The sequence below is a fragment of the Tinamus guttatus genome, unplaced genomic scaffold, assembly GCF_059628265.1.
Source record: "Tinamus guttatus ecotype Peru unplaced genomic scaffold, ASM5962826v1 Tinamus_guttatus_pri_ptg000497l, whole genome shotgun sequence".
Classification (NCBI taxonomy): domain Eukaryota; kingdom Metazoa; phylum Chordata; class Aves; order Tinamiformes; family Tinamidae; genus Tinamus; species Tinamus guttatus.
The window spans coordinates 5,130,729-5,202,425 of NW_028289031.1; the positions used below are offsets into that span (position 1 = coordinate 5,130,729).

Here is a 71,697-nt window from a genome sequence, read left to right on the forward strand (position 1 = left end):
AAAAAAGCAACTAAGCAGTGTTCATATATGATGCTGATGGTTGCTAGGAGGGAAAGCGGAAGAACTAATAAAATACCTCGCTTTGAACTGTTATATTACCAGGATCCCTAACCCGTTGAGAAGATGTAAGGACTTTTATTATATATTTATAAAGGCCGTGTCAGCCGAACCACGACAGACAAAACAGCCAGCAAACCCGCGTGGACGAGGAAGCAAGAGACCGTCTGCCCCGCACACCGCGAACTGAGAAGCCCTGAGCCCAGGGCCTGAGGATCCAGCGCGAAAAACTTTGTGGAACGTTTGCCAAGAAGGGCGACCGCGGACAGCACGTGGAAGCACCCCGGCTGGGGTGGCCTGCGTGTCACCCGCCCCACGGCACGGAGCAAACGACCCCCGCGGCGGCGGCGGCCCCGCGTGGGGCCGTCCCGCCCCCGGCCCCGGCCCCGCTGCCGCTGCCCGGCGCGCTCGGCAGCGGCGGCGGGGCCGGGGCCGGGGGCGGGACGGCGGGAGCGGCCAAGGAGGCGGCGCCGTTGTGTCAGTTACATTAACGGCCACGGGCGGCCGCGCGCGCGCCCGCGCCTCTCGCCGCTCCTCGGGCGGGGCGGTCGCGGCGCGCCGGAACCCCGGCGCGCGGGTGCGCGCGCGCCCGCCCGCCCTCGTTCGCTTCCTCGCTCGCTCTGCGGGTTCGGGACCGGAGCATGGCGGCCGCGGCCGCTCGGCGGCCCTGGGCCCTGCTGTGCCTGGCGGCCGCGCTGCTCTTCCCCGCGGCGGCCGGTGAGTGCGCGCGCGGCGTGTGCGCGCAGCGGGGAAGCGCGGGGGGAGGCGCCGGGGCGGGCGGGGGCGGCGGTGGTCCGCGGGTCCCCGTCGGTTCCTTTCAACAACATGGCGGAGGGGCCGGTTGGGGCGGAGTCGCCCCGTGGCCCCCCCCTTCCCGCCCCCCCCGGTGTCCGAGCCCGGGGCCGGAGCGTCCCTTTGTGGGCCGAGGGCAGCGGGGCAGCCGCGGTGGCGAGGGGCGGCGCGGAGGGATGGACGCGGTACCCGTCGCCGCCGCCGCCTCGTCCCCGGCCTTGCCCCGCGGAGAGCGGCGTCTGCCCGGGTCCCCCTCGCTCCGCTGCCGCCCCCGAGTCGGGGCCCGGCCGCCGCTGCCGCGCGAGGGGACGAGCTGCTGGTGGCCGCCGAGGCGGGGGGAGCGCACCCTTCCCTGCCTCGAGGTCGCCGTTGTTTGGCGTCCGAGCAGCGCGGACTGCGGGAACTACCCGCTTGGGGATGGAGTCTGCTCTGGAAAACTTCTGTGCGCCCTGGCGCCGTCAGCGGCCCGGGGAAGCCCGCGGCGCGGCGCGGGGGAGGGAGGCGGCGGCAGCGCCGCGTCGCGCGTGGCGGGGAGAGGCGCCCCGGGCGCTGCGGCCCCGCCGGCGCCGCGAGGGGTGCCCGGAGCCTGCGGCGGTCCACGGGGATTGTCCTCGCGTGGCAGCGGAGCAGCCGGCGCCCGTGCTTTGTTCCGCCGCGCTGGGGGCCTCGCCGTCCTGACGCGCGCACGGAGCGTGTGGCGAGAGCAGTTCTGAGCCTTCTCCGCTCCTGGCCTTCCGAAAGAGGCAGCGGAGCAGAGCTGCTGGGAAGGGAGCGGGCAGCACGCAGGCTGCTCGTGAGGTTCAGGAAAGCCAAAGCTAAAGTGATCATTAAATAAAGAAAATCCTACTCGTTTTTTCACCTAAGAGTCTCATTAATGTGTAGATCTTACAGCTTAAGTGATGCATATGCTTTACTGTCTAATCAGATTAGGTTTGCAGTACGTTAGTTTATGACAGTCAGTATACAAAGTCTGTATAACGGGTGCCACTCCAAATTCTTCCATAGGTGGCATGTAGATTGCTCTGTCTTTTAAAGAGGAAAAGGAGATGTACCTTAACTCTTAATTACAGCCCTAAGACATCCCTCAATCTGGGCTTTTACTATGCTCTTCAAATTTCAGTTTAAGGTAGTAGTCAAATAGTAAGCCAAAATAGTACTTAGTATACTAAAACACTAACAGCTGATATCTTTATTAAAGAAGATTAAGACCTTCTGAAATGGAAACTGTGAAATAAGCTTAAATTACCTTTTATTTTGTGTGTTTATGCTTAAAAAAGATGCATCAGCCTTTAATAATTTAAAGCTTTTTAATGTAAAACATCCAGTGTAGATATCAAGGTAAACTTTACCTTGTTCTAAGCTTTAAGCCTTTCTTCTTCTATTTAATGCCTTTAAGCAATCAAAAATTTTCAGTCATGAAAATCAGTCATGAAAGCAAGGTCTGAGAGTTTTATATGGCAGCATGGCTAGATTGCCATAGATTTCCAAGGCCAAAATAATTTTGCATAGAAAAGCTTAAGGATGGATGTGATGTGTGGCCTTTAAAGAAAAAAAATGTATATATAGAATATCTCATTATTATTATAGTCAGGTCCTTTAGTCCTTACCTCCAAGAAAAGTCCTCTGAGATTGGTTTTGTGATTTGGCACTGTCCGCAGCACTGTGGTTCAAGCTGCCAAAGTAGTGGTGCAGGAGCACTGCTTTGCTTTGCATCCTCTTACACTAGTGTTCTTATCACGAGTTGACAAAAGCTGGACACTTCCTGACACTTCTCATGTTAGCATTATTGCAGAAGTGCATCCTCTCATGATGTAGTTTATGCAGAGGTCAAACACATCATGCATCAGAGCAGCTGATTGAACTACTACTGCTTGCTTCCTTCCCCTACCCTTATCCTTCTCTTCTGTCCCCCCAACCCTTTCCAATACAGTGTGAACAATAAACAGTAATTCATTTTGCCAAAACTGTGGGCAGTCACCCTCTGGAAGCTCTGTGTTCACGTGATTCATTCGTGTTTGTGATAATGAGCAAACCTGATTTGTATGCTGACGTGGATTTAAATGTACAAAGGAACCCATCCTTCTTTCCATATTCTTTTGTAAAGGTGGTGGTCTAGTTTTTTAATTCTAAATTTCTTTTTGTATTCTAAATCATTTTCTTCCATGAATGATATCAGAAACGGATTTTAACATATCTTGCTGTAGAAGCATGTGCATGCTCGAGTTGCAAAAATGGATAGTGTCAGTTGGCACCTACGCTACAAAGAACATAATGCTCCCTTTTCAAAGCTGGGATCATTCACAAGGTTTTATCATTACTCGCAAATTGAGGATAGTGTCTTACTAAAGCAGGTTGTCTTCTTTGAGTGCATAACAGTAGCTGCCCCAAACTGCTATTTTCAGTGGAAACTTTCCACTGAAGGTAATGGGGAAGGATGGAATGTAACACAGTGAAAACTTTCCTGAAAACGTGATGTTCCTTGCAACACTTGAACTTAGTTAGTGCCTTTGTAAGAAGAATGACTTGGTAAAGGTCACAAAGTACCACAATTAGAAAGTGTACCCTTGTTCCAGACATGGGATCTAAACCTTTTTTTGCATCTTGAGCTAGATATTTCTCTTGATATTATCTGAGGGGAGTATATAAATAAGAAACTGAGAAGCTGACAGCACCATCCTGTGTTGTGGTTTTACTTCTGTCAAAATTTATTGGATAGAGAAAGGAACATTCATAAACACTGCAACTCTCTCCTAGAGAACTATCTTTAATATGTCTTAGCCTCAATCTTTTTACCCATCAGATTCTGTAGCTTGTGGAAACAAAGTCCTGATTTTTTTTTCCTTCCTTCTCCAGGTATTGTATTTTTTGTTTGTTTCAAAGTGTCATTTCGACTTTCCTTAGCGAAAGAGTTACGATATTACAAGAGAAGGATCTCGAGGTTCCTTTACAGCATAGTGCTGCTGTTGGGACTTGTCGTAATTTGGCTTCGGATGTGACAGTTTTCTTTATTTGTAAAATTATTGCAAATCATAGAATCATAGAATGCTTAAGGTTGGAAGGGACCTCTAGAGCTCCAACCCCCCTGCACACACAGGGTCACCTAGAGCACATGGCACAGGACTGCATCCAAGCGGGTTTTGAAGATCTCCAGAGAAGGAGACTCCACAACCTCTCTGGGCAGCCTGTTCCAGTGCTCTGTCACCCTCACTGTTAAGAAATTTTTCCTTAAGTTCATGTAGAACTTTTGATGCTTCACTTTGTGGCCATTACCTCTAGTTCTGTCGGTGGCCACCAATGAAAAGAGGCCAGCACCATCCTCCTCACTGCCTCCCTTGAGGTACTTATAGACACTGATCAGATCCCCTCTCAACCTTCTCTTCTCCAGGCTGAACAGGCCCAGCTCCCTCAGTCTCTCCTCATAGGGCAGATGTTCCAGGCCCCTGATCATCCTTGTAGCCCTGAGCTGGACTCTCTCCAGCAGCTCCACATCCCTCTTGTACTGTGGGGCCCAGAACTGGACACAATACTCCAGATGTGGCCTCACCAGGGCTGAGTAGAGGGGCAGGATCACCTCCCTCGACCTGCTGGAGACGCTCTTCTTAATGCACCCCAGAATCCCACTGGCTTTCTTGGCCACGAGGGCACACTGCTGCCTCATGGTCAACTTGTCGTCCACCATGACACCCAGGTCCCTCTCTGCAGAGCTGCTCTCCAGAAGGTCGGTCCCCAGCCTGTACTGGTGTCTGGGGTTATTCCTCCCCAGGTGCAGGACCTTGCACTTGGCCTTGTTGAATTTCATGAGGTTTTTCACTGCCCAGTTGTCCAGTCTGTCCAGGTCCCTCTGGATGGCAGCGCAGCCCTCTGGGGTATCGCCTACTCCTCCCAGTTTGGTATCATCAGCAAACTTGCTGAGGGAGCACTCTGTGCCTTCATCCAGGTCATTGATGAATAAATTGAACAGGACTGGACCAAGGACTGACCCCTGGGGGACACCGTTTAGCTACAGGCCTCCAACTAGACTCGGCACCGCTGATCACCACTCTCTGGACTCTGCCATCCAGCCAATTCCGAATCCACCTCACTGTGCACTCATCTATCCCACACTTCCGGAGCTTGCCCAGGAGGATGTTGTGAGGGACGGTGTCAGAGGCCTTGGTGAAGTTGAGATAGACGACATCCACCGCTCTCCCCTCATCTATCCAGCCAGTCATTCCATTGTGAATATAATTAAAATGAAAAACTATTACTACTGATACGTAGTATTATTTTTTTATGTCTTGAAGTGCTTTTACACACAACTTCATATTTTTTCTGGGCAGAATCTCTTTAATTGAAGGTGGTGCTGTAAGCACTGTAAACTGGCCAAGTCCAGTAATTCTGCAGGATGTTAGCAAATACTGTGTAATGATTCACAGGGTTTTATGTAATACTGAAAATAGAGGTTTTATTTTTAATTTTAAAAACTTCAGGAAGGTGTCAGAAACAGAACTTTTTTCCCCCCAATCTAATATTACACACTTAAAAGCTAAATGGACAGGATTTATTTAATTCTTTGTTATGTCTGCATATTGTACTAGCGTCAATATATAAGCCCTACAGAAACAGCTTTCTTAACTCTTGTCAAGGTGTGTAGTTTGTGTCTCACTTGCATTGCCAGCTTGTTTCATCCTCATTATGGAGTTTCTACACTGCAGCACTCATAAAAGAAACTTTTAAATACTTTCACACTAAAAGTCTGAGCCAGAGGAGTTACTTGAGTAACTGCATCCAGCACAAGAGGCTAACCTATTGTTAAATCAGCTCAACTGACAAGAAATAGGTCATAGAAGTTATCAATGGCATAATGTGCTATACATTGTTATACTTCATATATTCATTTTTGTAACTGCCTATTCTCAGTTGCTTTTTTATTATGGCAATCAGTCATATAGGGGGAATGATTATGCAGCATGGTCAGGACACAGTGAAGAAATTCAATAGAAAAGGCACTGAACTGCTCTGGAGACCTGTCCTCTGTTCTTGGCTTTGTCATCGGTCATCTGTATTACCTTCAGGTCATTCGCTTAGCCGCCTGTACTTTATCTCGTCTTTTCTTGTATCGTTCAAACAGAAATAACCTTCCATTAGACGCTAGTGGATCTTCAAACTAGCGGTTGTACCCAAACACTGTAATCTGTACATACAAACAAAGTGAAGTTGATTTTCACTGCTATTAAAAGCATGAACTGAAACTGCATCAATTTCCCCCTTCCCTCCTGCCCCATCTTTCAGTTTAAGGAGTTTTAAAGGGACTTATCTTTAAAAGTCGTTTTCAAAATATATTGGAATGTCTTATAGAGGAAAGAAACTGCTATCTTTGGAAAACTGGATTACAGCAGTCATTCTTTGGCGGCATACTGTTATCAACCAGCTCTAACTAAAAGATATTTGTTTCAAGACCTGACTAAATTCTCTATGAGATTCCAAAATGTCTGTAATGATTCCTTGAGGAAAAATGAACTACTTGGCAGGGGGAAAGCTTTTACGTTATCTCCAAAGTGACAGCAGTGTGAACTAGTAAATTCTTCAATTTGAGATTATGGTTATTATTGAAAACACTTGTTTTAATGAAATGATCATCACTGACAACTCCTCCTTTACTACTCAATATTAAATCTCCCTTATAAAGTGTTCATTTATTCACATTCTTTGTTTTCTTACACATAGATAAGTGGAGAGTGAGGTTTGTGCAAAGATACTAAAATTCTATTTTTCCGCATCGTGGTATGAATTTTTGCTGAAGGCCCTTAGTTCAATTTTTCTGTTACGAAAATAAGGAAATTTTACTACTGCCCTTTTGGATTGTGGTGTATAAAGAACTGCAAATGTCAAAAGCATTAAGGTGGCCAAAGTATTAATTGATTTGATTTTTGTAAGACTATGTCTTGCAGAGAACAGCAGAAAACTCATGTTCCTAGGAGAACTTTGTGACTATTCAAGGGATAAAGCCTTGTTTTCAGTTTTTCTTAAAAAGTGGGAGGGGAAGAGCAGTTTCAGAAGCAAGTACAGCTGTAGTTGTGTTAAAAACCAACTCAGTTGTGTCTGACAGTGTACAGTGTCTTGATAGGAAGGTAGAAGATAATGGCAATAAACTGTAGAGATAGTATAAATTGTCTTATCAAATTGCACAGAATTACTCAGCAAAAGACAGGAACAAGTGAATAAGGAAGATAAGACTCTGGCCCAACTCTCTATTTAGCAGAGTGGTATCAACATTCCTTTATAACTTTGTATCATCAGGGAGCTGTTGCTGTTGAGGTGACCTTGTTACACTTAATCATTCTACACTTCAGGGAACATCAAGCATCTGTACCGAGGCTTAATGTAAAGATAATCTTACTGAATAGCTAACTTTTATATAGGCATTCAGATGTATGAGGTAGTTGTGATGAGCCAACAAGACTGTTAAATGGAAAAATATGTCCTGGATGAAGCAAGTTAGATAATGTCATGTAAGGGTTAATATGTTTGAATACAAATAAAGTTTCATTCTGAAAGTCTTAATGGGTTGGGGGAAAAGAAGCAACTTGGCTGGGGGGAGCTAACAGTTTCAGACATGTGGGATAGCTTTCTGTAGCTGCACCTAAATTGCTCGCTAAAGTGCTTTACCTCTTCGCGTAGGGTGTCGGGCAAGGCTTTGATTTAATTCAGAAAACTTAGTGGGGAGTTGTGAGAACTCAGAAATGGGAGTTCAAAATGAAATATATATTTCAGATCAGATTGCCTTTTTTTGAAATATGTTATATCCGGGGCAAAAGAGGGTTTGAAATTCATAGACAATTCAAGCACTTTGTCTTAATTTGTTGAATTTAGGTGAAGAGCCAAATCTCAGATTCCAGGGCATATTTTACTGTACCTCAAGATGTCTCTGATGTGAGAATTTCTGTGTACTTGAATGAAGTTTGTCGTCTTGCGTTACAGTTGGGGTCCTTCAAAATTTCTGGAACTGATTGTGTGAGAACATATATTGTTTACTTTTCTGCTAGTTTTCCTATCTGCTTTTTCATTTGACATTTGTCATGCTTAGTTAAAAAATATCTTCATGGAAATATCTGCTTTTCCACCTGAAGGATATACAGGATATGCATACAGATGAAATCTCTTTCTCTTCCTCTCTAAATCATGTTGTTCTTAGTTAGTTATGAAAGATACAAAGTACATAATGCAAATCCCTTATAGGTTGCTGCTTGATGGGGAGAGGGAGGGATTTCTTGGGCTGTGACCCTACAGCTGTTTGCTTCGACTTAGCCTCTTTTAGATTTGACCATTCACCTCATCAGTCCTGTGTGTCAGTATAGTTTTCTGTATGTATTCTGTATTATTGTATCTGTAATATCTGCTTATTGTATTTTTATTTTTATGTTTATTTATCTTTGCTTCTGGGCACGAATGTTTAAGATTTGCAGTTGTCTAAATCTCTATTTTTGTCTCACTTTTTTTTTTCTGGGCTAACTAGAGTTTAGAGTTAACTGCAGCTTTCCCTAAATTTAATGCATATGTGTACAGATAGCATATTAAGGAAGAAGAAAATCAGTTAATTTCCCATTTTTAAAGGGGAATATCCTTGCTTCTGTTCGAAGGTTGTATATAGCTTCTCTTCCCTAGAAACAAATTGTTTTTGCTTTGATGCTGTTTTCTGGCTTTGGTACAGTAAATGAAGGAAGGAATGGAGAGAGAAATTGGAATTAGTAGATTTCCTTTCCTAGAACTTTTGAGAATCAACAGGTAAAATCTAGTTGTCTTATGCATGATTAGTCTGTCATTCTCCCTGCCATATAGGTAGTTATAGTAAACCAGGACACTGTGGAATGCAAGGCTGTATTTTTCCGCAAATTCATAAATTAAAAAGTCAAACCCATTTCTGCTTATGTGAAAGAATATGTTTTCATGATATTTGGGTTTCTTTCTTTTTTTTTTTTTTTAAATGAGGATTAAGTCTTTATATGCCCTTTCCTCAGCAAAAAGAAAAAAACACTAAAGCTACCATGTAATATATACAACATTAACCTTCTAAAGTAGCTGGCAGTGTACTGTGTGTTGCATATGAAAGCTCAACCCTTGTTAGTTGCAGTGAAAGTGGTGTTATTTTTATTGGCTTTGAAAATGGTAGGATTGCATGCTGAATGTTGCAGAAGATAGTATTATTAAAAAGTCTAGATTTTACTATGAGAGACTGTAACAAAACTGGACCCTCTGGAGAAACAGTTAAGATCTTAGTAGCCTTAATCTGTAATTATATAAGGAGAGCTGACTTAAAGTGTGACTTTGTTCACCTTCTTATCTCCTGCCCCACTAAAAAGAATTGTAGTGCTTGTCATTAATGTTACTCTAAGTTTATGTATGTAAAAAGATTATAGGCCTGTAGTGTTTCAAACTTACTTCTTGAGATCATTACAACCATTTTACAATTCAAAATATGTAACAACCAACATTAATTCTTTTCTCAATACAGCATTAAAATGTTATTGCCATCTCTGTACAAAAGACAACTTTACGTGTGTGACAGATGGGCTCTGTTTTACCTCAGTAACACGGACTGTGGACAAAGTCATACACAATAGCATGTGCATAGCAGAAATTGATCTGATTCCCCGAGACAGGCCATTCGTTTGTGCCCCCTCCTCCAGAGACGGAGTGATTACTTTGCCTCATTGCTGTGACAAAGACCTCTGCAATAAAATAGAGCTTCCGATTCCAACACCAGGTAAGGGGTCTGGGGCTTACTAACTCTTCTTCTTTACAGCTAACAACAGAAAATTCTGTAGGAATTTTGGAATGCATGGGGAAATTAAGGGGACCGAAGTTCACCTCAAACTCTGTAATTACAATAGTAAGAGCTTTGGAACAAGAAACCGGTGTCCTGGATTGGCATATTAGAAACAATTTTGAAGTCTTAAATGCAACTGAAATATAAACTGTGAGTTGCTTTTGTCCTTTTTAATACTGGCTTTGATTCTTGAAAGTTGTTGTTCTTATGTTCAAAATTAAAAATGCATTAAAATAATTGGAATAACACTATGAGATATAGTCACAAATGCTTGAGTTACTGTGTTACGTAGAAATAGTTTTGCCCTTTTGTTTATATATAATTTTTTTTTTCTTTACTGACAGGCCCAACTCCAGGAAAACCTGCTTCTAACCTAGGACCTGTGGAATTGGCAGCTGCCATTGCCGGCCCTGTCTGCTTCCTCTGCATTTCGCTTATGTTGATTCTGTATCTGTGTCATAATCGTACGGTAATTCATCACCGTGTACCAAGTGAAGAAGATCCCTCATTAGATCGTCCCTTCATATCGGAAGGAACTACTTTAAAAGATTTAATTTATGATATGACGACTTCAGGCTCTGGGTCAGGTAATGCACATTTCTAATTGTAAATAATTTGTGTTTAAGAGTTTAAAAGAAAAAAATCCATGCCTTAGTACTGTTAAAAGAGCAAAAGGAAAGAAGCTGCCTTGATATAGATGCAATATATTAATAAGGGTTCAGTATACTGGAAAAATATAATAATCAAGTTTAGTTGCATTTTTGTCCCTTATTCCGCAAGTTTAGTCTGTTACACAGAGAATGGCACATTTGGCTATCATAACTGTATTATTCCTTCTATACTCACTAATGAGTGTTCCCTTACTAATGTAAAGCTCAGTCATATACCATTTTTTTTCTGCATAGCATGTATGTTTCCATGCATAGCATATATATATTTACCGTCTTCCCCACTTTGAGACATGTCAATATTCTTTTTTATCTTTAAACTGAAACTTATTTTTACTTACAACTATGTAAGTGAATATGTGAACGATATTCTAAGTATAAATTAATATTTTAGCTTGTTTTTTATCTTTACAGGAAGTGTTGTATCAGCAAATACCTGTTGCTGTATGTATAGAATAGATGCAATGTGTGGCATGTGTCTGCATTATTTATTTTTTCAATTGTAATTCTGACTTCAGCAGGTGTTGCTCTGGGAGGATGAGGAGGTAGTCAGTGTTCACTGTATTTAGCTGCTGCTATCATAATCTTGACCCAGTTGCTTATAGCGCTGTGGTAGTGTATCACAGAAATCTGGTTGAGGAGGCATTGACAGGCGGGTGACATGTCTCCTTCACGATTAGTTATTCAAAAACTGAGATTTGCTGTCAGAAGAGCAACTTATGTGGTTTCCCTTCCAGCCCTGCTTCTGGAGAAGGTGTGTTTTGTACTTCCCTTCTCGTATGAGTGCAATAGGACCTGCTTCAATACTTGTTTTCTGTACCATTAACAGCAATATATATATGTGTGTGTGTATTTGCCATAGCTTATATCACTTTGACTCAGAATTGGTCAACTACTTACTATGTAAACTCTCAACTTTCCCGTGCCCTATGCTTGAATGATACTTCCTTGTGTCTGGGAATGCCACCAGCAATTGCATGTCATTGAAGTGTGTATTTTCTGTTCAAAAGTCTGGATTGTGCATTTAAAACTGAGATGACTGTGTCTTTACAGAATAAAATTGGAGGGGGAGGTGTCTGAGCTGTTAGTTAAAATAATGTTTAATCCTATCAGAACTGAAATGTATGAAAGGCGTGTTGTTGTGGAGAAGTTACAGGAAACAGTGGAAATGGATGGAAGAAACCAACTGATCCAGATCTAGTCAGAAAAGCCCTTGTTAATTGGCACAGCATGTTCTTACGTGAGATGCACACTTAGTGTTGGGGATAGTGACCTAAAGCAAGTGTTCTTAGATTTGTACCATGCTCAAGGGGACTGAAGGAATTTGTGGTCAGATAAAAATGATTCTGCTACAATCTTGGATTATGGTACTCTCTGAGGAGCATATAAAACTGAGAGATATACAAAACTGTAAAAAGCACCTTACTACTCAGATGAAAAGCGTGGTAGGATTCATTTTCTACCATAGTAAATAGTAAGCTGCTACTGGTTATTCAGTCTTTGACTTACGTCAGTGTTTCCTTGGTGTTCTACAAGAAACAAACACCAGGACCTCAAACAGTTGGAGATTGGATAAAAGGAATCAATAAAAGGCCTAAAATAAAGGCTTAACTTTCAGAGGAAGGATCTAAAGAGTAATTTGAACATCTCTTGAAGCTTCGGTTCATGCCAGGAATCTGTGAAGTAACAAATACATAGTGCATAGACAGACTGCGAGGCGTAGCTGTAACTTTCCAACCAGGGAATGGCGGGACAACTCTGTTGCAATGAACCAGTAAGAATCCTCCAAGCCAGGACAGACAGAAGCTTTGGTTAGTGCTAGATAAGTTGATGCAGGAACTTAAAGTAGTGAGAAATCCAAAGGGTCACAAAGTCAGCTTGTTTGGATACTAAACAGTTTTACATCCAGTTCTTCAGCCAATATTGGTAACTTACCTGCAATTTCATAGAGGCAGCAAGGAAATTTTCCCATTTCAAGGGCTTTTTGGATTACTTTCCAGGGGAAGAGTCCTAGCATAGAGTTATTTAGGTTGGAGACGGGGACAGGGAAGTGTTTATTGTTCTTTGTTCTTGTACAATAAGAGGAGGAGATTGTGTAATGAAACAGTATCTGTAAGAAAACTTGATTTTTCTTACAGATTTAAGATGAATGTGGATTCTGGTGTTTTGACTTTCTGACAAGTAGTAGCAGAAGTAAGCACAGTTTCAGAAAAATAGTAATATTGTAAAAAGCAGCATAGCAGTAAGGTGGCTGATTCTTCGGGTTTTTATGGTACTGTAACATCTTAATGTGGCTTATGTCCTGGGACGTGCTAATTTCTTTAACAGAAAGTGACTTCTATGAAGAGTTCAGTAATTTTGAAAGCCATGAATCTAAAATTGAAGGTGTACAAACAGTTTTCTAAAACAACTGTAGAAAGACAAGCATTAGACAAATCATATAAACTTTTAAGTACAAGCTAATTTTGTATACTGATGGGTTTTGCTGTAGTGTGCATAAATGGAAAGAAAGAAGCTTTCTCTGGCCAGTAGAGTAAGAATTCATACCCTCAGAACTGAGTCCGAGGGGCCTGTAATTGTTCTAGACCTGCCTGTTTCTTCAGGCAGGTCACTTCAGAACTCTAGTACAACAAAAGCTTGAGTTCCTTCAGCAAAATGTATGTCACCTGCAATGATTAAATCTATAGCATGGTGTCCTTCTCCTCCCTTCCATGCCTTCCCCTGGCTTGGAAGCGTGCATCATGTCAGTACAGGCTGTGCAGAAGTTCCTGTAGATTTGGAAGTCTTGAGGGGGACCCGTGAACACCACGGGGTTCTAACTTGCCTTCCTCAGAGAGGCAAGCGTGGCAGTGCCGCAGAGCGTATCGGATCCTTCTAGCACTGCTCCTGGCAAAGGGTGCCCAAAGGTGGATGGCAGCTTCTTGCTCAAGAGGTATTGGTTGTGATTTGTTTTACAGAGCATTAGGATATGCAGATGCTCTTGTATCAACTGTTGGATCAGTGATTATGGAATAGTTATTTCACTTTAACACTTCCAAAGTAATCTTACATACTAAAAGATCTTATTGTGAGTAAGTAACCTGGCTGATGTAGTCATCATACAAGATAGTTTCACTGCAGAATCCCGGGAGGAATTAAAAAAATCTTAAAGCAGGAAAGACTTAATCCCTGACAACACTGTATGTAAGGCTTGTTGGGGCAGTATCAGTGCTGCTTCCTCATTGTGCTGCCATTCAGAGACCTAAGCAGGATGGAGAGTTGGGCAGAGAGGAACCTCATGAGGTTCAACAAGGACAAGTGCAGGGTCCTGCACCTGGGGAGGAATAACCCCAGATGCCATGTTGACCTGCTGGAAAGCAGCTCTGCGGAGAGGGATTTGGGAGTCCTGGTTGACAACAGGTCACCAATGAGTCACCAATGTGCCCTCGTGGCCAAGAGGGCCAATGGGATCCTGGCCTGCAGTAGGAGGACTGCTGCCAGCAGGTCGAGGGAGGTGATCTTCCCCAGCTACTCAGCTCTGGTGAGGCCACATCTGGAGTGTTGTGTGCAGTTCTGGGCTCCCCAGTACAGGAAGGACATGGAGCTTCTAGAGAGGGTCCAGCAGAGAGCCACAAAGATGACTAAGGGCCTGGAGCATCTATTGTATGAGGAAAGACTAAGCGAGCTGGGTCTGTTTAGTCTGGAGAAAAGAAGGCTGAGAGGGGATTTGATCAACATGTTCAAGTACCTGAGGGGTGATTGTAGGGAGAAAGGGGCCAGGCTCTTGTCTGTGGTGGCCAGTGACAGGATAAGGGGCAATGGGTGCAAGTTGAAACCCAGGAAGTTCCATCTCCATATGACAAAGAACTTTCCTGTGAGGGTGACAGAGCCCTGGAACAGGCTGCCCAGAGGTTGTGGCGTCTCCTTCTCTGGAGATCTTCAAAATCTGCCTGGATGCCACCCTGTGCCACGTGCTCTGGGTGTCCCTGCTGGAGCCAGGGGGGTTGGACTGGATAGTCTCTAGAGGTCCCTTCCAACCTCAACCATTCTGTGATTCTGTATTGATATATTGAAGCATGTTATGAGGTGCTGCAAGTTGAAGGCTTGTCGATGTTCTGAAGCTCTATAATGTAAGCATTTTTCTTGGGTAGAATGGTAGTGAGGTGCCTGTAAAATTGTGAAGTTTGCATTAGGAGAAAGTCGTCTTGTGTTGCCATGGTTTGAGAACACTAACAGGCTGCTGGTGCATTTGAGCCATCACCCTGAATGTTTGACAGTGTTACTGATAAGCATGGATTATCGTAACTTGGAAAGAGACTGAGTCTTATCTAGTGAAGAATTAAGTAAATGCAACAGTAGCAGAGGTCCTTTAGAATTGCTTTCCAAGGAGAGCTATAGGCAGCTCACTAAGAAAATTTCAATCCTGATTTGTTTCTTTTTGAATTAAATTCATGGATTGATTTATGGATCAGCAATTGTTATAATTTTAAACAGAAATTTGCTCTTTCTTGTTGACGACTGTAAAGGTAGTTTTAACCTTGTGTTACTGACATTTATGACTGAGGGTAACATCTTGAGCACATGATTGTTAGCAGTCCCCAACAAGCTGATAAGCTCTAAGAGTTTATGTGCATTCCAGAAGAAACAACTGAATCGAATGTGGCCTGCTTTATTGTTTAACTAGATGAATTTTAATTTTAATGTTAAATCTTCTTTTTAGGTTTACCTTTACTTGTGCAAAGAACAATTGCAAGAACTATAGTACTTCAAGAAAGCATCGGTAAGGGTCGCTTTGGCGAAGTCTGGCGAGGAAAGTGGAGAGGAGAAGAAGTAGCTGTGAAGATATTCTCTTCAAGAGAAGAACGCTCATGGTTTCGTGAGGCAGAAATTTATCAAACAGTTATGTTACGTCATGAAAACATTCTTGGATTTATAGCTGCAGACAATAAAGGTTAGTAATGTGTAACACATTATATGTATACTCGGAGTAGATGGCAACTGTAAAAGATACGTATTTTGCAAACAAGAATAGTGAAAGAAACTTGCTACTTGAGTATCATCTTCCATAAGGTGCTCTTAGATGATTTTCCCAGTTCTGCAGAATGTATGTTTTCCTTTTTCTAGAAAAAAAACTCAACTATTTTAAGCTGATTGTATATTTAATGAGGTTCAACTTAATGTCTACAGGCAAGTTAAAATACCAGTCAAGCCTAGTATCAAATGGAGGTTTAGTTATCCATTAATCTGACAGGTTTGCTGGCAAGTTTACTGAATACTTACTTGTTGTGCATGTCACTTTGTGGGATGTGTGGGACCAAGAGAAATCATGCCCTGAAAATGAATCGTAAAATGGAAGACTCATTTCTAAGTCTATGATATGTGAGACTATTATTTAGAACTCCCGTGAGCCAAGAAACTAGAAAAAGGAATTTCTAGTTTGATCGTCACATTAAAGAACTGCATCTAAACCCTGAAGCTGTCTTGGATGAAGAGCCTTTAAGTATCCATCCAAGAGGAACAGTTTAAACATTTTGCAGCTTTACCTGTTGCAGTCTGTCCGGTGAGATTTTCTTTGATCCTTCTGCAGTTCTGTTTAAGATATGAGAATTCTTTGACAAAGTCACCAGTAGTTCTGAGTTTTTACATTAAGATAAGCTTAAAATATTACACTGACTTATTCAGTTATTTTTATTCTGAAACAATGAGTTTTGTCGCAAATAGTCTTTGACCTCTTTGTTAAGAGGTCATTCACCAAAAACTCTTATCAGCCCTGGGGAGAAGTCAAGGTTCCACACCCATTCTGGATGTTTAAATGGCTCTTGAGGCTTTTGGTTCAACTTCCCAAGTGGTTTCTTGGTGCAGCTGGTGTATCCATATAATCCTCCATATCATCTGTGGAACTGGAAGATGTCCCAAGAGGTCATGTAAACCATTCCTTTTCTCCAAGCGAGGTTTAACTATAGCTGAATTGTTCCTAGCAGATATTCATATAACTTGTTAATCTTCAAGGTTGAAGGTACAGAGAGTACTAGAGAACTTGTTACCAGGTTCTTAATATCTGATACAATTTTATGCCTGAGAGTAATAGTACCTGTGAAAGCTTGAGTTTATTCTCATGGACCTAATTAAGTATCTGGAGCCTATATTTAAAACAGATTGTCACATTTAAATATATAGTATAAAAACATTAATAAAATTCACCTTGGTTTCTCAGCACCTTCTTCTACAACTAATTACTATTCTAGAAGTAAGTGCTACTGTTAAGCCAGTTTGAGGACTGAAAAGCAATGCATGCTTTTTAACTGCAGTCGTGTTGTGTCTGGCTAAATGATTTTCTGTTCTGGCTAGCTCTTTTCTTAGCCAGGAGCGTATGCTAAATTTAAACTAGGTCAAAAAATTAGCTTCCAGACTAGTTAATTGGGTTAAATGCAGATAACCCATGAGGCAATTCTCACCTGCACTACTCTACTGGCAGGAAAATGAAGTCTGCAACCTCTTTCAGTGGTAAAGACTTCCCTGGGTGCAGCTGTCTAATAACCATAAACTAATATAACTAAGCACCTTTTAATAAGGTGAAGTCTTGTGCTGCACGCTATTTAAAACAGCTTTAGGCACTAAAATATTTTGGTTCCTCTATTTCTTCCACTTGGTTGAGGAAACTGCACCTTTCAAGGTGAAAGTTCTGAGCTCTGCTCAGTGAGGCTTCAGTACGTGATAAGTGAATGCCCAGGAATGATGGTAGGCAAGATGCTGCAGGGAAATGAGCAGAATGCCTCCCTCTTGAGAGAAGTAGTGCTTGAGCCACTTACTCTTTTTGAAGCTCTGAAAAGAAAGAACTTGACTGGAAGATCTTGTTAAAAGCTTTAGGCCTTTTTTTATCCATGTCCTTTCTTCTTTGTTTCGGTTTTATCACATGATTATCTTAGTGTGGCCAAGCCACAGTTCCACTGATGATAAAACTTCCAGGCACAGGAATAAGCTTTTCTTAAAAAGTCCACATTTTTGAGTACTTTATAATTGTAGATTCTATCAGTATCTGATCTCTTTCACTGATGGTTTTCTTCCTTTTTCCCATTGTCATTTGACTGCCAAGAAAGGTTAGCAGTATCCTGTTGTCCTATTTTGAAATGTTTTGAAATGTCATACTAAACAGCATTAGGGGAGATTCTGTAACTCTTAAGCCTTCACCTGGAAGGATAAGTTGGGAGTTCAAAACTTCTGTGCTAAGCAACTGTCAGACCTTCACCTAATGTTTTGTCTAAGACAGATGCAGCTTTGAAATCACTAACTTGCTTTCATAAGCAGCAATTAGTCTCCCAACTATGGACATGGAAAAGTTTGTCTATTCACAATTTCAAATTTGCTTATATTGTTACAGAAGAGAAACCTGTCTCTGCTGAGTGATTTGATGGTCTTGAAATATTTTCAGAAGGTTTCTTCCAAAGAAAGGGAATAACTATAGCTAAGCTGTTGTATATTTGTTTCTAAGGGCATACATAAATTCTTGTCATGTTCTAAAAAAAAATTGCTTGAGCTTCTAGCTCATGGCGCATATATGAACTAAATTAGATTACCTTGCCATTGTTAGACTGTGCTACTGCATTTAATTACTACTGAGCTTGATTGTATTATCAGGTAAAGAAAAAGGAAGCCTTGTGGCATATGCAGTTTAATATGAGGCAAAAATGGACTCAGAGTCTTCTCATACTATCTACAGAGTGATTAAGCATTCTGCTTAGATTCATGAAGAAAAGCATATGTGTAGCTTGTCAAACAAGGACATTTAGAAAAATGTAGCAAGTCCTATATAGCTGGACGTTGATGTGCTCATTGCTGCATTTTGACTTAAAAGTCATGTAAGCATGGATGTAAGAACTGTTCCATGTTAAAATCTGTTTGGAGGGTTGCAAACACGAATGGGGAAGAAACATGGCCCCATTTGGAATAGTTAAAAGCTCAGCCTTCCATTTCCTTCCATGGAAAGAATGTAAGAAAAGGCTAAATGTTTAGACTTACAGGTAATAAATACAAAAAGTAGGTATGCCTACTGCATGTTAACAGCATGCGCCTAGAGATAGGAAGAAAGTCTTTATACAAAGATGTTTCAAAGCAATGATAATTTCTCTCTACAAGAGGAAAAATGACAATCAAAGGGAGCTCTCAACTCTGCCTTTATACGTATATCTGATGCAGAATTCTTCAGATGTTTGGTTACCTCCTTGTACCTACCAAATCTTGTGTGACTTGGAGTCACCAACTTCAGCTGTTTGTGGTGGTGCTGGCATCACTTCTGGGACAGACCAAGCCTCTAAATCTATCCTTCCGTGTTTAAGACAGTACAGATGGTTTGAGACCGTTTCTTTCAATGGAGGTTACTTATTTATTTATTTATTTATTTTGAGTGAAGAGAATGTTCTGACTTCTGAGATTTTTCATTTTGAACTTGTACAACATCGAGCTCTTGGACTTTTTGTTTGAAGTAGTATCATACATGCCTGTAAGCACACGAGTTTCTAAGGGTTCTGTGGAACTGATTCAGTGAAATTTACAGCTGTCAAATTCGCTTGACTTTTCAGGGACCATAATCTTCTTTGAAAAAAGTTATTAGGGTTTATTAGAGTTTTTATCAGTAAACTTACCTTGCTATTTAAAATAATAAAAGAGAAAGCAGCCCTAGATTTTAGAAGTAATCTTCATGACTTACTTTTCTTGCCCACTTTTTGTTAAAAATAACAAAACTCAGGATTTTTTTCTGTGGGCATATTGTAGGGGTTATTTTTACACTGTAACAGAAGCTTTCTGGTGGTCTTTGGATTAGAGCATTTGATTGCTTGGTTTTTCATGTTCACATGGACAGCTTAGTTAAGAGTGGGCTCTATGTATAATTTGTGTTCCAGAGCGTACCAGTTAATCAGCATGCAAATTTTATTTTTATTATTAGAACTGGGATATAGACTGGAAGTTTTTATTTTATTTGTGTGTTCCATGAAGTGTGTGGGTTTTTAAGCAAAAAATGGAACCTTCAGCTTCTCTAGAAACTTTCAGGTGAAAGGAATTCTTATTGATCAGGTTGCTATTGATTTTTTTAGCCCAAAATTTGAGGCAAATTTTTTGAGGGAAGTGGTAGAAGAGAAGTTTATGTTAGAAAGTTCTCTTTGGGAACCTAAGAAGTGATTCGTTTGCTCGCTCGTTTATCATAAGAATTAGCTCTGAATTCATTTCTCTCCTTGTGCTTCGTGGTTAGGTCTCGGCTGTGTGTTCTGCTGGCGCTAAGGGACGTGCCGCATCGTGAGGGAGCTTCGCTTGGGCTGGGCTCTCACCTCTGGGAAGAGCGGCAGGGTAGAATCTGCTAGGGGGAATCTGCTACGGGGGAGTTACCGTTCTAGAGAGGCAGAATGCTGTTCTGTGTCCACAGGCTTAATAATTTGAACACCTTTGCTTTTGCATTTCATCTGTAGGTCTTGGGTTGTGTTGCAAAGGTAGTATAGCCTCTGCTGCAAAAAATCATGCCACAAACAGCTTTTTCTTTCTTTCAGTCTCTTTATCTTTCTGCCTCCCTTCCCTTTCTCTCTGAGCTTTGGCCAGAAGCATGGTGGTCATGAGAGGTGGGGTTTGGTTTTGCTCTGAGTAATGTGTCAGGTTGCTGCATGCAAGCTTCTACTGCTGGATAAAAATCTTCTGGTAATTTTGGAATTCGCCTCCAAGGCTGAGACTGGATAGATCTTGAGGCCAACCTTGAAAGATCTTTATTTGAAAACAGGACGTAGACACAGAAAAAATAATTCTTAGAGCTGGGAATATTGGTTTCTGTCCCTTATTACCCTTAATAACTAGCTCAAAGAAAGAAAACTCTCTAAGTTAGGCTGTAAGATCACACACAGTGATTTTTTTAATTTCATTTTTTAAAAAAAGCATGTCACATTTCTGTAAGTAGCCCAGACAGTTTTATACTGTGATGGACAGATGTTGGCAACATTAGCTCTGCATCATGCATTCAGCATTTTCCCCAGGCAGAGAAGTTAGGAGAAGAAGGAAGGGCCTGATTAATAACCGTAATTTACTTCTGAGTAACAGTAATGTTGATTTTCTAATTCTGATTTGGGTGGTATTATTTTATTCAGCTTGTTCAGAATCAGAATGCCTTGCATGGTAATCCCCTGTTTATAGGATTAATTTTTTTTTCTTTCTTTCTTTTTTTTTTTTCTTCCTTTTTTTTTTTAGTGGTTGTATGTGGGTTTGCATATGTGTGTGTTACTCATGCTGGTGTTACTTTGCAGATAATGGTACGTGGACCCAGCTGTGGTTGGTGTCAGACTATCATGAGCATGGATCACTCTTTGATTACCTGAACAGGTATACAGTGACCGTGGAAGGAATGATAAAATTAGCTTTGTCCACTGCCAGTGGCCTTGCACATCTTCACATGGAAATTGTTGGCACACAAGGTAATCCTTACAGCTGTTCTGTCTATCAGGTGGATAATACTAGATTAGAAAAAAAACTCATATGCAACTGTTTCTACTGTAATTCTCTTCTTAGTTAGAACATTAAACACATCCAGGGTCTAGCTGCTCTGCAGATACCTTGCTTTGCAGATAGCTACTCATGCTCAAGCTAATCCCCGAAGAAGCTAAATGAATTTGAAAGGGTCTGTGGTAGGTTCTGAGCTAATAAAACATTTTAATTTGATGTAGGCAGTGTGTCTTTGGTACAAGTACGTACTGAGAACAGTATGCGAATGAAACTTTCAGCCCCCTCAGGGTATGGCAATTTATATTAGTATTCTTCTCTTCCCTTCCTCAACTTTCAGGCAGATTGCAGACCTCAGTTTCCACACAGTAAGGTGGCTGCTGCTCTTGCTGTAGGGTTTTATAAGTGACTCATTAGTAAGTCATGCTTGGGTATTCTGCTGTGCATGTCACCTTCCCTTCTGTACTATATCCACTTGTTATCGCTCAAAAATTTGTCATACAAAATGACTGTTAAAAGGCACTTAGCAGTGCCTGTACTTTTTAACCTTGATTTGTGATTTCCTTCCCCCCACCTTTTATTTTTTTTTTTATCATCCTTAAGGGATGCTTTTTTTACATGGATATTCGGAGTCTTTATGTGGCAAGTAGTGTTTGTGTCCGCAAATGTATATACACGGATAGATAGATAGAGGGAGAAGAGCTGCAGAGAGACAGCTTGTCCACAATGAATGACTTCAGGAAGTACTCTTGATAGTACGTATGAAATTGCAGAACTAGAACGGATATTTTGGCAACATCAAAACCTGTACCAAGATTAGAATAATACTGTCTGTCTTTTGTTAGAAATAGGGATTTCTTTGCCTCCCCTCATCTTGCCCTTTCTATTTTTTTTTTTGTTTGCTTCCAGGAAAACCTGCAATTGCCCACAGAGACTTGAAATCAAAAAACATATTGGTGAAAAAGAATGGAACATGTTGCATTGCAGATCTAGGATTGGCTGTAAGACACGATTCAGCTACAGACACCATTGATATTGCTCCAAATCATAGAGTGGGAACAAAAAGGTCAGTATGATCCTGTTCTTCAAAGGCCTGCCTCTGAATTTGCAAATATGTATTTTGCCTTTACAAGAATTAAGAGCTGATGAATGGCGCTGATTTTGATGCGGTTCAGTTTCAGCCAAAAAGTTTATCATTGCTGGAGCTTCAAATACTAAAAACTGAAATGCTGAATATAGGTAGGACTAATTTTGTTTAATCTATGCAGCTTTATAGCCAATAGATATAGTAGCAGTAACAGTTAACTAAAGCAGTGGGATTGTCCAGTGTGGGCAAATCCTTTTGACACCTATAATGTCAGTGGTGCGCCAGTGGTTTTACTCAAAATTTCTGCCACTGAGAAATGCGTGGAAGCTCTATAGTAATTCAAGGACGCACAAGATTAACCTGAACAAGTGCACTAGCAGTGCTGGACAAATCTCTGCTGATGTTGCCCGATCTCCAGCCCATACCTGTAAAATTTTTTATGTTTTCCCCCTCTCTGCTTTCTCCTCACTGTTGTGTTATATGTGTTACAGTTAACGAGGCTGCATGTAGCAGCTGGAGGTTTGTTTGTTTGTTTGTTTTTTGGAACTTGTATTGGAAATTTTTACTGATGACAATATTTCTGAAATTGCAGGAAGTGACAGGAAAGCTTTCCTGCATTTAGTCCTTTGTCCATTTTTTTAAATTTTACACATATGGTCAGGTGAAACTTACTTAAACTTTTTATGTCACTATACAGACTGTATGCAAGAAATAAAAGAAAGCTAGACTCTAACTACAGCTACATGCAAAGAAAAATGACACGCAAATCAGTCACTCTCTTAAGTCTGGTCTTTGGAGGAAGAATGTGTTCAGCTGTATCTGTAGATCCTCCTTGCAAGATCTCTTCTTAAGCTGCCTGTTCATCTGTCCTATGCTGCTTTGCAGGAGTAAAGCGCTGGGGACCTTATTGCTGCTGCTCACAGCAGCCAGCCTAAATCTGCTTCCTCTTGGAAGACATTAGTCACTTCTACCTCTCTGCAAATTGCTCACTTAATGACGTGGCCCCTCTTTCTCCCTCTTGTGAGTAGTTAAGTAACAACTCTACATCTTTGGCTTCAAGTTGGTCCTGCTCCTTGTTCTCCCATAGTAACACTAAAACCTTATCTGTTCTGTGTCAGTTTTAATTCCCACTGACTGCCATTGCTGGAATCTCCTCTACATATGGAGAAATCTCAAGGGCAAGTTCAGTGTGTTTTTGTCACACCCTGAACATGTTTATATCATCATGTTTATATCTTTCTAGGGATTGTCTATTGCAAAATACATGGTTGAGGGAGTAAGCAGGACCCGTTTTCAGTCAGTCTGGCCGGTGATCCCTTTCTTAGGGTGAATGAATCCTTATTTCTTTTCTTCTTAGAGGCTTAGCTTTACTAGGAGTGTGAATATGTGTTTCATCAGCTTGGCCTGACAAAACAGGAAGATGTGAACTTTAAATTGAGAAGGAAATAAAACCACTCTCTCCAATCCTCTGAAGCAAGTAAAAAATAGGCTAGTTCTCCTTTCTTTTTGAGAAGTGTGGAAAAATTGTCACTTTTTAAAATAAATAGTTTTAGAGAAGTAGTTTGCATATGAATTTTGCCTTTGCAGTTTACCCAGATCCAACACAAGCAGAATTTAACTCTGCTTGGGAGTAAGGGCTTGGTGAAAAGACAGAGTTGCACATAGGATGTTGTATATGGGTCTTGTTCAAGGGCATCGAACACCTTGTGTACTGTACTAGAAATTTAAGCAATTAAAAGCCCAGGACTAGAAGGGCAGCGAGGGTTGGGGAAAGTCAGCAGGCATCTAATGATAGGCATGTCCATACACAAGATCATTTGTAACCTTCTTTGTAGACTTGTCCTTGCATTTTTGGAGTGTAGCTGCATAACTTGTTCAGAAGTTCAAATTCTATCATGTTAGTCTATGTAGAGTAGTTTTCTCCAGAACCCAAAGCCCTGTTTCTGATGAGCAATGCAGTATAGTAATTGCTAAGGAGGTGGGTGTTTCACTCCCGTTGGATAGCTGCGAAACTCCTACTGTTCTGTTAACTGCACTGGATGACCTGCTTGCCTGTCACCTCTTGTTCCGTCAATCTCTTTTTGAGCAATTAGTCTGCATTCTGAGTTGTTAAGGAAGCCAAAATCAACATAAATAGTGTCTGAGAATTACAGTAAGAGGTCAGTTTGCCAAGAAATTAAATGGAAGTTATTTTTAGGCAAGTATGAATTTGAGGTTATTACAGATGCAGAACTTTATGTTTTTTTTTTTTTTTTTTTAAGTCTCTTGCCCCTAGGGTGACTTAGAATTTGAACTGAAATCCTACATTGCTTGTGTAGTGATTCTGTTACACTTTTTCCCATTCTGTCCTTCTTCCCATATGATCTTAAGGTGGATCAAATATTCTTGCTTCTAGACCAGTTGATCACTATATTGTCAAGCACACTAAATAGCAGAAGAGCAGTGTCCAATATGTGTGCAAGATCCTTGTGCAGAGCAGAAAAATATCAAACCACCAACCTTTGATATAGATGATGCAGAAAGACTTGAATCTTGGCTGTATGAAAGACTGTGACATCCTGGTGGCTTAAAATTAACACTCTGCATTCTGTTCAATAGATACTGTCAAAGAAAATTCTATGTTCCTCTCCAGACACTTGTCCTCTGCTTATGCACAGAAATTACATGTCTGTGAACTGCTTAGAAGACATTCCTCACCCCAGCATCTGAACTTCTGGGCTACTCTTTGCGTTTTTTCCTCTTGTTGCCAACTCTTGCTTCTTCCTGTGTCGCATCCATTGGACACAGTAGAGCTGAGAATTCTTAAAGCTTATTTCTAAAGAAATCTTGAAATTTCTGCTCTTCTACTAGGTGTCAGTCTTGCATTCTGCCTGCCATCACTGGTGTTAGTGGAAAAAAAGGTATTTTTAAGACTCTTGGACTATGTTGATTGCATAAAATTGTGCATAGGGTTCTCCTGTGGCTGTTTTAGAGGTTGAGTTATTGTCCAACATTGTATTCCATTCCAGTAGTTTGTGCCTGTTGCTTTCTTACCAGTTAGCTGTCATTCTTTAAAGCCCTAGTGTCATTGTTTGCCTGCTTTATTATTTTGAGATTGACAAGGCAGTAGAAAAATACACAGAGCTCTCCAATGTTTACACACCACCCTTAGCTGCAAGAGGTATACCAGGTTGACAAAAATGCTACAACCACCACTGTGACAGCAAGTACCAATGCTTCTAGCACCATGAAGGGAAGTGCCTGTCAGTCCCACCACCATGAGCCCACCTTCATAAGGCCCCATGCCAACGTTTTAGTTGGAATGTTCTGACAACAGAGTATAGCCGCAGTGACGTAACAGTGTGGTGTTACTGCATAGTGAAGAATCAGTTACTTTAAGGCTCCCTACCTTAAAGTAATTAAGAACATTAAAATAAGAAGCCCTTAACAGTTCTGTCTTTAAGATTGTGCCCCATGAGTTCAGCCTTCCCTCTCTGCTCTCTTGGGATGATCCTCTGTAAATCTCTTCCTTTGTCTTGTAAGTGTTCTTCCAAAAAAAAAAAAAAAATCTCTCCTTTATCTTTTTGCTGATCAGCTCCCAAAATGAAACTATGTCTCTTTTTGAAGTTGGATGTTTCTAAGACCTTCTGATAGAGTTTACTTTTTGTGTTAAGAACATGTGTTTTTGTGTTAAGACTAGCCAGCTTCCTGTAAACTGCTGCTTCTTACACTTCTTATGTGTGAAATCTGTTAGTGCTTATCTCAGTTTGGTACGTGGAACCTCTCTTTGTTTGTTTGTTTGTTTGCTATTTTTCTGTTTGCTGTCTCCCCTCCCTTCACTTTTGCCAAAGATTAAGCCTTGGTAAACTGCACCCTCCAGTCCTTTAGTACCTTGCTCTTAAAGTCTCACTTTCTTATTACTTCACATTTTCTTATTACTTTCTGAATTGTCAAGCATATACCTTGTTGATAATCAAACATAACTTTTTTCAAGGAATATATGGGAATAGTTATCTTAGTTGTTTTTGACCACTGTTTTCACTGATTTTTGAAAATGCATAGGATAAGAGCAAAGAACCTTTGAACATCCTAATCTTCATGAACTACTCTTTTCTCTCTGAATCTGTCTCCTTTTCTGCACAAACATTTAAACTAGCTTTTGAGCCAAATAATGTAACTGAACATCCTCTACTGTAAGTACTTATGTCTGTTTTATTGCAAACAGGTACATGGCTCCTGAAGTTTTAGATGATTCCATAAATATGAAACACTTCGAGTCATTCAAGAGAGCAGACATCTATGCAATGGGATTAGTATTTTGGGAAATAGCTCGGCGATGTTCAATTGGTGGTATGTGGCAGTCTTTACAAAACTGGACATGCTAAGGAGTTATAAACAACTTGCAGAATCTGACTAGGTTTGGTTAAGCTGTTTCTCTAAAGAGTGTGAAGTGAGCATGTCTTAAACTTGCTAATTGTTAATCTTGTAAATGACTGGCTCAGCTTGCCTTTGTGTAAATTCTTAAACCCTACTTATTGAAGAAAATAGGAGCTAGTCTGTACTACTACTTCCTCTAAAATATTTACATAAAGCAGAGAAAGGGGTGAAATTAATGTTTGAAAGGGACGAAGGTCAAGTAAGCTCCAGACATAATACATGCAGATGATGTGCATGCCTTATTAAAAATAAAATGTGGTATAATAAATCGTCTTCAGTATGTCAGTTGAAAGGTTTGGCATGTCTTCTATCTTTTCCAGATATATAAATTTCAAAGTTTAAAATTCAAGTGGAGTGTTAAAACTCTTAAGATATGTTTAAGGCTTGTAATGTGTTTTTGTTGTTGTTTTTATTGTTTTTGTTATCAGTCATTAATGTGAAAACAAATGTTGGGTAGCAGTAAACTGTAAGCATAGGTAAAAAGTAAAGAATATGTAAGTTAACTGTTAACTAAAGTAAAACTATTTTCAAACAATTGCAGGAATCCATGAAGATTACCAGTTGCCATACTATGACCTTGTCCCTTCAGATCCTTCAGTTGAGGAAATGAGAAAAGTTGTTTGTGAGCAGAAACTAAGGCCCAATATTCCAAACAGATGGCAGAGCTGTGAGGTGAGTGTTACTAACTAGACTGAAACTGTTTGAACACCTTTTATTGATTTCAGCAGCTTAAAAAGTGTCCTTGACTTTTATTTTTCTTTTTGAAGGGGAGGGAAATACCCTTGAGAGATTTTGCTTTCATTCTAATCAGTCTGGCTTTATTGAATGCCATTAATCTTTGGTCATGTGTAAATTGTTAAAATGGTGTCAGAAAAGTGAATAGCAGAGTATTCTAGGATCCCTTCCCGTGCAGCAATTGAGAAAGTTAATCTAAATTTGATCTAGGATAGATTATATTCAGGAAGCATCATTGCAAATTGAGATGAGTAGGGGATAGTAGAGATAAAACTTAGTAGGGGGTAGTAGAGATAAGAGCTAGTCAACATCTATTGGCAGCGCTGTGCCCACGTGGCTGCACTGCTTATTGGGCACAACCAGTGCTGGTCTTCAGCACTGGGGCGCTGCCTCGGGTGTGTACTCGAGCCCATGCAGAGCTAGCTCAGATCTCTTCACTCCATCACTGCACAGTAGGTGAATTTCTTCAAAAAACATAATGGACTTAGTACTTTATCTCCCTTCATTTGTATTGTGTGCTCTTAATTCAGCTTGGACCGCAGTTATTAGGAAGCTGAGTGTCTTTGTTGGGTTACAAACATTACATAAAACATTTATGCATGTAATGACAGCTCCTGATCATTGAGGAATACAGCTGATGAAATTAGTGAGCTGCTCTATATTAAACTACCTTCTTGAATAGCACTTCGAGGGAAGTGATTGAGTATATTCTTAGCTACACGCACATTGGTACCAGTTTTGGGTGTCTTACTCTATTTTACTACTGCTTTTCAACTGGAGGCACAATAAAAACGAGAATATTTTTGTTCAATGCAAACAGAAAACAATTCAGTGTCAATTTCAGAGGATCATTACAGTCAAGCTGCTGTTTTTTCATTGAAATATATTAGTATGAGTGAAGTGCTGAAAAATCTACAATATTATAAAGAACTTTGTTTTTCTGTATTGAAGTGAGAACTTGTTTTTTTTTTTTTTTTTTTTTATACGACACTCTTGTATGCAGCAGTACTAGTCATAGATTTCAGAAGTGTATATTGTAACAGGCCAAGGCAGAACAAAAGCACATTACATGGGGAGAGAACTGCATGTAATTATTTCTTTCCTTTGCAGGCGTTACGAGTAATGGCAAAAATTATGCGGGAGTGCTGGTATGCCAACGGAGCCGCTCGGCTCACGGCTTTGCGCATTAAGAAAACGTTATCACAACTTAGCCAACAGGAGGGGATAAAGATGTAATCCTGGCTTTGCTACTGAGGAGTACTGTCAAAATCTACCCGCGCAGGTGGCGTGTTACGAAGGTTAATTGTTCTACCTCACTGAGGGAACAGGAGGATATTGCTGCCTTTTAATACTTCATAGGAACATCACTTCTTAGCCCCAGGATTTTTGCGGACGTGCTGAACAGTTGTGTTGGGTCCTTTCTGTGCACTATGAACACCTCTCTCCCAGAATACTTAGAAACTCTTGTGTAGTCTAGTTTTATTTTTTTATTAACCTGTAAATTCTTATTTGGCAAGTTACTAGCTGGTGTTGACTTCTAGTTAACTGTGCTAAAAACAAAATGAAGATCACTTCTGAAATGGAACAGTTTACTAAATTATTCTGTAGTGCATTGATGGCTTTTTAAGCAACTTTAGTCCTGGCTTGGTACATTGAGTATTCTGAACCATTGTTACAGTTCTTTGATTCAGATTTTGAATGTACGTTGCAGTATAATCTGCTAGCTATAAGGTTGTGTACCTTTTGGACTCTTACCTTGATTTACAAAATGACCTCTTTCACTTGTGGGGAACATAATTTATGCAACTATACTTTCTACATGCTTACGTTCCTTTTTTTCTCTCCTCTTTTTTAGAGCATTACATTGCCTTCAAAGTAGATTGTATTATGCCAATAAGTGCCGCTTTTGAGTCTTTTTGATGCAAATCAGTAGGAACAACAAAGCTTATGGTACTTGTGGTTTGCAAATTACAAGTTCAAAAGTCAATTTGTTTAGCTAAGATCTAATTCATTTTTTTTTAGCCAGTGAGTACATAATTGTCAAGATATCTTTAATTTTACCAAAATCTGATTTTTTAAAAACCACTATAGGAGTTTTAAATAGTGAAGCTAGCTAGTTCACTGTCATATTTTGTAATAGTCCAGTCATGAGTTTAATTATCTATAAAATACTTTCTATCAAGTGGTACTTTTAAAATGCTTGAAGTGCCCTTGTCTACTTAAAAGAAGTAGCAAGAGGACTAAAATGTTCTTACACGAGATTCTGCTCCTTTAAATCATCTACATAAAGTATATCTTCTGTGCAGCTCTGCAGAGTCGTTAGGCTAACAGAACAATATTGGCAATTAAACAAGGATTAAGTGTACCTGTAATTAGGGAGGATTCATTTGGGCTTTTGTACTAGAAAGTTAAAAGCTGCTTATAAACTTTATGTGCATATATTTTGTGTGTGCCTCATGCACAAAGTGGTGACCTGCAGGTCTTTGATACCAGAGGATTCCAGCAATCCTCTCCATAGTTGCAAGAACAAAGCTTATGGTGGCTTGTGTTGTCATAAGAACACAGAAGAATATGCATAGCTTTAGTTCAGATTTGCCTGAGCATTTAAGACAGCTTTGGCAACCTTGTTCGTAAACTGAATTGCTGCCTGCCCAAACATACAATACCCAGGGAAGAGCAGGGGAATGCATGTGGAAATTTAAATCCGCAGTCTCCAAGGCGTAAATATATTTGAATTGTAATATTAGGAAGAGTCTGGGTTGCCATTTGACTTCCCCAAAAAAAGTTATTTGGATTTCTGTATGTAAATGTGCCTGGCAATTAACATGACTCTCATAACAGTTAATCTCCTAGTCTCTGGAACACATTAAATGCACACAGTAACCTTCATTCTTTTCTCTTTTCATGCCTCAGCATGAAGTACTTTGTGAAAAATTCTCAAAGCTATTAACTAGCTGATAGTTGTGGCTAGTAATTGTTTCTTGATCTGTGGTATATGCTTGCCGAAGCAATAAGATGGATAAGTTTTAGTAAGAAGAGTTTGTATGGGTGGCATAAGGCAACCTTTGTGCAACTGGACAGTCAAGATATGCACCACAGTTTTTCAGTTAAAACTTACCAAGAAATGATTAAGTGCATCCAGACTCACAGTGTACTTATTTGGCATCTCTCTCTGACAATTTCTATATATCTAGACCAATATTTAAAGAAAACACTTCATCACTGAAGTAGAATTTATTATAGCCCCATACTATGTTCCTATAGTTCCTTTATATCCTATTAAAAAAAAAAAGGAAAAGGTATCTTTATAAAATTCTGAGCTTTCCACAGGCATACCTGCTTCTTCACCATAGATGCAAATGGTATAAGTCATATTTTGCAAATGTCAGGCTAACTGTGTTTTCCCAGTCTTTATAATAATATCAGTGGTGACATGGAGAGTTTTCAATAATTCATCAAATTTCATTACTGTTTAACAACAGCAAAATCTTAGCATGATGATGTTTAGTCTTCTAAAATGCAATAAGTTCTGTTGCATTTAAAAGAGAATCTGAGTCAGCTGAACACAATCACGACATGCAGATTACTTCAGTCAGCTATAGAGTATTTTGTTGCATTGGTTAACTCACCCACCTACTAGTCTTAGTTCTCCTGAGTTAATAGTAACTATTCTTATGTTGTTCTAATTCTTAACTTTGCAATAGAACCTTGCAAAAACAAAGTGCACAAAGGAGGCTTGATGAAGTGTGTGACTATGAAAGTTATTTGGGGACAACCATTTTATTCACGCTAAATGCGGAGCAGGAAAACTCTGAATAGAGCTGTGTGTATCCTCAGTTCTGACAGCACAACTGAAAGCTTTGTTCTTTTCCATTATATATAAACTGAACACCTTTTACAAAAGGTGTGTGTGTATATAATATGTAACTTTAAATGTTACCTGTGTAATATCATATCTTATATATATGGACACAGGTACACATAAGTATTTTTTAAATTAAGATTGTAATATCACCAGATCTGCTCTTGGAAATCCAGGGGGACCAAAATATTTTAGCATTCAAAATATTAATTTTATATCATTTCAAGTATATACCAAAACAATTTCTGATGAAGACTGATGCAAATGTTTGTAAATATGAATGCATTATACATTCACTCAAGTTTCATGGATTTAATCAGTTTGACATTTTAGTAGCATTGATGCCTCAGTTCAGTTTACAGACTTGTGATCACGTGGATATGGACATGAAGAATAAGGAAAGTTGGAAATGATCTTATGCTGAAAGGCTTGAAATGTTGTTTTTTGGAATGCTGAACTTCTTCAGGGACCTTCCAAGCTCAAAATGCTAGAATTCTGGGATGTTTCTCAGGCTGACTTTCCAAGCATGGCACACTTACGCCCTCAAATGGTTCTACTTGTAATCCGAAAAAACACTGTGTATATAGGATAAAGACTTCGGACTTGATTCAATAGGGGCACGACAGTCTTTTTTTTTTTTTTTTTTTTTCTCCCCCATAATTGTTCTGAGAGATTGCCATGAAATTCACCTTTTAGTTAGCTCCCTGTCTATACTGTGCCATTGAAACGATTACAAGTTGGTAATCATTTTGTGTAAAAGAAAACATCACTCTATCAGTTGCTTTAAACTCAGATTACCTCTTTAAAGACCAAGGTACATTTACCTCATATGTATATAATGTTTAATATTTTTTCAAAACATTCTCTGGGTTTGCAGTTATGTGTTTCTAGAAATATGGGTATACTAAATTTACAACTTCACTGGTACTAAATGTATTATCTGATGCCCTAAAACACATCCGTTTTCTGTATTTTATTGTATTACTGCAAGTTTGCTGCTTTGTCAATGTAGCACCTGCCCTTACATAGCTGTGTGGATACTACCTTGTACAAACTTTATTTCTTGGGTGATAAATTTGAGGATCCTGTACAGATGAGTGTCACTTTTTTAAATTTTACAAAATTGTGTATTTCCCCATACATTTATGAAAATATGTATTGTATTTGTAGAGTATACATTTCAATGGATTGTAAATAGACAGTAGAAGAGTGATGCTTATGTTAAGTGCTAACACTACAATAGAGAGATTAAAGCAGTAAAAATAAATTACTTTTTTTTTTCAAAGTATTTGAGTTGTCTTTCAGAGGAAGAGATTATCAGTAGGTATATTTTGTGGGCTTGGTGTTTTTACTTGGCAAAATGTGGAGTAATAATGAGCTGTTTGTATTTCTCCTATCAGGAAAATAATAAAGGAACGGCTTCCTAGTGCTGGGACAATCCATTTCATGTATCCATATGGATAATGATGAAGTGTTTGGTCTTCCTCCTTTGTCCTTTAATAATTTTTGAGTGGGTACTTTACTGTTTTCTCTGATCTCTTGGCTAAAATAGCTAATGATTGTTAGAAAATTTCGCTTCTCAGTTAGGTCTGCTTCATCACAAACAGCGCTGATTTCCTAGCAGGAGAAACGAATGTAGGGCTTGCACATAGCTTATACAGTGGCAGTAGTTACGAACATTCTGGTTGTTCAAGAAGGATAAAAACTGAACAGAGCTGGAGTGTATTTTCTACTTTAAGAATCAACTTCCACCGCTCTTCTCTGACAAGGTAAAAGGGTAATGGATATGTTTCTGTACTGTGTCTTACACTAAGTTTGTTCACTGAGAAGCCTAAATACTGCAAAGTTCCAGTATAACCCATGCTGCAAATTGTATCCCTGCCTTTTGATGGTCAACAGCCTAAACAAAGAAACAACCCACTCATAAGTCTCCTACAGTTAAAAATGAGTCAAAACTCCTTCAAGCTTGAACAGAACATACTGAGCCTGCTGGTACATAGTTACTCATTTGATCAATACAGGCTTGAGTGCAAGAACCCAAGATAAATACCAGTGCCTCCAAAATCTGCACTGACCCAGTCTTGTTTGAGACAGCTTTTATTAGTTCTTGACTAGAAATACTCATCAAGCATTTTTGTTCTTCTAGTTTGTAAAAAGCAGCTTGATGGGCTGTGACTGTGGTGTAGCCAGCGCAGGACCCACTGCCCAAGCAGAGCAGGGAGAGGTGATAGGGAAATGAAAGACCGCTGCGCTTTGCTGTGAACTCCAAAAACTCCCCCTAATGCTGGACTGAAACAACTCAGAGGACAAGGATGGCCATCTGATGGTGTTCTAGGGCCAGAGCAGATTATAAGTGTTTTCATTTTTGTTCTGCTTGCTTGGGAGGCCTAAACTTTTCCTACAAGCAGGGGCGGCATGAGCGGGGCCCGAGGGCGGCCCAAGCTGAGCCCCGCGCCCTGAGCGAGGGAGGCAGCACCACACAGAGGAGCCCCCTTGCCCACGGCGGGAAGGGCGGCGTTGGCTTCTCGTGCCCGTCACCTCAGAGCCGCTCCAGCTTGTGGTAAATGGGAGCGGGGACCGGTAGGTTGTGGGTTTGGCTCATTGGAGCGGGGCGAGTCCAACAGGGGCGCCCGAGCCCTGCAGGCCCCACGGACCGAGCGCGAGGGACTCGGTGCTGCTCGTGCGCTTGGTGTGAGGCACCTGCCAGCTGCTGAGAGGAACGGAGCGCATTTGGGGAAAACAAAAACAAAAAAGGTGTTTTGCGAGATCGAAGGAAGCGCTGGTGTCTGCGTAGTGATTTGCGTTGCCATGTATTTATATGGAGATTTTTTTTTCATGGAGATGGCAGTGTGTAATAGTCATAGCCATGCTGGATGAGAACATTTAAGCCCATATGCCTAAAAGCGCTCCACTGACGTCGTGATTGACTGCAGCAGTTTTTTGACTCCACTCATTCTGTGCTGAGGTAGGTAGAATTGTTTGTAAGGCGCTCAACTTAAAAAAAAAAAATGCATGAAAAGATTTTTTTTTTTTTGATAACTTAATCAAGTTGATGATAAAATGTCCAGGCAGCCCCAGGTACAAACCTGTCCTTGCCCAGAGACTTCTTGAAAGTAAGATCCAAATCCATCCTTTCTGAGATGTAATAGTATCTGAAATCATTCCCTCCTTTTGAGAAGGAAACAAACCCAGAACAAACCTTGATGATGATGGGCTCATAACTAAAGGGAAATGAAAAGTCAACTTTCTCTACTTTAGAAAATATTTTTAATTAGCTCACTTATAAAACCAGAGGTCTCCAACTGTCAGTAACGCGAAGCTCGAGAAAGCTATTGAAGTTTTTGGCACATACATTGTTACTTGTTTTTGCATTTATTTAATATGAAATATATGTGTGGATTTTAAAACAAAGATTGAGGAGTGAAAATTATGCTCAAGAATGCCCCTATTGCATTTTGAATTGTAGATGCTAAGAAAATAATAACTGCCTGTAGAAAGAAGAGTGCTGAATCATTGCAAAACAGAAAAAGGAAAGTATTCTCTGTAGTAAATCAATGTACAGATTAAAAAAAAAATCCTAATGAATGGATTTTTTTTTCATTAACTTACTAGGAGGAAGTATTTTATTGCTGAATTCAATGTAAATAGCATTTCTTTTAAGCTGTTCAGACTTTCTGGTCAAGTGTTTGTTACAGAATCTCATTAAAATTTTTCCAATTATTTCTAATCTGGAATCTCATAGCTAAAGCAGATATGAGAATGGTTGAAATATATACTTGACACCAAACTCATTAGACTTTCTATTGGTATTTCTGGCAATGTAATACAAGGAACAGTTGAACTAGTCATTAGCATGTTTTTAAAACCTGAGTGATCTCTGTTGTACAGATTTGCTGTGCTGCAGCACAGGGGCAAACTTGCTCCATTTCTTTCTAATATTTTGAGCCCACTGTGTGGGTATGGGATTCCCAAATTTGTGCTTGTTTGGCAAAGTGCAAAGAAGTTTTTTTCTTGCAAAAGCTGCTCTATGAAGTTCAAGTAAAATGATCTTGGTATGTTACTTTTGCCATAGGTGCTTGTGCGTCCTGGCTCTGTAGCTGTTGGGTTCACTGAAGTACATCTGCATCAACCCATTTGTGTTACGTAGCACATGAATTCAGTATTAAGCAATGATATCCAGCAAGGTGGATTGTAAGTTGAAATGAGAGGAATCAAGCATTTGTTTTTACTTTGAAATCCCATGGTTTTAGTACTTACAAGAGGTATTACATAGCCTGCAATGAGAATAATTCGCACAACAGAAAGGAACTATCTGCAGAGCTGTGCACCAGTGAATGTCTGCTCAAAGATTGAGACTTTATATGGATACTGTGGCACTTTGGTAAAGCAATTCAAATATTCATTTTAACCAAGCAAAATAGCTGAAGTGTTTACACATCTATTTTTATGGGCAACTTTTAACACAAATATGTAAAACGTACTACATCATTTTCTACTTTCATTACAGGATTTCTCTGTATGAATGTTTCTGTTTAGAGTAGTAGTGTGCTTATGAACTCAGCATTCTGGTTGTTCCTGCTTGTTTTCTGTATGTCTACATCTTAGAGGCATGTGAGTTTTCTTGAGGGCTTTTGAGGTAGTGATAGCAGGTGTTGATACGCAGTAAAAGGAGAAGAAAATGGTAGAGAAGACATAGCTGGAGTAGCTATGCTGCCCAGAAGAGATGGTGAATTGAGCAGCATAAAGTAATGCAGATCTTGCAAATCTGTTAACATTTAATCAGCTCATAGTGATCCCATGCAAAAGGTAGCAACATATAGGCTGTGAACACTTGGTGTGGTGCCCTTCTGCTGTGTGTACACAAATGACAATCCCAGACACAACTGCCATCCTGGGTTTGCAAGTGAGGAGTTAGGCATGCAGCTACAGAAAAAAATAGTCCTTAATTCCAGGTGGAATGGAAAAGCTTATGCACCTCCTCTAAGAGATTGAGGAGGACACAGCATTCACCTGCAGTTTGTGTAGAAAAGATGGAGTTAGACTTGTCTTAAGAGGTGCGCAGCTAAAGAATGAGAAGTAACAGTCACAAGTTGGAAGTTCTGCCTGGACATAAGGAAAACATTCTTGAGCAGGAGAGTGGTTAAGCACAGGAGTAGATTGCCTAAAGAAATTATGGACTCTTCATCCTCCAGGATTTTCAAAGTTAATTGACTGAGGTCTTGAGCAACCTTGTTTAGCTAGGTTGCATGCAGAAGATATGCAGGATAGCCAGAGGGACCTCCGACTCTGTGGATTTGTCTACTGAAAAGAGTTTGGCAACTGACTGTTGGGAGTATAGGCTCTCAAAACTGCCTTCCACCACCTGGTGAAGTCATGGCAGGAATCTTGGCTGGTGAAACACCACTTCTGAAAATTCTTGCAAGTGCTGCTGCTTGTCCTACGTCTTAAAAAACTAGCATGTTCTCACCGCTCTGAGCTGACCTGGAATACCAAGAATCTCTGGTAGACTAAGGGCAAAGCATTCACTCTGACAAGGGCATCTAGAAAGTCATGCTGTTTCTTTTCTTTCTTGGATAAGAGAATGCCCAAGGGGGAAAGGCTCTCATCCTCCCTTTCCTGCCTTTTTTTTTCTTTTTCTTTTTTTTTTTGACTGCTCACAGTGTTTGGAGGTGAAAGATGATTCATATGGCAGCATCACTTATAATGAGCAGTAACAGAAACAAAGCTTGCACACATGAGGAGTGTCTTAAACAGGCAATGTATTCCCACCATTGTGAGGATGATGTGGCACTTTCTAATTACTCCCTAAGGGGGTAGAGTGCAGAGAGCAAAGATTTGTCCTGTTGTCTTCCTGTGGATGGTTTCAAAACGTGTGTAAAAAAGCGTGTTCAATATGAAGGACTATGCCAGGAAAGTTTTAAAGTAAAAAGTTAAAAGGTGTATTGTAGATGTAGGGTCCTTTGCAGTAGCTGTTCTAATTTACCCCTCTGTTCTGATGGCTCTGCATTACCTGTTAGTGTAGCTATATCCATAGCTCTTTGTTGCATGAATTTGTGGACTAAAGCAGTTTTTGAGATTTCATAGCAGCCTCTTTTAGTTTAGACAACAGCTGCTGGTACTTTCAGAATTGAAGGTCACAGCTGTAATTCTTGCTATTGGTCATCTGCCCATAGGGAATAACATTTTATTTCAAAAGCATTTACTTTATTGTGGATTTAAGTTATGTCACTGATACCATGATTGCTGCCTATTTCTTACATGGTGGCTTGTCTTGCATGTAAAATCAAGATTTCTTTTTCTAGACACAATTAACTTTTTTGAACAACGCAAGCTCTCAGCTAAAATACTGCTAAATACTGGTGTGATGTTCTCCAGTAAATTAAAACAGTAGTAGCTGTAAACATTGTCACTGGCACACGGTCTCTTTCAGAGTTTTGCACATCCTCAAAACCATAAGTAGCAGCATAGTCATTCTAGGAGCTGCCAAAACTTCAGTAGGAGAGTGGCCCAGCAATAACATCCACCAGTTCCCTCAGCTCTTGTGAGGGACCTCGGCACCCCCCGCCACACTGCCCCGTCCCCGTGGCGCAGCAGCCCCAAGGGAGCCAGGGCCTCTCATCGCCTCTCCCTCGGGGCTCAGGGCTGAAGACAGGCCACGTCTTCAGGCCCCAGGAGTGTGGGGCAGGAAAGAAGGGCTCGCACAACACTCGATACTCAGGAGTTCTTTTATTTAATGTTATTTATTGGTCCATGGTGGTTGGCTGGTCTTGGTGCACAGTCTGCAGATGGCTCCTTCTGCAGCCCCTTCATCGTGATGTTATGAGAAGGGGGTAGCAGAGGGGGAAAGGGGAGTGGAGGGAAGGGGGGAACCGGCTGCTGCATGCTGCGCCCATAGGTGTTCTTTGGCCACGCAGTCCCTCAGGTGGATCTTCTGCCGAGGGACTGGTGGCCGGGCGCAGCTGGGTGGCCGTAGGGGGCCCAGGCTCTCCTGGGATGCCTCTGCCATGGTGTTTTTTCGGCAGGGCATCCCAGGCGCCAGGGCCGTCATGCAGGATCCACCTCCATCGGCTCCTCATCAGACAGAGGTGGATCCACCTCCATCTCCTCGGGGCATTCTTCGGGAGCGTCAACTTCCATGGGTTCTTCTACCATCTTCCTTGGCCACCTGCTGTTACCACGTACCACTCTCAAGATGTTATCCAATAATTCTTTTCTTCTCAGTCGCCTCCTTTGAACAGCCCTGAGGGCAGCCACCGGTTTCATTTTCCGGAAAACGGGCAGCAACCACCACGCGCTAAACCACCACCACCACCACCAGAGCCAAAGCCAGAGCCTCAGCGAGCTCGGGGACAGCGCCAGCGCTCCCGCTTTTATAGGGGCAATGGCAGTGTTCTGGGGGTGCATCACAATGATACGTGACGTGACATCAACAGCGATGGTCTGGAGGTGGGTTCCTGTGATGTCACGTCACGTATCATTGTGATGCACCCCCAAAACACTGCCATTGCCCATTGTTCTTTTCCTTGAGAAATGGTCTTGAAAAAAGAAAGACATTTAAATTGTTGCTATCCAATTCAAACGTGTTAACGAAGACTGAGGAGAAAAAGAGGGTGCCTCAGTGCTGTTCAGCTTGGAGTATTGGGAAAACGTGTGAAAGTGGATGGTGAGGAAGAGGATGTGCAATTCTTGGTCTCTTGGGAAAGTGATTGAGATAGTGCTGATGTTAGAGCTAGAGGAGGTGAGATGTTCCGTCCAATTGCAGGCAGAAGTTGAGCACAGCAGAAATCTGTGGTTGAGGCTCCTCTGGGTCCAGCAGTGAGGCCACAGGGAATGCCTGTCTATGTCATACCCAGAGAAAATCCAGAAAATCCTTTAGAATGAGAACTGAAAAACATAATCCAGATTGGCAGGATTTACGGGGGCTTCTGAATACATTGCTCATGCCCAAGGGAAAATGAATGGTGTTGGATAAAGCTTGAGAGGAATATGGGAAACAGAATGCTAGGGACAGACCGGATCATTTTATGCTGGCCCAAGATGAAGCCGTACAGAGTAAGGCTGAGGATCCCTCTGCAGCTTCTGAGCAGTTATATGAGACTGCTCAAAAATGGACAGGCATGGATCCTAAAGATGAAACTAAGCAGGTGACTTTTACTACACAATTTGTAGGGCAATCGGCACCACATATAAGGAGAAAACTTCAGAGAGTGGATGGTATGTCTGCGACGTCCATGTCTTAGCTAGTAGAAATTGCATCTGAGGCATGCAATAGCAGAGAGGAAGCAGCAAGGAAAGAAACACAGAAGGACAAGCAGAAAGACCAGAAGCGCAACGCTGCCATTTTGGCAGCCGCATTTGTCCAGGCACAAACGTCCTCTCAGGAAAGGGGTTTTCCAAGGGGCTGAGAGTGTGGAAAAGGACACAGAGCAGGAGGGAATGTAGGAAGTAGAATCCCACTGGGAAGAAATCAGTGTGCAGTTTGTCGCGAAAGGGGCCCTGGAAAAAATGAGTGCCCAAAGAGGCAAGCAGAGAATGGGATACCCCTACCTGTATCTGTTCCGCAGGCAGATTTGTTTACGATTAGCACAGAGATTAATACAGAGATTAATACAATTGAGATTGATGGGGCCTGGAGGTTGAGAAAGTAGATTCCACAACTGACCCCCTGGTTTCTATTTAGCAGGGGAATTAAATAATTATTTATTTTTAGTAGATACTGGAGCAATATATTCAGTATTGCATAGTCGTAAGGGACCAATGAGTAAATCCTCTATGTCAGGAACTGATGCCACAGGAAAGCAAGCAGTCAGGCCCTTTTTACCCGTAGATATATATGTAAATATATATATACAGATTTATCTGTTGCAATATATATAATAATATTGCCTGGTTACAATATATAGATGGCATCTTACTGGGAGCCAAAGAATGTAAAGAGACCACTATTAGATTATTGAACTTCCTGGGACAGGCGGGATAGAGAGTATGACAAAGGAAGGCACAACTTGCACAGGAAAACAGGATCTACCTGGGATATGAAACATCCCAGGGAGAAGGAAAGTTGGGAACATAAAGAAAGGAGGCAATACATCAGATTGCCCCCCATCCCCAAATCAGTGAAAGAACTTTGAGTGTTTTTAGGGCTGGCCAGATGGTGTCGCCTGTGGATATCTAATTTTGGATTTTGGATTAATGGCCAAACCACTGCATGAGGCTGTCAAAGGATCTGGAGAGGTAGTGGAGTGGATGCCAGAATGCTGGCAGGCACTTGGGGAACTGAAGATTGCTCCTGCCTTCGGTCTCCTGGACCTGACTCAATCTTTTGAACTTTATGTGCATGAGAGGGAACATCAGGCGCTGGGACTTTGGGAGACTGGAAAAGACCAGCCCCTTACTTTTCAAAATTACTGGACAAGGTAAGCTCTGGATGGCCATGGGCCTTGAGGGCAGTGGCAGCTGTTGTACTTTTAATACAAGAGGCATGAAAATTGACTTTGGGGCAGAAAATTACTGTTATGTGCCGCATGCTGTCGCAGTGGTGCTAGAACAGAAAGGACACCATTGGCTCTCTCCAGATAGGACGGTAAAACACCAAGCACTACTGCTCAACCAAGAGGATATAACCATGAAGGTGACCGGCACTGTGAATCCAGCGTCATTGTTCCCTTCATGTAAAGAAGAAGTGGCACATGATTGCCTACAGACTATAGAATGGTCTATACTCCAGTCATGCCACCTGAGGGATACTCAATCATGAGGTCCCAACTGAGAGTTATTTACTGATGGAAACAGTTTTGTGGAGAAAGGAGAACGGAAGGCCGCATATGTCGCCATCACCTTTGACAAAGAAATAGAGGCAGTACCATTGCCAATAAATACATCGTCTCCCAGCATTGAATTGACTGCATTAACAGGGGCTCTGGAGTTACCACAAGGGAAAGTGGGCTGATATCTCTACTGACTCTAAACATGCCTTTGAGGTAATACATGCACGTGGGACAATGTAGAAGGAAAGGGGATTGTTATACTCATCGGGAACCCTAAAAATACAGCAGAGAGATTATGCTGCTGTTTGAGGCAGTAAATAAACCTAAAGAAATGGCAGTGACGCACTGCAAGGCGCACCAACCTTGACAAACCAATGTGATTAGAGGAAAAAGGAAAGCGGATGAAGCTGCAAAAAGAGCCGCGTTGTCAACAAGCATAGCTGCCCTGGTTCCAGAAAGAATCTTAAAAATCGAAGCCCCCGCATACACAGAATCATAGAAACATAGAATCATTAAGGTTGGAAGGGACCTCTAGAGATCATCTAGTCCAACCCCCCTGCACACTCAGGGTCACCTAGAGCACGTGGCACAGCATCGCGTCTCAAGTGGGTTTTGAATATCTCGAGAGAAGGAGACTCCACAACCTCTCTGGGCAACCTGTTCCAGTGCTCCGTCACCCTCACTGTCAAGAAATTTTTCCTTAAGTTCTTGTGGAACTTTTGATGCTTCAGTTTGTGGCTGTTTCCTCTTGTCCTGTCAGTGGTGACCACACTGATAAATGAGAGAGTTGATGGAATGTACCCAGCTAGACATTGCACTGCTGACAACTGGCCTCTGAGCTTTGCCAGTTCAGCCAGTTCTGTCTGCCTCACTGTCCACTCACCTAACCTATGCTTCCTGAGCTTTCCTATGTGGATGTTATGGCAAGGAGTGTCAAAAGGTTTCCTGAAGTCAAGGTAGACAACATGCACCGCCCTACCCTCATCTCCCCAACCTGTCATTTCATCACAGAAGGCTTTTAGGTTCGTTAAGCAGGATTTCCCCTTGGCAAAGCAGGTGGACTTCTCCACATGAGGACCATCTAGTTCTCCACATGCTTAGAAATGTCATCCAGGATGAGCTAGCTGCTGCATTACCTCCCCAGGGATGGAAGGGAGGTCAACTGGCCTCTAGTTCCCCTGGCCCTCCTGCTTGCCCTCTTTGAAGACTGGAGTGATACTGGCCTTCTTCCAGTTCTCAGGGCATCTCTCCTGTTCTCCATGACCTTTCAGAGTTGATGGAGAGTGGCCCAGCAATAACATCCACCAGTTCCCTCAGCTCCTGTGGGTGCCAAGTTTGCCTAAACGATCTCCAACCCGATCCTCCTTAGCCACGGGAAAGTCTGCCTTTCTCCACACTTCCTCTCCAGGGTCCAGGATTCCTGAGGACTGGCCTTAGAAGGTAGAGACTGAGGCAAAGAAGGCAGTCGGTCACTCTGATTCCTCTGTATTCTTTGTCATCAGGGCCCACACAGCGCATTCAGCATCCAGCGGACCCGCATCATCCCTAGTTTTCCTTTTGCTATTCGTGTATTGGGAGAAGCCCTTCTTGTTGTCCTTCGCGTCCATTGCAAGATTCAATTCCCAATAGGCCTTGGCCTTCCTCGTTGCATCCCTGTGCCCTCTGACAACATTCCTCTAGTCCTCCCAAGCAGCCTCTCGCTTTTTTTGTATACTTCTTTCTTCTGTTCGAGTTTGGCCAGGAGTTGTTTTCTCAGCCCCTTTGCCTGACTTCTTACTCACAGGTATGCACCAATTTTGAGCTTGGAGGAAGTAATGCTTGAATCTTAACCAATCTCTCTTAGACCCCCTCCTTCCTTCTAGGGAGCTAACCCATGGCGTTCTTCAAAGGAGCCCAAAATACACAGAGGTAAAAAGGAAGGCTCTGTGGATCATCTAAAAGGAAGCCGATTCTTGGGAACGCTGAACGAGCCCAGGTCCCTCCACGTCCCCTTCTGTGCCACAGAGCTGCTGCGGCACCTGAGCACCTCTGTGGCCCTGTGCTGGGCTCCGCCAGTCTGTCAGGCATCTTGATGGCGGGGGAGGCCCAAAGCCAACACTGCAATCCAGAGGAACTCTGCCAAGTGCCAAAGGGGGAGGCAAATATAAATCTCGGCCGTTTGAGGAAGCTAGCCCTAAGGAAGCCGTTAGCCAGGAAGGCACTCCCTGCCGGAGGCCAGCACATCTTCCTGCTGGAATGGAAGCCCTTTGCTTCTCCAGGGGAGAACAGCTCCTTCGATGGATACGGTGCTCTTATCTGTGCACCTCCACGGTGGGCCTTGCACCATTTCCAGCCCGGCGTTAGGTATCTGAAGAGCGAAGGAGCTGGAGATAGCTACTCCCATCCACCTTCTTGACCACCGACCGAAAACGCCCCCTCCGGGCGCTCAGAGACCTCGGCACCCCCCGCCACACTGCCCCGTCCCCGTGGCACAGCAGCCCCAAGGGAGCCAGGGCCTCTCATCGCCTCTCCCTCGGGGCTCAGGGCTGAAGACAGGCCACGTCTTCAGGCCCCAGGAGTGTGGGGCAGGAAAGAAGGGCTCGCACAACACTCGATACTCAGGAGTTCTTTTATTTAATGTTATTTATTGGTCCATGGTGGTTGGCTGGTCTTGGTGCACAGTCTGCAGATGGCTCCTTCTGCAGCCCCTTCATCGTGATGTTATGAGAAGGGGGTAGCAGAGGGGGAAAGGGGAGTGGAGGGAAGGAGGGAACCGGCTGCTGCATGCTGCGCCCATAGGTGTTCTTTGGCCACGCAGTCCCTCAGGTGGATCTTCTGCCGAGGGACTGGTGGCCGGGCGCAGCTGGGTGGCCGTAGGGGGCCCAGGCTCTCCTGGGATGCCTCTGCCATGGTGTTTTTTCGGCAGGGCATCCCAGGCGCCAGGGCCGTCATGCAGGATCCACCTCCATCGGCTCCTCATCAGACAGAGGTGGATCCACCTCCATCTCCTCGGGGCATTCTTCGGGAGCGTCAACTTCCATGGGTTCTTCTACCATCTTCCTTGGCCACCTGCTGTTACCACGTACCACTCTCAAGATGTTATCCAATAATTCTTTTCTTCTCAGTCGCCTCCTTTGAACACCCCTGAGGGCAGCCACCGGTTTCATTTTCCGGAAAACGGGCAGCAACCACCACGCGCTAAACCACCACCACCACCACCAGAGCCAAAGCCAGAGCCTCAGCGAGCTCGGGGACAGCGCCAGCGCTCCCGCTTTTATAGGGGCAATGGCAGTGTTCTGGGGGTGCATCACAATGATACGTGACGTGACATCAACAGCGATGGTCTGGAGGTGGGTTCCTGTGATGTCACGTCACGTATCATTGTGATGCACCCCCAAAACACTGCCATTGCCCATTGTTCTTTTCCTTGAGAAATGGTCTTGAAAAAAGAAAGACATTTAAATTGTTGCTATCCAATTCAAACGTGTTAACGAAGACTGAGGAGAAAAAGAGGGTGCCTCAGTGCTGTTCAGCTTGGAGTATTGGGAAAACGTGTGAAAGTGGATGGTGAGGAAGAGGATGTGCAATTCTTGGTCTCTTGGGAAAGTGATTGAGATAGTGCTGATGTTAGAGCTAGAGGAGGTGAGATGTTCCGTCCAATTGCAGGCAGAAGTTGAGCACAGCAGAAATCTGTGGTTGAGGCTCCTCTGGGTCCAGCAGTGAGGCCACAGGGAATGCCTGTCTATGTCATACCCAGAGAAAATCCAGAAAATCCTTTAGAATGAGAACTGAAAAACATAATCCAGATTGGCAGGATTTACGGGGGCTTCTGAATACATTGCTCATGCCCAAGGGAAAATGAATGGTGTTGGATAAAGCTTGAGAGGAATATGGGAAACAGAATGCTAGGGACAGACCGGATCATTTTATGCTGGCCCAAGATGAAGCCGTACAGAGTAAGGCTGAGGATCCCTCTGCAGTTTCTGAGCAGTTATATGAGACTGCTCAAAAATGGACAGGCATGGATCCTAAAGATGAAACTAAGCAGGTGACTTTTGCTACACAATTTGTAGGGCAATCGGCACCACATATAAGGAGAAAACTTCAGAGAGTGGATGGTATGTCTGCGACGTCCATGTCTTAGCTAGTAGAAATTGCATCTGAGGCATGCAATAGCAGAGAGGAAGCAGCAAGGAAAGAAACACAGAAGGACAAGCAGAAAGACCAGAAGCGCAAGGCTGCCATTTTGGCAGCCGCATTTGTCCAGGCACAAACGTCCTCTCAGGAAAGGGGTTTTCCAAGGGGCTGAGAGTGTGGAAAAGGACACAGAGCAGGAGGGAATGTAGGAAGTAGAATCCCACTGGGAAGAAATCAGTGTGCAGTTTGTCGCGAAAGGGGCCCTGGAAAAAATGAGTGCCCAAAGAGGCAAGCAGAGAATGGGATACCCCTACCTGTATCTGTTCCGCAGGCAGATTTGTTTACGATTAGCACAGAGATTAATACAGAGATTAATACAATTGAGATTGATGGGGCCTGGAGGTTGAGAAAGTAGATTCCACAACTGACCCCCTGGTTTCTATTTAGCAGGGGAATTAAATAATTATTTATTTTTAGTAGATACTGGAGCAATATATTCAGTATTGCATAGTCGTAAGGGACCAATGAGTAAATCCTCTATGTCAGGAACTGATGCCACAGGAAAGCAAGCGGTCAGGCCCTTTTTACCCGTAGATATATATGTAAATATATATATACAGATTTATCTGTTGCAATATATATAATAATATTGCCTGGTTACAATATATAGATGGCATCTTACTGGGAGCCAAAGAATGTAAAGAGACCACTATTAGATTATTGAACTTCCTGGGACAGGCGGGATAGAGAGTATGACAAAGGAAGGCACAACTTGCACAGGAAAACAGGATCTACCTGGGATATGAAACATCCCAGGGAGAAGGAAAGTTGGGAACATAAAGAAAGGAGGCAATACATCAGATTGCCCCCCATCCCCAAATCAGTGAAAGAACTTTGAGCGTTTTTAGGGCTGGCCAGATGGTGTCGCCTGTGGATATCTAATTTTGGATTTTGGATTAATGGCCAAACCACTGCATGAGGCTGTCAAAGGATCTGGAGAGGTAGTGGAGTGGATGCCAGAATGCTGGCAGGCACTTGGGGAACTGAAGATTGCTCCTGCCTTCGGTCTCCTGGACCTGACTCAATCTTTTGAACTTTATGTGCATGAGAGGGAACATCAGGCGCTGGGACTTTGGGAGACTGGAAAAGACCAGCCCCTTACTTTTCAAAATTACTGGACAAGGTAAGCTCTGGATGGCCATGGGCCTTGAGGGCAGTGGCAGCTGTTGTACTTTTAATACAAGAGGCATGAAAATTGACTTTGGGGCAGAAAATTACTGTTATGTGCCGCATGCTGTCGCAGTGGTGCTAGAACAGAAAGGACACCATTGGCTCTCTCCAGATAGGACAGTAAAACGCCAAGCACTACTGCTCAACCAAGAGGATATAACCATGAAGGTGACCGGCACTGTGAATCCAGCGTCATTGTTCCCTTCATGTAAAGAAGAAGTGGCACATGATTGCCTACAGACTATAGAATGGTCTATACTCCAGTCATGCCACCTGAGGGATACTCAATCATGAGGTCCCAACTGAGAGTTATTTACTGATGGAAACAGTTTTGTGGAGAAAGGAGAACGGAAGGCCGCATATGTCGCCATCACCTTTGACAAAGAAATAGAGGCAGTACCATTGCCAATAAATACATCGTCTCCCAGCATTGAATTGACTGCATTAACAGGGGCTCTGGAGTTACCACAAGGGAAAGTGGGCTGATATCTCTACTGACTCTAAACATGCCTTTGAGGTAATACATGCACGTGGGACAATGTAGAAGGAAAGGGGATTGTTATACTCATCGGGAACCCTAAAAATACAGCAGAGAGATTATGCTGCTGTTTGAGGCAGTAAATAAACCTAAAGAAATGGCAGTGACGCACTGCAAGGCGCACCAACCTTGACAAACCAATGTGATTAGAGGAAAAAGGAAAGCGGATGAAGCTGCAAAAAGAGCCGCGTTGTCAACAAGCATAGCTGCCCTGGTTCCAGAAAGAATCTTAAAAATCGAAGCCCCCGCATACACAGAATCATAGAAACATAGAATCATTAAGGTTGGAAGGGACCTCTAGAGATCATCTAGTCCAACCCCCCTGCACACTCAGGGTCACCTAGAGCACGTGGCACAGCATTGCGTCTCAAGTGGGTTTTGAATATCTCGAGAGAAGGAGACTCCACAACCTCTCTGGGCAACCTGTTCCAGTGCTCCGTCACCCTCACTGTCAAGAAATTTTTCCTTAAGTTCTTGTGGAACTTTTGATGCTTCAGTTTGTGGCTGTTTCCTCTTGTCCTGTCAGTGGTGACCACACTGATAAATGAGAGAGTTGATGGAATGTACCCAGCTAGACATTGCACTGCTGACAACTGGCCTCTGAGCTTTGCCAGTTCAGCCAGTTCTGTCTGCCTCACTGTCCACTCACCTAACCTATGCTTCCTGAGCTTTCCTATGTGGATGTTATGGCAAGGAGTGTCAAAAGGTTTCCTGAAGTCAAGGTAGACAACATGCACCGCCCTACCCTCATCTCCCCAACCTGTCATTTCATCACAGAAGGCTTTTAGGTTCGTTAAGCAGGATTTCCCCTTGGCAAAGCAGGTGGACATGAGGACCATCTAGTTCTCCACGTGCTTAGAAATGTCATCCAGGATGAGCTAGCTGCTGCATTACCTCCCCAGGGATGGAAGGGAGGTCAACTGGCCTCTAGTTCCCCTGGCCCTCCTGCTTGCCCTCTTTGAAGACTGGAGTGATACTGGCCTTCTTCCAGTTCTCAGGGCATCTCTCCTGTTCTCCATGACCTTTCAGAGTTGATGGAGAGTGGCCCAGCAATAACATCCACCAGTTCCCTCAGCTCCTGTGGGTGCCAAGTTTGCCTAAACGATCTCCAATCCGATCCTCCTTAGCCACGGGAAAGTCTGCCTTTCTCCACACTTCCTCTCCAGGGTCCAGGATTCCTGAGGACTGGCCTTAGAAGGTAGAGACTGAGGCAAAGAAGGCAGTCAGTCACTCTGATTCCTCTGTATTCTTTGTCATCAGGGCCCACACAGCGCATTCAGCATCCAGCGGACCCGCATCATCCCTAGTTTTCCTTTTGCTATTCGTGTATTGGGAGAAGCCCTTCTTGTTGTCCTTCGCGTCCATTGCAAGATTCAATTCCCAATAGGCCTTGGCCTTCCTCGTTGCATCCCTGTGCCCTCTGACAACATTCCTCTAGTCCTCCCAAGCAGCCTCTCGCTTTTTTTGTATACTTCTTTCTTCTGTTCGAGTTTGGCCAGGAGTTGTTTTCTCAGCCCCTTTGCCTGACTTCTTACTCACAGGTATGCACCAATTTTGAGCTTGGAGGAAGTAATGCTTGAATCTTAACCAATCTCTCTTAGACCCCCTCCTTCCTTCTAGGGAGCTAACCCATGGCGTTCTTCAAAGGAGCCCAAAATACACAGAGGTAAAAAGGAAGGCTCTGTGGATCATCTAAAAGGAAGCCGATTCTTGGAAATGCTGAACGAGCCCAGGTCCCTCCACGTCCCCTTCTGTGCCACAGAGCTGCTGCGGCACCTGAGCACCTCTGTGGCCCTGTGCTGGGCTCCGCCAGTCTGTCAGGCATCTTGATGGCGGGGGAGGCCCAAAGCCAACACTGCAATCCAGAGGAACTCTGCCAAGTGCCAAAGGGGGAGGCAAATATAAATCTCGGCCGTTTGAGGAAGCTAGCCCTAAGGAAGCCGTTAGCCAGGAAGGCACTCCCTGCCGGAGGCCAGCACATCTTCCTGCTGGAATGGAAGCCCTTTGCTTCTCCAGGGGAGCACAGCTCCTTCGATGGATACGGTGCTCTTATCTGTGCACCTCCACGGTGGGCCTTGCACCATTTCCAGCCCGGCGTTAGGTATCTGAAGAGCGAAGGAGCTGGAGATAGCTACTCCCATCCACCTTCTTGAACTACCGACCGAAAACGCCCCCTCCGGGCGCTCAGAGACCTCGGCACCCCCCGCCACACTGCCCCGTCCCCGTGGCGCAGCAGCCCCAAGGGAGCCAGGGCCTCTCATCGCCTCTCCCTCGGGCCTCAGGGCTGAAGACAGGCCACGTCTTCAGGCCCCAGGAGTGTGGGGCAGGAAAGAAGTGCTCGCACAACACTCGATACTCAGGAGTTCTTTTATTTAATGTTATTTATTGGTCCATGGTGGTTGGCTGGTCTTGGTGCACAGTCTGCAGATGGCTCCTTCTGCAGCCCCTTCATCGTGATGTTATGAGAAGGGGGTAGCAGAGGGGGAAAGGGGAGTGGAGGGAAGGAGGGAACCGGCTGCTGCATGCTGCGCCCATAGGTGTTCTTTGGCCACGCAGTCCCTCAGGTGGATCTTCTGCCGAGGGACTGGTGGCCGGGCGCAGCTGGGTGGCCGTAGGGGGCCCAGGCTCTCCTGGGATGCCTCTGCCATGGTGTTTTTCGGCAGGGCATCCCAGGCGCCAGGGCCGTCATGCAGGATCCACCTCCATCGGCTCCTCATCAGACAGAGGTGGATCCACCTCCATCTCCTCGGGGCATTCTTCGGGAGCGTCAACTTCCATGGGTTCTTCTACCATCTTCCTTGGCCACCTGCTGTTACCACGTACCACTCTCAAGATGTTATCCAATAATTCTTTTCTTCTCAGTCGCCTCCTTTGAACACCCCTGAGGGCAGCCACCGGTTTCATTTTCCGGAAAACGGGCAGCAACCACCACGCGCTAAACCACCACCACCACCACCAGAGCCAAAGCCAGAGCCTCAGCGAGCTCGGGGACAGCGCCAGCGCTCCCGCTTTTATAGGGGCAATGGCAGTGTTCTGGGGGTGCATCACAATGATACGTGACGTGACATCAACAGCGATGGTCTGGAGGTGGGTTCCTGTGATGTCACGTCACGTATCATTGTGATGCACCCCCAAAACACTGCCATTGCCCATTGTTCTTTTCCTTGAGAAATGGTCTTGAAAAAAGAAAGACATTTAAATTGTTGCTATCCAATTCAAACGTGTTAACGAAGACTGAGGAGAAAAAGAGGGTGCCTCAGTGCTGTTCAGCTTGGAGTATTGGGAAAACGTGTGAAAGTGGATGGTGAGGAAGAGGATGTGCAATTCTTGGTCTCTTGGGAAAGTGATTGAGATAGTGCTGATGTTAGAGCTAGAGGAGGTGAGATGTTCCGTCCAATTGCAGGCAGAAGTTGAGCACAGCAGAAATCTGTGGTTGAGGCTCCTCTGGGTCCAGCAGTGAGGCCACAGGGAATGCCTGTCTATGTCATACCCAGAGAAAATCCAGAAAATCCTTTAGAATGAGAACTGAAAAACATAATCCAGATTGGCAGGATTTACGGGGGCTTCTGAATACATTGCTCATGCCCAAGGGAAAATGAATGGTGTTGGATAAAGCTTGAGAGGAATATGGGAAACAGAATGCTAGGGACAGACCGGATCATTTTATGCTGGCCCAAGATGAAGCCGTACAGAGTAAGGCTGAGGATCCCTCTGCAGTTTCTGAGCAGTTATATGAGACTGCTCAAAAATGGACAGGCATGGATCCTAAAGATGAAACTAAGCAGGTGACTTTTGCTACACAATTTGTAGGGCAATCGGCACCACATATAAGGAGAAAACTTCAGAGAGTGGATGGTATGTCTGCGACGTCCATGTCTTAGCTAGTAGAAATTGCATCTGAGGCATGCAATAGCAGAGAGGAAGCAGCAAGGAAAGAAACACAGAAGGACAAGTAGAAAGACCAGAAGCGCAACGCTGCCATTTTGGCAGCCGCATTTGTCCAGGCACAAACGTCCTCTCAGGAAAGGGGTTTTCCAAGGGGCTGAGAGTGTGGAAAAGGACACAGAGCAGGAGGGAATGTAGGAAGTAGAATCCCACTGGGAAGAAATCAGTGTGCAGTTTGTCGCGAAAGGGGCCCTGGAAAAAATGAGTGCCCAAAGAGGCAAGCAGAGAATGGGATACCCCTACCTGTATCTGTTCCGCAGGCAGATTTGTTTACGATTAGCACAGAGATTAATACAGAGATTAATACAATTGAGATTGATGGGGCCTGGAGGTTGAGAAAGTAGATTCCACAACTGACCCCCTGGTTTCTATTTAGCAGGGGAATTAAATAATTATTTATTTTTAGTAGATACTGGAGCAATATATTCAGTATTGCATAGTCGTAAGGGACCAATGAGTAAATCCTCTATGTCAGGAACTGATGCCACAGGAAAGCAAGCGGTCAGGCCCTTTTTACCCGTAGATATATATGTAAATATATATATACAGATTTATCTGTTGCAATATATATAATAATATTGCCTGGTTACAATATATAGATGGCATCTTACTGGGAGCCAAAGAATGTAAAGAGACCACTATTAGATTATTGAACTTCCTGGGACAGGCGGGATAGAGAGTATGACAAAGGAAGGCACAACTTGCACAGGAAAACAGGATCTACCTGGGATATGAAACATCCCAGGGAGAAGGAAAGTTGGGAACATAAAGAAAGGAGGCAATACATCAGATTGCCCCCCATCCCCAAATCAGTGAAAGAACTTTGAGCGTTTTTAGGGCTGGCCAGATGGTGTCGCCTGTGGATATCTAATTTTGGATTTTGGATTAATGGCCAAACCACTGCATGAGGCTGTCAAAGGATCTGGAGAGGTAGTGGAGTGGATGCCAGAATGCTGGCAGGCACTTGGGGAACTGAAGATTGCTCCTGCCTTCGGTCTCCTGGACCTGACTCAATCTTTTGAACTTTATGTGCATGAGAGGGAACATCAGGCGCTGGGACTTTGGGAGACTGGAAAAGACCAGCCCCTTACTTTTCAAAATTACTGGACAAGGTAAGCTCTGGATGGCCATGGGCCTTGAGGGCAGTGGCAGCTGTTGTACTTTTAATACAAGAGGCATGAAAATTGACTTTGGGGCAGAAAATTACTGTTATGTGCCGCATGCTGTCGCAGTGGTGCTAGAACAGAAAGGACACCATTGGCTCTCTCCAGATAGGACGGTAAAACACCAAGCACTACTGCTCAACCAAGAGGATATAACCATGAAGGTGACCGGCACTGTGAATCCAGCGTCATTGTTCCCTTCATGTAAAGAAGAAGTGGCACATGATTGCCTACAGACTATAGAATGGTCTATACTCCAGTCATGCCACCTGAGGGATACTCAATCATGAGGTCCCAACTGAGAGTTATTTACTGATGGAAACAGTTTTGTGGAGAAAGGAGAACGGAAGGCCGCATATGTCGCCATCACCTTTGACAAAGAAATAGAGGCAGTACCATTGCCAATAAATACATCGTCTCCCAGCATTGAATTGACTGCATTAACAGGGGCTCTGGAGTTACCACAAGGGAAAGTGGGCTGATATCTCTACTGACTCTAAACATGCCTTTGAGGTAATACATGCACGTGGGACAATGTAGAAGGAAAGGGGATTGTTATACTCATCGGGAACCCTAAAAATACAGCAGAGAGATTATGCTGCTGTTTGAGGCAGTAAATAAACCTAAAGAAATGGCAGTGACGCAGTGCAAGGCGCACCAACCTTGACAAACCAATGTGATTAGAGGAAAAAGGAAAGCGGATGAAGCTGCAAAAAGAGCCGCGTTGTCAACAAGCATAGCTGCCCTGGTTCCAGAAAGAATCTTAAAAATCGAAGCCCCCGCATACACAGAATCATAGAAACATAGAATCATTAAGGTTGGAAGGGACCTCTAGAGATCATCTAGTCCAACCCCCCTGCACACTCAGGGTCACCTAGAGCACGTGGCACAGCATTGCGTCTCAAGTGGGTTTTGAATATCTCGAGAGAAGGAGACTCCACAACCTCTCTGGGCAACCTGTTCCAGTGCTCCGTCACCCTCACTGTCAAGAAATTTTTCCTTAAGTTCTTGTGGAACTTTTGATGCTTCAGTTTGTGGCTGTTTCCTCTTGTCCTGTCAGTGGTGACCACACTGATAAATGAGAGAGTTGATGGAATGTACCCAGCTAGACATTGCACTGCTGACAACTGGCCTCTGAGCTTTGCCAGTTCAGCCAGTTCTGTCTGCCTCACTGTCCACTCAACTAACCTATGCTTCCTGAGCTTTCCTATGTGGATGTTATGGCAAGGAGTGTCAAAAGGTTTCCTGAAGTCAAGGTAGACAACATGCACCGCCCTACCCTCATCTCCCCAACCTGTCATTTCATCACAGAAGGCTTTTAGGTTCGTTAAGCAGGATTTCCCCTTGGCAAAGCAGGTGGACATGAGGACCATCTAGTTCTCCACATGCTTAGAAATGTCATCCAGGATGAGCTAGCTGCTGCATTACCTCCCCAGGGATGGAAGGGAGGTCAACTGGCCTCTAGTTCCCCTGGCCCTCCTGCTTGCCCTCTTTGAAGACTGGAGTGATACTGGCCTTCTTCCAGTTCTCAGGGCATCTCTCCTGTTCTCCATGACCTTTCAGAGTTGATGGAGAGTGGCCCAGCAATAACATCCACCAGTTCCCTCAGCTCCTGTGGGTGCCAAATTTGCCTAAACGATCTCCAACCCGATCCTCCTTAGCCACGGGAAAGTCTGCCTTTCTCCACACTTCCTCTCCAGGGTCCAGGATTCCTGAGGACTGGCCTTAGAAGGTAGAGACTGAGGCAAAGAAGGCAGTCAGTCACTCTGATTCCTCTGTATTCTTTGTCATCAGGGCCCACACAGCGCATTCAGCATCCAGCGGACCCGCATCATCCCTAGTTTTCCTTTTGCTATTCGTGTATTGGGAGAAGCCCTTCTTGTTGTCCTTCGCGTCCATTGCAAGATTCAATTCCCAATAGGCCTTGGCCTTCCTCGTTGCATCCCTGTGCCCTCTGACAACATTCCTCTAGTCCTCCCAAGCAGCCTCTCGCTTTTTTTGTATACTTCTTTCTTCTGTTCGAGTTTGGCCAGGAGTTGTTTTCTCAGCCCCTTTGCCTGACTTCTTACTCACAGGTATGCACCAATTTTGAGCTTGGAGGAAGTAATGCTTGAATCTTAACCAATCTCTCTTAGACCCCCTCCTTCCTTCTAGGGAGCTAACCCATGGCGTTCTTCAAAGGAGCCCAAAATACACAGAGGTAAAAAGGAAGGCTCTGTGGATCATCTAAAAGGAAGCCGATTCTTGGAAATGCTGAACGAGCCCAGGTCCCTCCACGTCCCCTTCTGTGCCACAGAGCTGCTGCGGCACCTGAGCACCTCTGTGGCCCTGTGCTGGGCTCCGCCAGTCTGTCAGGCATCTTGATGGCGGGGGAGGCCCAAAGCCAACACTGCAATCCAGAGGAACTCTGCCAAGTGCCAAAGGGGGAGGCAAATATAAATCTCGGCCGTTTGAGGAAGCTAGCCCTAAGGAAGCCGTTAGCCAGGAAGGCACTCCCTGCCGGAGGCCAGCACATCTTCCTGCTGGAATGGAAGCCCTTTGCTTCTCCAGGGGAGCACAGCTCCTTCGATGGATACGGTGCTCTTATCTGTGCACCTCCACGGTGGGCCTTGCACCATTTCCAGCCCGGCGTTAGGTATCTGAAGAGCGAAGGAGCTGGAGATAGCTACTCCCATCCACCTTCTTGAACTACCGACCGAAAACGCCCCCTCCGGGCGCTCAGAGACCTCGGCACCCCCCGCCACACTGCCCCGTCCCCGTGGCGCAGCAGCCCCAAGGGAGCCAGGGCCTCTCATCGCCTCTCCCTCGGGCCTCAGGGCTGAAGACAGGCCACGTCTTCAGGCCCCAGGAGTGTGGGGCAGGAAAGAAGTGCTCGCACAACACTCGATACTCAGGAGTTCTTTTATTTAATGTTATTTATTGGTCCATGGTGGTTGGCTGGTCTTGGTGCACAGTCTGCAGATGGCTCCTTCTGCAGCCCCTTCATCGTGATGTTATGAGAAGGGGGTAGCAGAGGGGGAAAGGGGAGTGGAGGGAAGGAGGGAACCGGCTGCTGCATGCTGCGCCCATAGGTGTTCTTTGGCCACGCAGTCCCTCAGGTGGATCTTCTGCCGAGGGACTGGTGGCCGGGCGCAGCTGGGTGGCCGTAGGGGGCCCAGGCTCTCCTGGGATGCCTCTGCCATGGTGTTTTTTGGCAGGGCATCCCAGGCGCCAGGGCCGTCATGCAGGATCCACCTCCATCGGCTCCTCATCAGACAGAGGTGGATCCACCTCCATCTCCTCGGGGCATTCTTCGGGAGCGTCAACTTCCATGGGTTCTTCTACCATCTTCCTTGGCCACCTGCTGTTACCACGTACCACTCTCAAGATGTTATCCAATAATTCTTTTCTTCTCAGTCGCCTCCTTTGAACACCCCTGAGGGCAGCCACCGGTTTCATTTTCCGGAAAACGGGCAGCAACCACCACGCGCTAAACCACCACCACCACCACCAGAGCCAAAGCCAGAGCCTCAGCGAGCTCGGGGACAGCGCCAGCGCTCCCGCTTTTATAGGGGCAATGGCAGTGTTCTGGGGGTGCATCACAATGATACGTGACGTGACATCAACAGCGATGGTCTGGAGGTGGGTTCCTGTGATGTCACGTCACGTATCATTGTGATGCACCCCCAAAACACTGCCATTGCCCATTGTTCTTTTCCTTGAGAAATGGTCTTGAAAAAAGAAAGACATTTAAATTGTTGCTATCCAATTCAAACGTGTTAACGAAGACTGAGGAGAAAAAGAGGGTGCCTCAGTGCTGTTCAGCTTGGAGTATTGGGAAAACGTGTGAAAGTGGATGGTGAGGAAGAGGATGTGCAATTCTTGGTCTCTTGGGAAAGTGATTGAGATAGTGCTGATGTTAGAGCTAGAGGAGGTGAGATGTTCCGTCCAATTGCAGGCAGAAGTTGAGCACAGCAGAAATCTGTGGTTGAGGCTCCTCTGGGTCCAGCAGTGAGGCCACAGGGAATGCCTGTCTATGTCATACCCAGAGAAAATCCAGAAAATCCTTTAGAATGAGAACTGAAAAACATAATCCAGATTGGCAGGATTTACGGGGGCTTCTGAATACATTGCTCATGCCCAAGGGAAAATGAATGGTGTTGGATAAAGCTTGAGAGGAATATGGGAAACAGAATGCTAGGGACAGACCGGATCATTTTATGCTGGCCCAAGATGAAGCCGTACAGAGTAAGGCTGAGGATCCCTCTGCAGTTTCTGAGCAGTTATATGAGACTGCTCAAAAATGGACAGGCATGGATCCTAAAGATGAAACTAAGCAGGTGACTTTTGCTACACAATTTGTAGGGCAATCGGCACCACATATAAGGAGAAAACTTCAGAGAGTGGATGGTATGTCTGCGACGTCCATGTCTTAGCTAGTAGAAATTGCATCTGAGGCATGCAATAGCAGAGAGGAAGCAGCAAGGAAAGAAACACAGAAGGACAAGCAGAAAGACCAGAAGCGCAAGGCTGCCATTTTGGCAGCCGCATTTGTCCAGGCACAAACGTCCTCTCAGGAAAGGGGTTTTCCAAGGGGCTGAGAGTGTGGAAAAGGACACAGAGCAGGAGGGAATGTAGGAAGTAGAATCCCACTGGGAAGAAATCAGTGTGCAGTTTGTCGCGAAAGGGGCCCTGGAAAAAATGAGTGCCCAAAGAGGCAAGCAGAGAATGGGATACCCCTACCTGTATCTGTTCCGCAGGCAGATTTGTTTACGATTAGCACAGAGATTAATACAGAGATTAATACAATTGAGATTGATGGGGCCTGGAGGTTGAGAAAGTAGATTCCACAACTGACCCCCTGGTTTCTATTTAGCAGGGGAATTAAATAATTATTTATTTTTAGTAGATACTGGAGCAATATATTCAGTATTGCATAGTCGTAAGGGACCAATGAGTAAATCCTCTATGTCAGGAACTGATGCCACAGGAAAGCAAGCGGTCAGGCCCTTTTTACCCGTAGATATATATGTAAATATATATATACAGATTTATCTGTTGCAATATATATAATAATATTGCCTGGTTACAATATATAGATGGCATCTTACTGGGAGCCAAAGAATGTAAAGAGACCACTATTAGATTATTGAACTTCCTGGGACAGGCGGGATAGAGAGTATGACAAAGGAAGGCACAACTTGCACAGGAAAACAGGATCTACCTGGGATATGAAACATCCCAGGGAGAAGGAAAGTTGGGAACATAAAGAAAGGAGGCAATACATCAGATTGCCCCCCATCCCCAAATCAGTGAAAGAACTTTGAGCGTTTTTAGGGCTGGCCAGATGGTGTCGCCTGTGGATATCTAATTTTGGATTTTGGATTAATGGCCAAACCACTGCATGAGGCTGTCAAAGGATCTGGAGAGGTAGTGGAGTGGATGCCAGAATGCTGGCAGGCACTTGGGGAACTGAAGATTGCTCCTGCCTTCGGTCTCCTGGACCTGACTCAATCTTTTGAACTTTATGTGCATGAGAGGGAACATCAGGCGCTGGGACTTTGGGAGACTGGAAAAGACCAGCCCCTTACTTTTCAAAATTACTGGACAAGGTAAGCTCTGGATGGCCATGGGCCTTGAGGGCAGTGGCAGCTGTTGTACTTTTAATACAAGAGGCATGAAAATTGACTTTGGGGCAGAAAATTACTGTTATGTGCCGCATGCTGTCACAGTGGTGCTAGAACAGAAAGGACACCATTGGCTCTCTCCAGATAGGACGGTAAAACGCCAAGCACTACTGCTCAGCCAAGAGGATATAACCATGAAGGTGACCGGCACTGTGAATCCAGCGTCATTGTTCCCTTCATGTAAAGAAGAAGTGGCACATGATTGCCTACAGACTATAGAATGGTCTATACTCCAGTCATGCCACCTGAGGGATACTCAATCATGAGGTCCCAACTGAGAGTTATTTACTGATGGAAACAGTTTTGTGGAGAAAGGAGAACGGAAGGCCGCATATGTTGCCATCACCTTTGACAAAGAAATAGAGGCAGTACCATTGCCAATAAATACATCGTCTCCCAGCATTGAATTGACTGCATTAACAGGGGCTCTGGAGTTACCACAAGGGAAAGTGGGCTGATATCTCTACTGACTCTAAACATGCCTTTGAGGTAATACATGCACGTGGGACAATGTAGAAGGAAAGGGGATTGTTATACTCATCGGGAACCCTAAAAATACAGCAGAGAGATTATGCTGCTGTTTGAGGCAGTAAATAAACCTAAAGAAATGGCAGTGACGCACTGCAAGGCGCACCAACCTTGACAAACCAATGTGATTAGAGGAAAAAGGAAAGCGGATGAAGCTGCAAAAAGAGCCGCGTTGTCAACAAGCATAGCTGCCCTGGTTCCAGAAAGAATCTTAAAAATCGAAGCCCCCGCATACACAGAATCATAGAAACATAGAATCATTAAGGTTGGAAGGGACCTCTAGAGATCATCTAGTCCAACCCCCCTGCACACTCAGGGTCACCTAGAGCACGTGGCACAGCATTGCGTCTCAAGTGGGTTTTGAATATCTCGAGAGAAGGAGACTCCACAACCTCTCTGGGCAACCTGTTCCAGTGCTCCGTCACCCTCACTGTCAAGAAATTTTTCCTTAAGTTCTTGTGGAACTTTTGATGCTTCAGTTTGTGGCTGTTTCCTCTTGTCCTGTCAGTGGTGACCACACTGATAAATGAGAGAGTTGATGGAATGTACCCAGCTAGACATTGCACTGCTAACAACTGGCCTCTGAGCTTTGCCAGTTCAGCCAGTTCTGTCTGCCTCACTGTCCACTCACCTAACCTATGCTTTGCGATGGTCTGGAGGTGGGTTCCTGTGATGTCACGTCACGTATCATTGTGACGCAGCATGCAGCAGTCGGTTCCCCCCTTCCCTCCCCTCCCCTTTCCTCCTCTCCTACTCCTTTCTCAGATCGTCACGATGAAGGGGCTGCAGAAGGAGCCATCTGCAGACTGTGCACCAAGACCAGCCAACCACCATGGACCAATAAATAACATTAAATAAAAGAACTCCTGAGTATCGAGTGTTGTGCGAGCACTTCTTTCCTGCCCCACACTCCTGGGGCCTGAAGACGTGGCCTGTCTTCAGCCCTGAGCCCTGAGGGAGAGGCGATGAGAGGCCCTGGCTCCCTTGGGGCTGCTGCGCTGCGGCAGGGCAGTGTGGCGGGGGGTGCCGAGGTCTCTGAGCGCCCGGAGGGGGCGTTTTCGGTCAGTGGTCAAGAAGGTGGATGGGAGTAGCTATCTCCAGCTCCTTCGCTCTTCAGATACCTAACGCCGGGCTGGAAATGGTGCAAGGCCCACCGTGGAGGTGCACAGATAAGAGCACCGTATCCATCGAGGGAGCTGTGCTCCCCTGGAGAAGCAAAGGGCTTCCATTCCAGCAGGAAGATGTGCTGGCCTCCGGCAGGGAGTGCCTTCCTGGCTAACGGCTTCCTTAGGGCTAGCTTCCTCAAACGGCCGAGATTTATATTTGCCTCCCTCTTTGGCACTTGGCAGAGTTCCTCTGGATTGCAGTGTTGGCTTTGGGCTTCCCCCGCCATCAAGATGCCTGACAGACTGGCGGAGCCCAGCACAGGGCCACAGAGGTGCTCAGGTGCCGCAGCAGCTCTGTGGCACAGAAGGGGACGTGGAGGGACCTGGGCTCGTTCAGCATTCCCAAGAGGCAGCTTCCTTTTAGATGATCCACAGAGCCTTCCTTTTTACCTCTGCGTGTTGCGTTTGACAGTGCCACAGTTACAGAGAAGGATGGTGGAAATCCAGTGCCTTGATTGTGGAGTTTTTAGCGCTGCGAGCACTGCCTGTCTGGTCACTGCTGTGCTTGAAGATGGACTAGGGGGGTCAGGAGAAGCAGTAATTTTTTTTAAAAAAAGTGGAATATCAACACGGGGAAATGGCAGTCTCAGGAAGATACTGATCTAAAGTTTAGAGCTACTAGGATGCGCATGCAATTTCATCAAGTCGTGACCTTTACCTTTGTCACAGCTACCTTAAAGCTATTGGCTGTCATTAGAGCTACCAACAATGTAAGGGATCCTTTTCTTTCTGACGCATGGAAAAATGCTTTTAAATGAAAATGAAAATGAAAATGCTTTAAAGTTTTTGCTTTCTCGTTAATAAGACCGCAGAAGACCAAGATAATTCTTTTCTTTACTGTCCCTTTTGATATGTCACTAACTGAGAGCCACACCAGCGCTGCGTTGCTTGCAGTTGCCAGATGTCCTTGCACACATAGAAGGTTGCATGTGTATGGAGAGACACGCGCATGAGCACACAGCTGGGTGTGCGCGCAGATCCATCAGGTCATGAACTTTATTTTTGCCTCGTCTCTGGCACTATTACCTGTATTACTGCGGCTGGCGGTGAGATCTGAGAAGTTATAAGGCTTCACTGAGGCTAGTGTGTGTTTACTTTCTTGCACACAATAGTCTAGTTTATAGCCTTGGAAAAGGAAAGCTTAAAATGTGCGTGATTGCTATTTAATTCTTTTCTGAATGATTGCCTCTTCTGGAAGGAGCCCTCTGCGTTCTTTGCTCTTTGCGTTGAATTTTTTTGTGTGGGAAATAGTGTCCTTTTCAGGCAGCCCACCCTTCTGTTTCAGTGTATATTTTTGTCAGACCAGACCACAGCTGTAAATCTCCAAGAACCTAATCTGCAACATCCTTAGTGTCTTATTTGCAGTGGTTGATATCAATCAGACGGACAGTGTGGCATAATTCTCCTAACTGAGCTCGATAGTTTCACAAAGCACACTTCCCTAGCCTCCTTCTGAGGCCTGGTTGCATGTGCCCACACATGGGCAGCGCGGATTGAAGCAGCTCTGTGTTTGGAGACGTCTATCCTGGCAGCAGCTCTCCCTGTGTCTTTAGCCTTGTGCTGTGGGCAAGGACAAGGGTGCCAAGGTTGTTTGTGCGTTGCCAACCTCTTCTGTAGCTACAGCAGTGCACGAGCACCTGCCAGGGTAAGTCCATTGAAGAGTGGTCAAGAGAGCCGTACATTGCGCAAATGCTGAACGATTGCCCTCAGCTTTGTGGAGGCATGCAGAGCAGAGGAATCGGGGCACTGAGAGCACCACTTAGTAAGAAGGCGCAGCAGTCCAAATGTCAATCCTGTCCCAGACAAGCTTCCCAGAAACCTGACACCTTGTAGGTCTTAAACTGGTTTGGAAAGTCAGCAAAATCTACTGCTTAGGCTGGTAACATAATTACAGAAGCATGAGCAGAACTCATTGCTATTTATCCAGTTTCTATACCTCTAATATTTAGCTTGTGCCAGGGGCTGCAAGCATGAGCAGTTGGTTGTCTATAATATACCCAGTCATTCCCGGAGCAGTTCTTTACTTTCATTGAGTGTGTTTAGTATTCAGCTTAGAACAAAGGCAATTTGGTATTCAGAAAGGGATGCTTGTTGTTGTAGTAAGCCACAACAGTGCGGTTCCATGGTATTGTATAATTCACCTCTGCTGCCCTTCTCTTCTTAGCAAGTCAGGTTGGCAGCCACTGTGTCTAGTGGCAAAGGGCTAGTGGTGACCAGTTTTGCAGAGTCTCTTAGACCTTCCTGCCTAAACAACGTGTTGGAAGGCCTCTTTGGAGTTCATCTCACCCAACTCCCAAGCTAAAGCAGGGTCTGCTACAGCAGGCAGTCCATGCCTGTGTCCAGTCCAGTTTGGAATAGCTGCCAGGAGGGAGAATCCACAAGCTGTCTGGGCAAGCTGGTCCAGGCCTCAGTCCCCCTCTTCGTGAAGAAGTTTTCCCACATTCAGGCGGAACTTCCTGTGTTTCGGCTTGTGCCCAGGGCCCTTCTGCCCCGTCACTGGGCACCACTGAGAAGGGTCTGGCTCTGTTGTCTTTGCTGCCTCCCATCAGCAGGTATTTAAACACACGGGTAAGATGATTGCCCCTGAGCCTTCTCTTGTGCAGGCTGAATGGGCCCTGCTCTCTCTCTTTCTCTCCTTGTATGAGAGATGCTCCAGTCCCTTACTCATCGTGGTGGCCTTTCTCTGGCCTTGCTCCGAGAGCGCCCTGTCTTGCACATACTGGGGAGCCCAAACCTGCACCTAGTTATTTTGGTGTCAAATCTTTTGGACCAAACAACCTAGAAACTGTATTATTTTGTTTAGTTTGTGTTCAAGAGCTATAGAAAGGAAAGTTATGTTAAAGCAGCTTATAAAAGTGGGTTTTGAAACAGCTTTTAATTTATTTCTATCTCTTCAGATTAGTAGAAGATTTAAAAAAAATAATAATGTTAATATTTTAAACACCTGCATTTGGATAAGATATTCTTTCAAACTGTCGTAATGTTGAAGGATGACTTACTTTGTCTGAGCTAAACTGAACGGGGGTCCTCCATATTTTGATATGACGGAAAGCTGTCGTTCCTTAACCAAGGATACCCTGGAACTGCAAGGCCATAAGGAGACATTACTGGATAACGCAAACTTGTTGCAAACTTGGCAGGAAAACCAAAGCGCATGTATCCTTAAGTGAACTCTGTTTTAATACTAAAAATCACATCTCTAGGTCAAAAAGACCCTCACCCAGGTAAAGACCCTTCCCCTGAGCATGTGTAACAGTGGCTATGTTGAGTAAGCAGTGCGAGAACTGCATGTAAACTACTAACCAAGCAGTGCAAGTGGGATGTACTTGGAAAGATATCGAATATGAAAAGAGGAAATTGGAAGGTTGGGAGGGTGCGTTGGGACGGTGCACCCAGCGTTGTGCAGCTCCAAAATAAATGAGCAAATCACAGAATCGGAAGCACAGAATCACAGAAGCAAAGTTTCTCGGAAGCCATTTCTGAACACGTGAAGGATAAGATGGTGGTTTGGAGCAGTGAGCATGGATTTAGCAAGGGCAAGCCATGCTTGAGGTACTTCATTACTTTCTCTGATGAAGTGACAGGCCCTGTGGACCAGGAGAAGACAGTGGATGTAGTTAGTATATCTTGCCTTTAGCAAGGCCTTGCAGCTGATGCTCCTTATTGCCAGATTAGTGAGATTTCAGCTGCCTAAGTAGACTCTAAGAGAAGTGGAAACCTAGCTGGACTGCTGTGCTTGGAGCGGTGAGGAGTGCTGCAAAGTCCCCGTGGCAGCCAGTAAGTGGGAGCGTCTCTTGGGGATCAAGGCAGGGAGCAGTTCCCAGTTGAAGGTTGTCTTCCAAGGCCTGGAAGGTAGGGTGGAGGGCTGAGTGGGCAGGTTTGCAGATGTCAGCAAGCTGAGAGGGAACAGTCTGGAGGGCGGTGGCTGGTGTTCAGAGGGAGCTGTGCAGGCTGGAGAAACGGGCTGAGAGGGACCTCATGAAACTCAACCAAGGGAATGGCTGAGTCTTGTATTTGAGGTGGGATACGCTACAGGCTGCTAGGAGGCTTCTCTGTCCAAAAGGATCTGGGGATTGAGGAGGACAGGAAGCTGAGTGAGAGTTAGCAGTGTGGCCTTGCAGCAGGGAAGGCCAGTGCAGCACGGCTGTGGACACGATCCTTCCCTTGGCTTTGGCAACTGGCAGTAAAACTGCCTCCAGTACTGTGTCCAGTCTGGGGATCCACAGAGCAAGAAAGATATTGACGTACTGGAGCAAGGTGCAGGGCCAGCAGGATGCTCAGGAGGCTGGAGCACAATGACGTGCATGGAGAAGAGGCTCTGTAGAGGCTGGAGAAGAGAAGGCTGAGGGGAGATGTTATTGGTCTTGCCAGCTACCTGTCTGGAAGATACAGGGAACGTGGAGCCAGACTGTTCTTGGAAGTGCCCAGCAATGGGATGCGAGACAACAGACAAGTTGGACAATGCGAATTCCCCAAGTCAGTCCATGGGTAATTCAGCTAAGATGTCAGGATTTCACAGAATCACGAAATGGTTGAGGTTGGAAGAAATCTTTAGAGATCATCTAGTCCAAGCCCCCTGCTCCAGCAGGGACTCCTGGAGCATGTACCATAGGGTCACATCCAGGTGGGTTTTGAGTATCTCCAAGGAAGGGGACTCCACAACCCCTCTGGGCAGCCTGTTCCAGGGCTCTGGCTCTGTCACTCTCACAGTAAAGAAGTTCTTCCTCACATGCAAATGAAACTTCCTGTGTTTCAATTGGTACCCATTACTCCTTGTCCTATTGCCAACCACCACCGAGAAGAGTTTGTCCCATCCTCTTTACATCCTTCCCTCGGGTATTTGTACATGTTGATAAGATCCCCTCTCAATGTGCTCTAAGCTAAACAGGTCCAGCTCTCATATAATATGTATGCCGCCTTTCTCTGTTCATTTTCTCAAGAGCTCCTTGCCCATCCATGCAGGTCTCCTGCCCTTCTTGCTTAACTTCTTTCTCATAGGGATGCACTGACCCTGAACTTGGAGGAAGTGGTTCTTTAATGTAAGCCAACTCTCCCGGAACCCCTTTCCTTCTAGGGCCCTTGCCCAGGGGATTCCTCCAAGTAGGTCCCTGAAGAGATCGAAGTTCCCTCTCCTGAAATCCAGGGTCACAATCCTACTTCTTCCCCAGCTTCCTGCTCGCAGGATCTTGGACTCCAACATCTCGTGGCCGCTGCAGCCGAGAGCGCCCTCGTCCTTCACATTTCCAACCAGACCATGTCTGCTTGTCAGTACAAGGTTGAGCAGCACCCCTCTCCTCGTTGGCTCCTCTACCACCTGCATGAAAAAGTTATCCACAATATTCTGCAGGAACTCTTTGCTCCTAGTTTGTGGACTCTCTGTTCCTAGCTGTGTTGTCATCCTAGCACATACTGGGGCACTTAAAGTCCCCCCATAAGAATCAGAGAATCATAGAATGCTTAAGGTTGGAAGAGACCTCTAGAGCTCACCTAGAGCACATGGCACAGGACTGCATCCAAGCGGGTTTTGAAGATCTCCAGAGGAGACTCCACAACCTCTCCGGGCAGCCTGTTCCAGCGCTCTGTCACCCTCACTGTTAAAAAATTTTTCCTTAAGTTCATGTGGAACTTTTGGTGCTTCAGTTTGTGGCCATTACCTCTAGTTCTGGAGCCAAATGTCCAAATGGAACCAAATGTCTCTCCTGGGTGGGGCTCATTGCACTGGGCAGCGAATAGACTTTTTGGACAACCACGATGGGACCCAGATGAGGCTGTTGTAAAAGCCCTGCCCAGATACTCCTGCCAATTCCCAGCGGGGAGAGGCTGCTTTCCAGACTCCAGCGCACACCGGCCTTTGCTTCAGGGCTGACTCTGTGAGCATCCTCCTCAACCAGAGCCGCTAAGCGACTCAAAGGTGCATCGCGACAAGTAATAGGAGACACTGCATGCACGAAAAGATCTAAGGGTAATCATCTAGGAGTAACACTCACAATCTAAGGGTATCGTCCAAGGGCAGTAATTACTTGCGTGGACAGTGGTGATTGGAGCGTACAAAAGCAGGATCAGGAAGAACGTTCTTTTAGGGGGAATAATATGGGAACAGGATCGGGGTCAGGACAATCGGTGGAGGTGCCCCCTCGATCTCCTTCAGGATGCATCCGGAGACTCTGGGAGACGTTAGGTGGGGTTCCCTTAGCGAGGAAGAAATTAAAGGAATATGTAGTCAATGGTGGCCAAAGTATAAAAATGGATGAGGTAAAACAGTCAGAAATGGGAAGTTTATAACACAGTCTTGCAACATAAGTTGTTGTTTGGCAGAAGGCAGGATACATGGGAGGAAATCCCATAGGTAGATTTGTTCTTTTCCTTGAGAAATGATTTTGAAAAAAGAAAGACGTGTAAATTGTTGCTATCCAATTCAAACGTGTTAATGAAGATTGAGGACAAAAAGAGGGTGCCTCGGTGTTGTTCAGCTTGGAGCATTGGGAAAACATAGAATCCCAGAATCCTAGAATCATTAAGGTTGGGAGGGACCTCTAGAGGTCATCTAGTCCAACCCCCCTGCACACGCAGGGTCATTTAGAGCATATGTGAAAGTGGATGGTGAGGAAGAGGATGTGCAATTCTTGGTCTCTTGGGAAAGTGATTGAGATAGTGCTGATGTTAGAGCTAGAGGAGGTGAGATGTTCCGTCCAATTGCAGGCAGAAGTTGAGCACAGCAGAAATCTGTGGTTGAGGCTCCTCTGGGTCCAGCAGTGAGGCCACAGGGAATGCCTGTCTATGTCATACCCAGAGAAAATCCAGAAAATCCTTTAGAATGAGAACTGAAAAACATAATCCAGATTGGCAGGATTTACGGGGGCTTCTGAATACATTGCTCATGCCCAAGGGAAAATGAATGGTGTTGGATAAAGCTTGAGAGGAATATGGGAAACAGAATGCTAGGGACAGACCGGATCATTTTATGCTGGCCCAAGATGAAGCCGTACAGAGTAAGGCTGAGGATCCCTCTGCAGTTTCTGAGCAGTTATATGAGACTGCTCAAAAATGGACAGGCATGGATCCTAAAGATGAAACTAAGCAGGTGACTTTTGCTACACAATTTGTAGGGCAATCGGCACCACATATAAGGAGAAAACTTCAGAGAGGGGATGGTATGTCTGCGACGTCCATGTCTTAGCTAGTAGAAATTGCATCTGAGGCATGCAATAGCAGAGAGGAAGCAGCAAGGAAAGAAACACAGAAGGACAAGCAGAAAGACCAGAAGCGCAAGGCTGCCATTTTGGCAGCCGCATTTGTCCAGGCACAAACGTCCTCTCAGGAAAGGGGTTTTCCAAGGGGCTGAGAGTGTGGAAAAGGACACAGAGCAGGAGGGAATGTAGGAAGTAGAATCCCACTGGGAAGAAATCAGTGTGCAGTTTGTCGCGAAAGGGGCCCTGGAAAAAATGAGTGCCCAAAGAGGCAAGCAGAGAATGGGATACCCCTACCTGTATCTGTTCCGCAGGCAGATTTGTTTACGATTAGCACAGAGATTAATACAGAGATTAATACAATTGAGATTGATGGGGCCTGGAGGTTGAGAAAGTAGATTCCACAACTGACCCCCTGGTTTCTATTTAGCAGGGGAATTAAATAATTATTTATTTTTAGTAGATACTGGAGCAATATATTCAGTATTGCATAGTCGTAAGGGACCAATGAGTAAATCCTCTATGTCAGGAACTGATGCCACAGGAAAGCAAGCGGTCAGGCCCTTTTTACCCGTAGATATATATGTAAATATATATATACAGATTTATCTGTTGCAATATATATAATAATATTGCCTGGTTACAATATATAGATGGCATCTTACTGGGAGCCAAAGAATGTAAAGAGACCACTATTAGATTATTGAACTTCCTGGGACAGGCGGGATAGAGAGTATGACAAAGGAAGGCACAACTTGCACAGGAAAACAGGATCTACCTGGGATATGAAACATCCCAGGGAGAAGGAAAGTTGGGAACATAAAGAAAGGAGGCAATACATCAGATTGCCCCCCATCCCCAAATCAGTGAAAGAACTTTGAGCGTTTTTAGGGCTGGCCAGATGGTGTCGCCTGTGGATATCTAATTTTGGATTTTGGATTAATGGCCAAACCACTGCATGAGGCTGTCAAAGGATCTGGAGAGGTAGTGGAGTGGATGCCAGAATGCTGGCAGGCACTTGGGGAACTGAAGATTGCTCCTGCCTTCGGTCTCCTGGACCTGACTCAATCTTTTGAACTTTATGTGCATGAGAGGGAACATCAGGCGCTGGGACTTTGGGAGACTGGAAAAGACCAGCCCCTTACTTTTCAAAATTACTGGACAAGGTAAGCTCTGGATGGCCATGGGCCTTGAGGGCAGTGGCAGCTGTTGTACTTTTAATACAAGAGGCATGAAAATTGACTTTGGGGCAGAAAATTACTGTTATGTGCCGCATGCTGTCGCAGTGGTGCTAGAACAGAAAGGACACCATTGGCTCTCTCCAGATAGGACGGTAAAACGCCAAGCACTACTGCTCAACCAAGAGGATATAACCATGAAGGTGACCGGCACTGTGAATCCAGCGTCATTGTTCCCTTCATGTAAAGAAGAAGTGGCACATGATTGCCTACAGACTATAGAATGGTCTATACTCCAGTCATGCCACCTGAGGGATACTCAATCATGAGGTCCCAACTGAGAGTTATTTACTGATGGAAACAGTTTTGTGGAGAAAGGAGAACGGAAGGCCGCATATGTCGCCATCACCTTTGACAAAGAAATAGAGGCAGTACCATTGCCAATAAATACATCGTCTCCCAGCATTGAATTGACTGCATTAACAGGGGCTCTGGAGTTACCACAAGGGAAAGTGGGCTGATATCTCTACTGACTCTAAACATGCCTTTGAGGTAATACATGCACGTGGGACAATGTAGAAGGAAAGGGGATTGTTATACTCATCGGGAACCCTAAAAATACAGCAGAGAGATTATGCTGCTGTTTGAGGCAGTAAATAAACCTAAAGAAATGGCAGTGACGCACTGCAAGGCGCACCAACCTTGACAAACCAATGTGATTAGAGGAAAAAGGAAAGCGGATGAAGCTGCAAAAAGAGCCGCGTTGTCAACAAGCATAGCTGCCCTGGTTCCAGAAAGAATCTTAAAAATCGAAGCCCCCGCATACACAGAATCATAGAAACATAGAATCATTAAGGTTGGAAGGGACCTCTAGAGATCATCTAGTCCAACCCCCCTGCACACTCAGGGTCACCTAGAGCACGTGGCACAGCATTGCGTCTCAAGTGGGTTTTGAATATCTCGAGAGAAGGAGACTCCACAACCTCTCTGGGCAACCTGTTCCAGTGCTCCGTCACCCTCACTGTCAAGAAATTTTTCCTTAAGTTCTTGTGGAACTTTTGATGCTTCAGTTTGTGGCTGTTTCCTCTTGTCCTGTCAGTGGTGACCACACTGATAAATGAGAGAGTTGATGGAATGTACCCAGCTAGACATTGCACTGCTGACAACTGGCCTCTGAGCTTTGCCAGTTCAGCCAGTTCTGTCTGCCTCACTGTCCACTCACCTAACCTATGCTTCCTGAGCTTTCCTATGTGGATGTTATGGCAAGGAGTGTCAAAAGGTTTCCTGAAGTCAAGGTAGACAACATGCACCGCCCTACCCTCATCTCCCCAACCTGTCATTTCATCACAGAAGGCTTTTAGGTTCGTTAAGCAGGATTTCCCCTTGGCAAAGCAGGTGGACTTCTCCACATGAGGACCATCTAGTTCTCCACATGCTTAGAAATGTCATCCAGGATGAGCTAGCTGCTGCATTACCTCCCCAGGGATGGAAGGGAGGTCAACTGGCCTCTAGTTCCCCTGGCCCTCCTGCTTGCCCTCTTTGAAGACTGGAGTGATACTGGCCTTCTTCCAGTTCTCAGGGCATCTCTCCTGTTCTCCATGACCTTTCAGAGTTGATGGAGAGTGGCCCAGCAATAACATCCACCAGTTCCCTCAGCTCCTGTGGGTGCCAAGTTTGCCTAAACGATCTCCAACCCGATCCTCCTTAGCCACGGGAAAGTCTGCCTTTCTCCACACTTCCTCTCCAGGGTCCAGGATTCCTGAGGACTGGCCTTAGAAGGTAGAGACTGAGGCAAAGAAGGCAGTCAGTCACTCTGATTCCTCTGTATTCTTTGTCATCAGGGCCCACACAGCGCATTCAGCATCCAGCGGACCCGCATCATCCCTAGTTTTCCTTTTGCTATTCGTGTATTGGGAGAAGCCCTTCTTGTTGTCCTTCGCATCCATTGCAAGATTCAATTCCCAATAGGCCTTGGCCTTCCTCGTTGCATCCCTGTGCCCTCTGACAACATTCCTCTAGTCCTCCCAAGCAGCCTCTCGCTTTTTTTGTATACTTCTTTCTTCTGTTCGAGTTTGGCCAGGAGTTGTTTTCTCAGCCCCTTTGCCTGACTTCTTACTCACAGGTATGCACCAATTTTGAGCTTGGAGGAAGTAATGCTTGAATCTTAACCAATCTCTCTTAGACCCCCTCCTTCCTTCTAGGGAGCTAACCCATGGCGTTCTTCAAAGGAGCCCAAAATACACAGAGGTAAAAAGGAAGGCTCTGTGGATCATCTAAAAGGAAGCCGATTCTTGGGAACGCTGAACGAGCCCAGGTCCCTCCACGTCCCCTTCTGTGCCACAGAGCTGCTGCGGCACCTGAGCACCTCTGTGGCCCTGTGCTGGGCTCCGCCAGTCTGTCAGGCATCTTGATGGCGGGGGAGGCCCAAAGCCAACACTGCAATCCAGAGGAACTCTGCCAAGTGCCAAAGGGGGAGGCAAATATAAATCTCGGCCGTTTGAGGAAGCTAGCCCTAAGGAAGCCGTTAGCCAGGAAGGCACTCCCTGCCGGAGGCCAGCACATCTTCCTGCTGGAATGGAAGCCCTTTGCTTCTCCAGGGGAGCACAGCTCCTTCGATGGATACGGTGCTCTTATCTGTGCACCTCCACGGTGGGCCTTGCACCATTTCCAGCCCGGCGTTAGGTATCTGAAGAGCGAAGGAGCTGGAGATAGCTACTCCCATCCACCTTCTTGACCACCGACCGAAAACGCCCCCTCCGGGCGCTCAGAGACCTCGGCACCCCCCGCCACACTGCCCCGTCCCCGTGGCGCAGCAACCCCAAGGGAGCCAGGGCCTCTCATCGCCTCTCCCTCGGGGCTCAGGGCTGAAGACAGGCCACGTCTTCAGGCCCCAGGAGTGTGGGGCAGGAAAGAAGGGCTCGCACAACACTCGATACTCAGGAGTTCTTTTATTTAATGTTATTTATTGGTCCATGGTGGTTGGCTGGTCTTGGTGCACAGTCTGCAGATGGCTCCTTCTGCAGCCCCTTCATCGTGATGTTATGAGAAGGGGGTAGCAGAGGGGGAAAGGGGAGTGGAGGGAAGGAGGGAACCGGCTGCTGCATGCTGCGCCCATAGGTGTTCTTTGGCCACGCAGTCCCTCAGGTGGATCTTCTGCCGAGGGACTGGTGGCCGGGCGCAGCTGGGTGGCCGTAGGGGGCCCAGGCTCTCCTGGGATGCCTCTGCCATGGTGTTTTTCGGCAGGGCATCCCAGGCGCCAGGGCCATCATGCAGGATCCACCTCCATCGGCTCCTCATCAGACAGAGGTGGATCCACCTCCATCTCCTCGGGGCATTCTTCGGGAGCGTCAACTTCCATGGGTTCTTCTACCATCTTCCTTGGCCACCTGCTGTTACCACGTACCACTCTCAAGATGTTATCCAATAATTCTTTTCTTCTCAGTCGCCTCCTTTGAACACCCCTGAGGGCAGCCACCGGTTTCATTTTCCGGAAAACGGGCAGCAACCACCACGCGCTAAACCACCACCACCACCACCAGAGCCAAAGCCAGAGCCTCAGCGAGCTCGGGGACAGCGCCAGCGCTCCCGCTTTTATAGGGGCAATGGCAGTGTTCTGGGGGTGCATCACAATGATACGTGACGTGACATCAACAGCGATGGTCTGGAGGTGGGTTCCTGTGATGTCACGTCACGTATCATTGTGATGCACCCCCAAAACACTGCCATTGCCCATTGTTCTTTTCCTTGAGAAATGGTCTTGAAAAAAGAAAGACATTTAAATTGTTGCTATCCAATTCAAACGTGTTAACGAAGACTGAGGAGAAAAAGAGGGTGCCTCAGTGCTGTTCAGCTTGGAGTATTGGGAAAACGTGTGAAAGTGGATGGTGAGGAAGAGGATGTGCAATTCTTGGTCTCTTGGGAAAGTGATTGAGATAGTGCTGATGTTAGAGCTAGAGGAGGTGAGATGTTCCGTCCAATTGCAGGCAGAAGTTGAGCACAGCAGAAATCTGTGGTTGAGGCTCCTCTGGGTCCAGCAGTGAGGCCACAGGGAATGCCTGTCTATGTCATACCCAGAGAAAATCCAGAAAATCCTTTAGAATGAGAACTGAAAAACATAATCCAGATTGGCAGGATTTACGGGGGCTTCTGAATACATTGCTCATGCCCAAGGGAAAATGAATGGTGTTGGATAAAGCTTGAGAGGAATATGGGAAACAGAATGCTAGGGACAGACCGGATCATTTTATGCTGGCCCAAGATGAAGCCGTACAGAGTAAGGCTGAGGATCCCTCTGCAGTTTCTGAGCAGTTATATGAGACTGCTCAAAAATGGACAGGCATG

General features: G+C 44.6%; 1 protein-coding gene across 1 annotated transcript; it reads left to right on the forward strand.

Moving 5' to 3' along the window:
* Positions 1-666: 666 nt before the first annotated feature.
* On the forward strand, positions 667-28,479 carry TGFBR1 (transforming growth factor beta receptor 1). Its single transcript, XM_088533360.1, has 9 exons — positions 667-774; positions 9,341-9,592; positions 10,000-10,242; positions 15,023-15,253; positions 20,580-20,747; positions 21,682-21,838; positions 26,064-26,188; positions 26,817-26,947; positions 28,121-28,479. The coding sequence occupies exons 1-9, from the start codon at positions 699-701 to the stop codon at positions 28,244-28,246; spliced, it is 1,509 nt and encodes a 502-aa protein (XP_088389486.1). The 5' UTR covers positions 667-698; the 3' UTR covers positions 28,247-28,479.
* Positions 28,480-71,697: the final 43,218 nt, after the last annotated feature.

What these genes read in the sequence shown, in the direction of transcription:
- TGFBR1 (XM_088533360.1), top strand. Translation starts at nt 699, where the DNA reads ATGGCGGCCGCGGCCGCTCGGCGGCCCTGGGCCCTGCTGTGCCTGGCG. An exon ending in GGAAATTGTTGGCACACAAG is followed by an intron (nt 20,748 to 21,681) that starts GTAATCCTTACA and finishes GTTTGCTTCCAG; the next exon opens with GAAAACCTGCAATTGCCCAC. An exon ending in ACAGATGGCAGAGCTGTGAG is followed by an intron (nt 26,948 to 28,120) that starts GTGAGTGTTACT and finishes TTTCCTTTGCAG; the next exon opens with GCGTTACGAGTAATGGCAAA.